Source organism: Delphinus delphis, chromosome 2 (genome assembly GCF_949987515.2).
Source record: "Delphinus delphis chromosome 2, mDelDel1.2, whole genome shotgun sequence".
Taxonomy (NCBI): domain Eukaryota; kingdom Metazoa; phylum Chordata; class Mammalia; order Artiodactyla; family Delphinidae; genus Delphinus; species Delphinus delphis.
The window spans coordinates 21459843-21531931 of NC_082684.1; the positions used below are offsets into that span (position 1 = coordinate 21459843).

General features: G+C 39.3%; 1 pseudogene; it reads right to left on the reverse strand.

Moving 5' to 3' along the window:
• Window positions 1-34874: 34874 nt before the first annotated feature.
• Window positions 34875-36455, reverse strand: LOC132419462 (spermatogenesis-associated protein 2 pseudogene; annotated as a pseudogene).
• Between the last annotated feature and the right edge of the window lie 35634 nt (window positions 36456-72089).

Genomic DNA, 72089 nt, shown 5'->3' on the forward strand with positions numbered 1-72089 from the left:
TTATTTTTATTTCCATTTCTCTAGGAGATGGGTCAAAAAGGATCTTGCTGTGATTTATGTCATACAGTGTTCTGCCTATGTTTTCCTCTAAGAGTTTTATAGTGTCTGGCCTTATATTTAGGTCTTTAATCCATTTTGAGTTTATTTTTGTATCTGGTGTTAGAGAGTGTTCTAATTTCATTCTTTTACTTGTAGCTCTCCAGTTTTCCCAGCACCAATTATTGAAGAGGATGTCTTCTCTCCATTATATATTCTTGCCTGCTTTATCAAAGATAAGGTGACCATATGTGCATGGGTTTATCACTGGGCTTTCTATCCTGTTCCATTGATCTATATTTCTGTTTTTGTGCCAGTACCATACTGTCTTGATTACTGTAGCTTTGTAGTATAGTCTGAAGTCAGGGAGCCCAATTCCTCCAGCACCATTTTTCTTTCTCAAGATTGCTTGAGCTTTCAGAGTCTTTTGTGTTTCCATACAAATTGTGAAATTTTTTGTTCTAGTTCTGTGAAAAATGCCATTGGTAGTTTGATAGGGATTGCATTGAATCTGTAGATTGCTTTGCATATAGTCATTTTCACAATGTTAGTTCTTCCAATCCAAGAAGAGGGTAAATCTCTCCATCTGTTTGTATCATCTTTACTTTCTTTCATCAGTGTCTTATAGTTTTCTGCATACAGGTCTTTTGTCTCCTTAGGTAGGTTTATTCCTAGGAATTTTATTCTTTATGTTGCAATGGTAAGTGGGAGTGTTTCCTTAATTTCCCTTTCAGATTTTTATTGTGAGTATATAGGAATGCAAGAGATTTCTGTGCATTAATTTTGTATCCTGCTACATTACCAAATTCATTGATTAGCTCTAGTAGTTTTCTGGTAGCATCTTGAGGATTCTCTATGTATAGTATCATGTCATCTACAAACAATGACAGTTTTACTTCTTTTCCAATTTGGGTTCCTTTTATTCCTTTTAATTCTCTGATTGCTGTGGCTAAAACCCAAAACTATGTTGAATAACAGTGGTGAGGGTGGACAACCCTGTCTTGTTCCTAATCTTAGTGGAAATGGTTTCAGTTTTTCACCATTGAGAACAATGTTGGCTGTGGGTTTCTCATATGGACTTTATTGTATTCAGGTAAGCTCCCTCTATGCCTACTTTCTGGAGGGTTTTTATCATAAATTGGTGTTGAATTTTGTCGAAAGTTTTTCTGCATTTATTGAGATAATCAAAAGGTTTTTCTCCTTCAATTTGTTAATATCGTTTATCACATTGATTGATTTGCATATATTGAAGAATCTTTGCATTCCTGGGATAAATCCCACTTGATCATGGTGTATGATCCTTTCAATGTGCTGTTGGATTCTGTCTGCTAGTATTTTGTTGAGGATTTTTGCATCTATGTTCATCAGTAATATTGGCCTGTAGTTTTCTTTTTTGTGATATCTTTGTCTGGTGTTGCTATCAGGGTGATGGTAGCTTTGTAGAATGAGTTTGGGAGTGTTCCTCCCTCTGCTACATTTTGGAAGAGTTTGAGAAGGATAGGTGTTAGCTCTTCTCTAAATGTTTGATAGAATTCGCCTGTGAAGCCATCTGGTCGTGAACTTTTGTTTATTGGAAGATTTTTAATCACAGTTTCAATTTCAGTGCTTGTGATTGATCTGTTTATACTTTCTATTTCTTCCTTGTTCAGTCTTGGAAGGTTGTGCTTTTCTAAGAATTTGTCCATTTCTTCCAGGTTGTCCATTTTATTGGCATAGAGTTGCCTGTAGTAAACTCTCATGATCCTTTGTATTTCTGCAGTGTCAGTTGTTACTTCTTTTCCATTTCTAATTCTATTGATTTGAGTCTTCTCTCTTTTTTTCTTAATGAGTCTGGCTAATGGTTAATCAATTTTGTTTATCTTCTCAAAGAACCAGCTTTTAGTTTTATTGATCTTTGTAATCGTTTACTTCATTACTTTTTCATTTATTTCTGATCTGATCTTTATGATATATTTCCTTCAGCTAACTTTTGGGTTTTTTTGTTCTTTCCCTAATTGCTTTAGGTGTAAGGTTAGGCTGTTTAATTGAGGTTTTTCTTGTTTCTTGAGGTAGGATTGTATTGCTATTAACTTCTCTTAGAACTGCTTTTGCTGCATCCCATAGGTTTTGGGTTGTCGTGTTTTCATTGCCATTTGTTTATAGGTAATTCTTGATTTCCCCTTTGATTTCTTCAGTGATCTCTTGGTTATTTAGTAGTGCACTGTTTAGCCTCCATGTGTTTGTATTTTTACAGGTATGCTACTTAATTGATATCTAGTCTCATAGCACTGTGGTTGGAAAAGATACTTGATATGATTTCAATTTTCTTAAATTTACTATGGCTTGATTTGTGACCCAAGATATGATCTATCCTGGAGAATGTTCCATGAGCACTTGAGAAGAAAATGTATTCTGTTGTTTTTGGATGGAATGTCCTATAAATATCAATTAAGTCCATCTTGTTTAATGTATCATTTAAAGCTTGTGCTACCTTATTTATATTCATTTTGGATGATCTGTCCATTGGTGAAAGTGGAGTGTTTAAGCTCCCTATTATTATTGTGTTACTGTCAATTTTCCCTTTTATGGCTGTTAGCATTTGCCTTATGTATTGAGGTGCTCCTATTTTGGAGGCATAAATATTTACAATTGTTATATCTTCTTCTTGGACTGATCCCTTGATCAATGTAGTGTCCTTCTTTTTCTCTTGTAATAGCCTTTATTTTAAAGTCTATTTTGTCTGATATGAGAATTGCTACTCCAGCTTTTTTTGATTTCCATTTGCATGGAATATCTTTTTCCATCCCCTCACTTTCAGTCTGTATGTGTCCCTAGGTCTGAAATGGGTCTCTTGTAGACAGCATATATATGGGTCTTGTTTTTGTACCCATTCAGCCAGTCTATGTCTTTTGGTTGTAGCACTTAACCCATTTACATTTAAGGTAATCATGGATATGTATGTTCCTATTACCGTTTTCTTTATTGTTTTGGGTTTGTTATTGTAGGTCTTTTCCTTCTCTTGTTTTTCCTGCCTAGAGAAGTTCCTTTAGCATTTGTTGTTAAGCTGGTTCGGTGGTGCTGATTTCTCTTAGCTTTTGCTTGTCTGTGAAGGTTTTAAATTCTCCACTGACTCTGAATGTGATCCTTGCTGGATAGAGTAATCTTGATTGTAGGTTTTTCCCTTTCATCACTTTAAATATGTCCTGCCACAGCCTTCTGGCTTGCACAGTTTCTGCTGAAAGATCAGCTGTTAGCCTTATGAGGCTCCCCTTGTATGTTATTTTTTGCTTTTCCCTTGCTGCTTTTAATATTTTTTCTTTTTATTTAATTTTTGATAGTTTGATTAATATGTGTTCGTGTGTTTCTCCTTGGATTTACCCTGTATGGGACTCTCTGTGGTTCCTCAACCTGACTGGCTCTTTCCTTTTCCATGTTAGGGAAGTTTTCAACTATAAGAAATTATAAATATTTTCTCAGACCCTTTCTTTTTCTCATCTTCTTCTGGGACCCCTATAAATTGAATGTTGGTGTATTTCATTTAATGTTGTCCCAGAGGTCTCTGAGACAGTCCTCAATTCTTTTCATTCTTTTTTCTTTATTCTTCTCTGCAATAGTTATTTCCACTATTTTATCTTCCAGGTCGCTTATCCATTCTTCTGCCTCATTTATTCTGCTATTGATTCCTTCTAGAGAATTTTTAATTTCATTTTTTTTTTCATCATTGCTTGTTTGTTCTTTAGTTTGTCTAGGTCCTTGTTGAACGTTTATTGTATTTTCTCCATTCTACTTCCAAGATTTTGGATCATCTTTACTATCATTACTCTGAATTCTTTTTCAGGTAGACTGCCTATTTCCTCTTCATTTGTTTGGTCTGGTGGGTTTTTATCTTGCTCCTGCATCTGCTGTGTATTTCTCTGTCTTCTCATTTTGCTTAACTTACTGTGTTTGGGGTCTCTGTTTCACAGGCTGCAGGTTCGTAGCCCCTGTTGTTTTTGGTGTCTGCCCCAGTGGGTAAGATTGGTTCAGTGGCCTGTGTAGGCTTCCTGGTGGAGGGGACTGGTGCCTGTGTTCTGGTGGATGAGGCTGGATCTAGTCTTTCTGGTGGGCAGGACTGTGTCTGGTGGTGTGTTTTGGGGTATCTGTGACCTTATTATGATTTTAGGCAGCCTCTCTGCTAATGGGTGGGGTTGTGTTCCTGTCTTGCTAGTTGTTTGGCATAGGATGTCCAGCACTGTAGCTTGCTGGTCATTGAGTGGAGCTGGGTCTTAGCATTGAGATGGAGATCTCTGGGAGAGATTTTGCCTTTGATATTATGTGGGGCTGGGAGGTCTCTGGTGGACCAATGTCCTGAACTTGGCTCTTCCACCTCAGAGGCTCAGGCCTGACACATGGCTGGAGCACCAAGACCCTGTCAGCCATGTGGCTCAGAAGAAAATTGAGGAAAAAAAGAAATAAAAATAAAATAAAGTAAAATAAAGTTATTAAACAATTGTTAAATATTATTAAAAATAAAAATGTAATTAAAATAAGAAAGAAAGAAAGAAGAGAACAACCAAACCCGAAAAGAAATCCACCAATTATAAAAAGTGCTAAAATCTCTACTAAAAATACCCCCAACAACCGGACAGACAGAACCTTAGGACAAATGGTAAAACCAAAGGTATACAGACAAAATCACAGAAAGAAATATACACATACACACTCACAAAAAGAGAAAAAGGAAAAAAGAAAATATATATATATATAAAAAGGAAGAGAGCAACCAAATCAATAATCAAATCTACCAATGATAATAAGCTCTAAATAGTAAATTAAGATAAACATAAAACCAGAAACAAATTAGATGCAGAAAGTAAACCTCAAGTCTACAGCTGCTCCCAAATTCCACCACCTCAATTTGGGATGATTTGTTGTCTGTTCAGGTATTCCACAGATGCAGGATAAAAGTTCACTGTGGAGATTTAATCTGGTGCTCCTGAGGCTGCCCAATGAAATTTCCCTTTCTCTTCTTTGCTCGCACAGCTACCGGGGTTCAACTTTGGATTTGGCCCCACTTTTGCACGTAGGTCACCCTCTGGCACGTGTTCTTTGCCCAGAAAGGAGGGGGTTAAAGGAGCGGCTGATTAAGGGGCTCTGGCTCAATCAGGCTAGGGGGAGGAAGGGGTGCAGAATGTGGGGCGAGCCCGCGGTGGCAGAGGCCAACATGACATTGCAACAGCCTGAGGTGCACCATGTGATCTCCCAGGGAATTTGTCCCTGGATCACTGGACCCTGGCAGTGGCGGGCTGCACAGGCTCCTGGGAGGGGAGGTGTGGAGAGTGACCTGTGCTTGCACACAGGCTTCTTGGTGGCTGCAGTAGCAGCCTTAGCATCTCATGCCCATCTCTGTCATCCAGGCTGATAGCCGCAGCTCACGCCTGTCTCTGGAGCTTGTTTAGGCGGTGCTCTGAATCCCCTCTCCTGCACACCGTGAATCAATGGTCTCTTGCCTCTTTGGCAGTTCCAGACATTTTTCCAGACTCCCTCCCGGCTAGCTGTGGCGCACTAGCCCCCTTCAGGCTGTATTCACGCTGCCAACCCCAGTTCTCTCCCTGGAATCCGACCTCCGAAGCCTGAGCCTCAGCTTCCAGCCCCCGCCCGCCCCGGCGGGTAAGCAGACAAGCCTCTCGGGATGGCTGGTCGGCAGCGATCCTCTATGCAGGTATCTCTCTGGTTTTCCCTCTGCACCCCTGTTGCTGTGCTCTCCTCCATGGCTCTGAAGCGTTCCCCCACGCCACCCCCATCTCCGCCCACGAAGGGGCTTCCTAATGTGTGGAAACCTTTCCTCCTTCACAACTCCCTCCCAGAGGTGTGGGTCCCATCCCTATTCTTTTGTATCTGTTTTTACTTTTTTCTTTTGCCCTGCCCAGGTACATGGGGAGTTTCTTGCCTTTTGGGAGGTCTGAGGTCTTCTGCCAGCGTTCAGTAGGTGTTCTGTAGGAGTTGTTCCAAATGTAGATATGTTTTTGATGTATTTGTGGGGAGGCAGGTGATCTCCACATCTTACTCCTCTGCCGTCTTGAAGGTCTCCCCTCTCCATAGGTTTTTTGTTTGTTTGTTTGTTTGTTTGTTTGTTTGTTTTGTGGTACGCGGGCCTCACTGTTGTGGGCTCTCCCGTTGCAGAGCACAGGCTCCGGACGTGCAGGCTCAGCGGCCATGGCTCCCGGGCCGAGCTGCTCCATGGCATGTGGGATCTTCCTGGACCGGGGCACGAACCCATGTCCCCTGCATCAGCAGGTGGACTCTCAACCACTGCACCACCAGGGAAGCCCTCCATAGGTTTTTAAGGACTCTTTTACAAGCCTGTTTATGTTTTTGCTTCAATATAAATAAAGTCAAATACATAGCTGGAAAGTGAAAAAAAAATCAATTGATCATTCCTGTATCTTGTTAAAGTTACACTTAACACCAGGACATGAGACAACATAGTCTCTAAAAAGAATATACGGAATATAATTTCACATTACATTGCTGTCTCATGCCATCATTATAACTGCTAATTATTATATGCTGTTGTATTGAACAAAAAGCTATTGCAATGAACTGATTTCTCCCTAAAGGGCCACATTACCATGTTCTACCATTTCGTGCATCTTTTTTTTATACTTGCATACTGTCCTTTCATTGCTGATACTATGGTTTTCTCCCCAACACTGTACTAATATCTCTTTTGAAAAGCAGCCATGTGGTTTAGAGGAAAAGGCTGGCTTTGACCTTTCTCTCAGTTTCAGGGCGATGTCCAATCAGGGTAACTCCATTTCTTTTGCCCCCGTCATTGTTTCAGGCATGACACTGTTAGGGCTTGCCAGTATCCTGACCAAAAACATTGATTGGTTCAGATGTGGCAAAATCAGAAACAAGCTCCCTATGTGCACTGAATGTGAGCAAGGAAGCACACCAAACTGACACCAAACTTCTGGACTCTGAAAAACCAGCCTGAGGGTGAAACCAAACACAGTGTCATGGCGCTCGTAGGATTACAGAATTGACAACCTGATTGAACCATGACTGAAAGCCACCCTATTACTGGTTCCTAGTTACACAATTCAGTAAATTGTTTTACCTGGTTTGAGTTGGGTTTTTGGTGTTTACTTTCAAAATCATTGGTAGACCTTTCTCTCAATTAACTGCAAGTCCTTTCTCTGTCCTGCTTGTCACTGTGTTAGTCTAGCATCATTTTCTCACTGCATTTCATTCCTCACTTGGCCTTCTCTTTGCTGTAAATTGTAGAAAAGGCTAGCCAAACTTGAAAATTAAGGTTTATTTTATATGTTACTTCTAGGATTATAGGAGAAAGTCCAAGACTTACTCTACTTTATGCCATGGAATAGTATGCGAGGCTGTGATAACTAATCTTCTCACCACTTGGAGGTCATTTCTGCACACCTCACTATATGTTCAAGAAGGCTGAACCACTGGATATCTAATTCCTAGATACATGGGAAGAGAGTATACTTATTGATCCCTGCAAGAGTACATGTATGTGTGTGGCCTATAGAGAGATTTCTTACTGCCATATTCAGAAAACTGGAATAAATATAGCGGATTATTCCTCAAATGGTAGGCATTTTTCTTTCTTGGCATTTATTTGTTATTCATTGGACTCATTAAGAAGTCTGATGCTAAAACATTTGTAATAGCAAAAATTTCAAATTCAAAGCATATTGCTGAATTTTGAGGCAGTGATACTTCTTTCAGACTTCACGTATTTTGTCAGAACATTGTTTTAATAAATTAACAACACCAGAAAAAAATGAGGGAAAAAGCTTGTCATCTTGGGCACTGTAATTCTTGATTCCTTCAAAGCCTGACATCCTAAGCATAACAATAGGAAAAGCTTGAATTTGAATGTCACCAATTCAAAGATGACCCCAGAAAAGAATTTCTCTCTCATGAGTTGAGATGTCAGAGTTCATCAGCATCAGCTTTGCTCATCAACCAAAAGTGTCAACTTCACTGAAACGTTCAATTTTCCCAAACAATATTCAACTTGATTTGTTTTTTGACTTCTCCCATAACATATATTCACCCTACACTTTGTTGCTATTCTTGTTGTTTTTGTAATCCTAAACTGATAACCTTGGTAGTATCCTTTATGGTGTATTCATGCTCTTGGGTAGATACCTTGAGAGTGGGAACAATGCCCCTTTTTGTTTTTTGCAACACTGCTAGGAACTTCTAATGTAGAATTGTACCCAGTTAATTTCTCCTTCTGGGAACACTGGAGGATTACTATGTGTAATCCTCACTCATGTGAATATTTATAGTCAATAAAATGGAACTGGAATTGGTGTTGTCACTTTTTGGTTGAGAGAGTGAAGAAAATCTATGTGCAATTCTCCAGTTTCTCTTTCCTCACTGCCCTGAGCCAGGAAGTTGTGTATCCAGGTTATGTTGTAACTACAAGACAGTGGAGTTGCCATCCCCCTGGATCTCTGAAGAAGCCTCCTTATCTTGAGTAGCATGAGTGTAAATCTCTGTCCCATCAAGCCACTAATATTTGGAGTTTATTTTCTCAGCATAAGAATAGATTATCCTTATTAATACAATCATGTATATGAGAAATAATTACCAATAATTACCAATTTATAGTTTAATTGAATTTTAATTAAATCAGCCCTAATTACTATCTATCATTTTGAGCAAAGTAATCAGGCCAGCATATTTGATTCTTCCCTTTCCTTTAGTACAGGTATAACTATTTGTCCTGGGTGAAAGAATTCTTTGAAAAGCTCTATCCGAAGTTCTTAAACTGGGATCTCAGAAACCTTGAGACCTAAGTCTGTTGTCTTCTATGGGCTTCTACATCTATTTATTCTAATGGGGTAGCAGATCCTTATCCCTTTAACATGTTTTGAAGTGTCCAGAACCATGAATAAATAAGAACTTCTAGGTCAGATGAAACCAAAAATTTCTATAGAGAAGGACCTTAAAATATTAACACATGCAGGACAACTGAATAGTTGAAAGGAGACTGTTTTTAGTCTAATACTCTATCATAAATACATTAAATAGTTAATTAAACTAATCAGATATTTCCTCACATCTCAAGAAAATTTTAAATATATATATATGAATGACTGCCTCTAACTTTTCAACATTCTTTGACCTCATTTACATTGATGAAAGAAAAAATGCAGACACTAAGAAAAATCTTTAAACCACTCATTTTGTAACAAACAAATCATGCTACGTTGTCATATAGTTGTATCATTGGACAAATATTTGTATAGTTCACACTATCTTGATGGAGTAGATTATCATGTTAATGCATAACCATTAAGAGATTGATACCCACCCACATCCTTGCAAGTTTTTACACCAATATGAGTCCCCTAGTAATCCATTTCAACTCTTTCTATATAATCACAAGCATTCAGTTACTGATAGGTTGTTGATTCACATCACCCAATGAATTTAGTCCCTATCACAACTTCCAAAAAGATTTGAAAATAATAACTCTGCTACAAAACACTCAAAGGCAGTGGTACCAGGAACTCTTGAATTGCCGTGATGTTGAAGCCACTCTCTTTCACTGAATATTTCAGGGAATAAATATATCAGGCTTTCTGAGTCATTTTCTCTTTTTGTTTCCTATTTTTAATCCCTACCAAAGGTATGTTCATAAACAGAAACAACAACAAAAATCTTCTGTCTCCTGGTTATCAGGTTCAAGTATATAAACCCTTGCCTGATTTCATAATGAATTTTTAGAATAATAGTGGCTATGACCTCAACTCTGCCTATCTCTGCCACACTCTGCTGGATCCAAACTTGTCTCAAGTCCATGACAGTCAGCCTAGAACCAGACTCTTTCCCAAATGAGCTCTTAGACTAGCAACATCTTTGAGGACCTCTACTGTGTGCCTCCTGCCCAGAACCTGTTCGTTTTCATCTAGCTTTTCCTTTCTTTAGACTTCACAAACTAGATGAACAACTACTTAGTCACAAAATTGTTCTATGAAAAATAAGTGCTTTATTTTCTTCTCATAACAATGAATTCACTTATTGGCCCACACAGTGAATGAATATATCAAGATTTTTAATATAGTTACCCATATGTGTGTGTTTTGTATTATATATAGTTGTCAGGTCATTAAGAACAAACACAATGTTATATTTATATCTCTCACAAGCTATAGTGCATTACCTTGCACACAGCATGTCTTTGATAAACATGTCCTGAATTTTAGTTACAGATTGGATGCGTGGTTGGATAAATAAACAAATGTTACCAAATCCATGGAAATAAGATAAGAAAGCAGTGTGTGATAATTGAAAAGATGTTTGAATTTAGGAGGCTAACCTCAGATTTGCCACTAACTAGCATTAACTAGCCCAGAAATCTTACACAAGTTAGTTACCTCCTCTGGACTTCAGATTCATCATCTATAAAATAAGGTGCTAAGACTACGTGATCTTTTGTAACCCCACTGGTATTAAAATCTGTGATGGATAATAACCCATCAAGTTTAATACTATAATATTTCAAGTATCTCTCTCCTTTTCTTTTCATCAGTTGCCTTAAATATCTTTAAGTAACTATTTTTCTTTCACCAATAACCTTACTCAGGCTGAAACAGAAACCCTACAGAGGAAGATCAAGGAACAGTCCATAACTTTGATCTTTAATCTCTAGGTATAAAACAGCCCAAGGATAAGAGGCAAAGAAAGGCAATATCAGACTAGGCAACCTTGAGAAAATGGATGATCCGCAGGGGGGAAAATCTGGAGTTAACTATTTTGCAGAGAATTTCTGAACAAAAAGTTTTAGCTTTGAAGTGAAAGAAGTTGTATGGAAGAGGAAATAGATGATTCACCAAATGACAGACAGAAATGTGGTGATCAAATGGATTAGATATGTCTATATGCTGGAGAATCCATAACTGGAATAAGGCATTCTGAAAAGCCATGAGTAGAACACATTAAATTGTTTTCATTTTTATAGAATGGAGGAACTCATTTCCTGATACTATGGTCATGATGGAGATGGTAGGGAGTGGTAGTTAACAGCATGGGTTTGGGATTCAGACTAATCTAAGTTTGAATCTTGACTCTGACACATACCACTTAGATGACTTTCTAGCAAGTATCCCAGGGATCATTTTCCTCATTAGTAGTAGCTATGGCTACCTCACGGGGTTATGACCAGAATTAAATGAAGTGAAACTAGTATAGTCCTTAGCTCAGTGTCCAGCACAAGTGCTCAGTCATTATTAACTACTGTTAGACATGAGGAAGAAATTAAGTTATTCCTATAGTTTGAAGGTTTTTTGTTCCTGGGTGAGTATGGCCAAGTTAGACTGAATTTGGTTAGAAATGTACCAAAATCAGCCCAGGAGAGCTAGTCTCAATGTTGCTGGTAAAGAACTATGAAGTTGTAGGTCTAAGAAGCAAGATGGCAGAGGAAGTTCCCTGGGCTGAATTTGCATTTAAGCTAGGAATTAAAAGCAGTTTCAGAACTAGAGAGAATTGACAGTTGGGTTCTCAACTGGGGAATTTGCAAAAAGAAACCTCCCTTTTGTGTTTGGTCATTATTCTACCTGTCAAGCAGTAAACAACTGCTCTACTCAACCCAGTTTTAGATACCATAGACAAAGTCATCAATAGTTCTTGTTAGTTTTTATAGGTTAAGCACTGAGAACATTTGATATTATCTCTCAATTCTCTTTCTCTTTTTTAGCTTTTAGAGGATTAAGAGAGAAAGGGTGTGTGTGTGTAAACAGGCTGGGGTGGGGGTGTGTGGCAGCTTTTAAGCAAACAGAAACTGAAACACAAATCTAGTTGATAATTTTAAATATCCTCCCCACCAAAAAATAAAAACCCAAAAAACTTTAAAAGTGTATTGAAAAAATGTTTCATTATATTATATTCTAATTAATACAGTGATCTACATGTTGATGACCAGGTGGGTACCCAGAAATTTAAAAACCCTTGTGGTACATTTTAAATGGTTTAAATCTATGTATATTTAAATTCTCAATATTAGTCGGTATAATTTTAATTCCACTTAGAATATGGTGAGGGAAGAGACAAAGTAAATATATAAGTAATAACACATCTAATTAAAATATCTTTTCTCTACTAATGGCATATTTTTGACATAGATATGATACTAGATTTGAAATTGTTCCTTAATGTGTCTATAGGAGGAAAAGTATACATATTAAAGATCTGTATAGAATCCCTAGAGTGATTCGGTTTCTAAAGCACATTTATATCTCATTTACTTATTTTCTCCTATACCCTAATGCTTCAAAATGCACATCTTCTGACTCCAAATTGTGTCACTCAAGTGCCAGATTCTAAAAGGAACAAGCAGCTCATGCAGCTCAATAACAAAAAAACAAACAACCCAATCCAAAGATGGGCAGAAGACCTAAAGAGACATTTCTCCAAAGAAGATATACCGATTGCCAACGAACACATGAAAGAATGCTCAACATCATTAATCATTAGAGAAATGCAAATCAAAACTACAATGAGGTATCATCTCACACTGGTCAGAATGGCCATCATCAAAAAATCTACAAACAATAAATGCTGGAGAGGGTGTGGAGAAAAGGGAACACTCTTGCACTGCTGGTGGGAATGTAAATTAATACATCCACTATGGAGAACAGTATGGAGGTTCCTTAAAAAACTACAAATAGAAATACCGTATGACCCAGCAATCCCACTACTGGGCACATACCCTGAGAAAACCATAATTCAAAAAGAGTCATGTACCAAAATGTTCATTGCAGCTCTATTTACAATAGCCCGGAGATGGAAACAACCTAAGTGTCCATCATCGGATGAATGGATAAAGAAGATGTAGCACATAGATACAATGGAATATTACTCAGCCATAAAAAGAAACAAAATTGATCTATTTGTAATGAGGTGGATAGACCTAGAGTCTGTCATACAGAGTGAAGTAAGTCAGAAAGAGAAAGACAAATACCGTATGCTAACACATATATATGGAATTTAAGAAAAAAAAATGTCATGAAGAACCTATGGGTAAGACAGGAATAAAGACACAGACCTACTAGAGAATGGACTTGAGGATATAGGGAGGGGGAAGGGTAAGCTGTGACAAAGTGAGAAAGTGGCATGGGCATATATACACTACCAAACGTAAGGTAGATAGCTAGTGGGAAGCAGCCGCATAGCACAGGGAGATCAGCTCGGTGCTCTGTGACCGCCTGGAGGGGTGGGATAGGGAGGGTGGGAGGGAGGCAGACGCAAGAGGGAAGAGATATGGAACATATGTATATGTATAACTGATTCACTTTGTTATAAAGCAGAAACTAACACACCATTGTAAAGCAATTATACTCCAATAGAGATGTTAAAAAAATAATAATAAAAAAATAAAGGAACAATGAATCATTCAATGTTAAAGAAACCTTGAAGTGAAATGTTCTGTCTTATTTTCACGTTTCTATATCCTGGTTTCACTAGAGAAAATGCCAGGAAAATAAAAAAAGTAGAAATGAAAATGTCCTTATTTTCTTTTTTTTCTTAAATCTTTGTTCCTTGGGCTCTATCATACACTACTTGTAAGAAAAGTGCATCCACATTCAAAATAGATCTTCGTGTTTAATATGGTGATGGAGAATTCTGTTTTCCTAAGACACTTATGATTTTTTTCAAACATTAAGCTCTTAGCAAATATGCTAAATGACAATGCAAATTCATTTATTTTGTTATCAGAATTTTTGTTTCTTGAATGGAGCAAACAAAAAGTTTAGCCAAATTGATTTTATTTTGATAAATTAATACCTGTAGATGAATTGCCTTTCTCAAATTTCCAGACTTAGGGACAGTTGGATCAACATATTCATAATGTTAGAAGAAACCAGTGGCTTTGGCTTTGGCAAAACAAGTAAAGTTGAAAATCTAAAACTAAAGACTCAAATTTCACAGAATTACAAAACTTTTCATCAGGAATTTTGCCACCCAGGAAGCACTAATTAAAGATCATTATAAGGACAGACAGCAAATGGACAAAATTATGCTAAAAAAAGATGTGGTAGGAACACCACTGAGAAAGCAACCTCAGAGATGAACTAATTAGAACTATGGAAAGTGATAGGAATTTTAAAAATTATAACATTATTGTCAGATAAATGAGACAAAGAGTCATTCATTACATTTTTTAAAATACATTCTGAACTTCAACTTACCTTTTCTGTTTGAGCTAATACAACAATAAAATGTGACAGAAGAATAAATAATACAATTTGGAAGGTATAATTTTTTTTTTTTTTTTTTTTTCAGTACTGGGGCCTCTCACTGTTGTGGCCTCTCCCATTGCCGAGCACAGGTTCCGGACACTCAGGCTCAGCGGCCATGGCTCATGGGCCCAGCTGCTCCGCGGCATGTGGGATCTTCCCAGACCGGGGCACGAACCCGTGTCCCCTGCATTGGCAGGTGGACTCTCAACCACTGCACCACCAGGGAAGCCCGGAAGGTATAATTTTTTAAAAGATTTTTCTTAAAAGTAGATTTTTTTCTTACTTTACATTGAATTTTTAAATTACATTACAACTTTTGCCAGGTAAAAATTTTTTTAAATACTATTTTCACATTCCCATCACTTTGTCTCTCTCTACTCCTATTGGTCATTCTCTGTTTCTCTCTTCTCTCTCCAGCCACTTTCTGCTTCATTTCAAAATCTATTTAAGGCAAATATTTTTAATAAAGTGAATTAGTCATTGACATGACCAAATATATAAAAATAAAAATTTAATGGTTAACAGTCCTATTATCAACAGTAATGTAAGTAATGTCCAACTGGAAAATAAATGGTAAAGTTGTACGGTTTGATCGCTCTACTTGACTTTTTAGCCACTATTTGCTTTATTCTGAAATTTAGCCATTATATAGGTCATCTTGTATATTAATTTTGCTCTATACTACTAATAAGACGTTAAGAGCAGATGATTCTGAAGAAAGATGCTTTTAAACTGTGCAAGTTCCTTAAATTTATAAGTAGAGTCTCTCTCAGTGGCTACTCGAGGCAATAATATGAGCCGCTTCTGTCATCTTACTCTTCTTCATCTTCCCTTTTAATCTTTAATGACTTTTGTTTCATATATTTCTTTGGCTGAAATTTCTGTCTAAAGTATCTTAAGGTCCTTCGTATAAATAATTTGTTCCTAAGGACCCCTCAATTTTAATTTGCTTGGTGTCTTATTAAATAATAAGTGTTTTGTAGTACTGAATAGAAAATATTTCAGAGACTCAGCACCCTCAGAAACAAAGTCTTCTTAAAACTTGCTTAGACAAGTGACAATGCCTTAAAATTTAGCACAACTTCATTCTCAGGAACAGGACATAATATTCAAAAGAGGTTGATTAAGCTCCACTTCATAAATTATAGAGAGTTGGTCAAAGAACAGGACTATTAAATAATAGAAGATTTCACTAGAATTTTTGTCACTGATGTCTCATCAAATAACTTTGGTCAATACCCAGTTTGGTAGTCATTTTGAAGATATTTAATCAATTGCTTTCAGTCTCCTTATTCAAAAATCCAAGGTTTTTTTGATGTTAGCTTGCCATTACTTATCTCCAAACTAGCAGTGTTATACTTTTGTTTCTTATCTGAAAGTTGTCTTTTTCACCATATAGCCATATTCAGTGCTTCATATTAAGATTAAAGGAGTTAATATTAATTGAGTCCCTGCTATATGCCTGGCACTAACTACTTTTAAAATGGTATAAAATTAAATAGTAAAAATCAGAACTCTACTTTCAGCATTGAAATCATGAAGGAGTTAGGTCACTCCCTTAAGCAGAAAACAGGTATAAAATGGATTGAAATTATTCAAAATAATCACTTCAAGAACTGAAAATGACCAAAGGCAGGCAACAAGTTGAGAGGTGTTTATTCATGAAAAATGGCTGTTTCATTGGTTAAGAAGGGTGAATTTGTGGTCTTTCCACGCTAGATTGTTCCCATCTCCAACTCAGAGGATGAAAACTACAGCCTCACTTGCCAGAGGTAGAAATTTGGTTCAAAGCCAAAGCACAGCAACTAGAAACCAAAAAAGAGTTTGGGACCAAGATAATCATAGAAAAGCTGAGATAAGCTCTACACATATCCCTGGGTGACTTCTAAACTATGCATGCAAGCCTTGGAGAAACATGAAACTTTGTTGCATCTTAAATGTATTCCTCAATCCACAGCTCAGGAGTGCAGAGGATAAAAGATAAAAAAGCTTTTGGTGTCTGAGAATAGCCTCTGTCTAAATCATTGGCTGACTGCTGAACTACACAGGCACAAAGTAGACCCCTAGGGACAAAGGATAAAAAAAAGTGAGCAGAGACAGCAGTGGATACACACCACAGAAGTGAAGGATTTTACATTTGGAGATCAGGAAAGTTAACTGACTAGTAAAACAAACAAATAAAAACAGCAACTGTCAGAAGAACAAAATAGAATTGAGTCACTACAATGTATTATCTGGTGTCTAGCTTTCAACCAAAAATTACTAGATAAGCAGATAAATTAATAACTGTAACTCATAATCAGGAAAAAAAGCCACATATGTTGGATAAAATAGACAAATACTTCAAAGCAATCACTATAAATATGTCCCCAAAATTAAAAAAAAACATATGTCCAAGGAATTAAAGGAAATGTGCTAATAATAAGCAGTAAATAGGGATCTCAAGAGAAATTAAAAGAATATAAAAGAACCACGTAGGAATTCTAAAGCTGAAAAATGCAATAACTAAAAGTAAAAGTTCACTAGATGAATTTAATAGCAGCACTGAGATGATAGAAAAAAAATTATTTGTGAACTTGAAAATATACCAGAAGAAATTATTCAATTTGAAGAGTGGAAAAGGATTAAAGGAAAAAGAAGTCATCTAAAATAGAAGTTAAATCTTTCAGAAGATCACTAAAACTGAGAAATCTTTGGCTAGAATAAATATTTATCTAGCTAAATCTTTAGCTAGAAGAAGAAGAAATGAATGAACTACACATTACCAATATTAAGAATGAAAAAGAGGATATCAATACAAAGACTTCAGATAGTAAAAAGATAAGGGAATATTATAAACACTCCATGCCAAAAATCCTTTCACTTTATGTGAAATAAGTTCCTTTAAATACAAAATTACAAATATTAACTCAAGAAAAATAGAAAAAATGAGGACTACTATATCAATTAAATAAATAAAATTGGTTATTTAAAACCTTCTCCCTGAAAATAAAGGTCCAGATAGTTTCACTGGTAAATTCTATTATTTAAGGGAGAAATTATGCCAATCCTGACCAAATTTCTACAAAAATAAGGAAGAAATCTTTGTGAATTTGTGTTATGAGGCTAATATTACACTGACAACCAAGCCAGGCAAAAGCATCATATGAAAACTACAGACTGATATCTTTCATAAACATAGATGTAAATATCCTTAACAAAATATTAGCAAATAAAATCCATCAGTATATGAAAAAGATAATGCATTATGATCTAAAAGGTTGATCCCAGGAATGCAAGTTCATTTCAAATTAAAAATCAATCAATGTAATCTATCACATCAAAAGATACTTTTCTATGAATTACTTTCTCCCCTGACACATACTTCATTTCATTTTCAGTCTTCTATGTAATTCTGCTTATTCTTATTTTATATATGAGGAATCAGAGATCAAAAAGCGTTCAATAACTGGCCAAACTTTACATATCATATAAAGGAAACAAGAATTTTAGCTCAGGTCTGCCTTATCTTAAATTATTCTTTCTACTGTGGACTCTATCTTCCACTGATGACCTGCAATAATACGAAAAATCTACACGGACAGATAAGAGGGTCTTGAGAGTTTTTTTTTAATAAATTGCTTGTGTTCCCTCCAGTAGTACCTTTGCCAACATTCTTTATATTCTGGGTAATAAACACTTAATCCAAAGCAGTATGTTCCATGCTGTTGGACCCATAATAACTGCTCTACTTCCCTTGCATAGCACCAGATGCCCAGACTCCAGTCTCAGTAATAGTTTTGTAACCTATGAATATGAAACATTAGATACATAAAAGTTCCCCCTGTTCCATTTGGTTAAAAAAAGACTGTCACCCTATCTGTGGTCCAAGGAAAAATGAACATACAAATGGCTTGAGTCCTGCTTCAGAGGATGCTTTCTTTTTTCCACAAATAAAATCATCAAGGCAGCTCCAGTGAGCTTGTACATGTAATTAAAACCCATAACTTGAGAAAATAAAATGTCCTTTTATATATAAATACCCGTGAATACTCTTGCACTGAATCTATAAGATCTTTTGAAGTATTAAATAGAAGTATCATGAACAACAACAAGAAAAATTCACAACATGAGAGCATTTGGGACATGGGAGTAAACCTTGTGGGAAATCCAGATTAAAGATATTCTTTAGAAATGCTTTCAAAAGCACTTTTTTAAAAAAAATACCAATACCAAAATGTATGAAATTCTTTAATATTTAAAAAAGCTATTAACACCAAGCCTTCAGATTTAGACATCCACACTCTAAACAACATCACTCCTTTCTCTAGAACACATTTCAAGTTTTGTTCTCACTTTCCCAGATTCTACATGGACTTTCAAACTCTCTTCTGTAAATATCATTATGTAGTTAATATCTAGAAATATAGAAGAATACAACTATCATGTCTGTCTGTTTATAAGAACAGGCCCATCTATTTATATAATATCATAACACACACATATATGTGCATATATATATATATATATATATATACACACACATACATATATACAGGCAATTTCATTATTTTCTTTATTGGTATTTTCTGTTGTTCAATATTTCTGTTCCTGGGTTTCTATACTGGCATTCTAGGACTTTTTCCTTCCTCCTTATTGAATAGCTTATGGTTATGCCTAGAAAAGATGCCCGTATAGAGATCTAAGAGTGATGAAGGTGAGCATATTGGAATGAGATGTAAAGGAAGACTTTCTATAGGTTATTATGTCTCGAATCTGAGAATTAATGTCTAAATTGTGGCTGGAAATATAGTTGGATTCTTAAGAACCATGAATTGCTGGTTAAAAATATGAGTTCTCTGGGCTTCCCTGGTGGCACAGTGGTTGAGAGTCCACCGGCCGATGCAGGGGACATGGGTTCGTGCCCCGGTCCGGGAAGATCCCACATGCCGCGGAGCGGCTGGGCCCGTGAGCCATGGCCGCTGAGCCTGCGCGTACGGAGCCTGTGCTCCGCAATGGGAGAGCCCACAACAGTGAGAGGCCCGCGTACCGCAAAAAAAAAAAAAAAAAAAAAAAAGAGTTATCTGCCTCCATCAATGAGTGGATTCCAAGAGGAACCTACATTTTTAACAAGTATTCCTAATGATTTGGATATATATATAGCATGATACTCTTTGGCACCAAACTATAATTTGGAGAAGGGTTCAGATTTTTATAGAGATTAGACTTTCCTTAGGTGTTTTTAGAGGGACTATAATTGCTGGCCATGAGGCAGTGACTCAACAAAAGATATGGTCTTGTGGAAGGTAACTGTCAGGATATACGAACTTCTAGAAATAAATCTCAGAGGGACAGTTTAGTATTATTTAGTCTATAAATTACCAAAGGAGGTACAACTATTGGAATTCTGCTTTCATATCCAAGCAAGGCTTCCCTGGGGAAAAAAAACTACCCTCACGTGCTTACACACATTCCCCTCAACTAATAATGATACTCTGCAGGCAATCCACCCTCCGAAAACGTCTCCAAAAGCCCAATACATTCACACAATTATTTTAAAGCCCAGCTCAAGAATTACCTGTTAAAGTCTTCTTTAAACATAGTAGAGTGGTTAATTCCTGTATTGTGATGTCTTAAATTGAAAATTATAGGAGTCCAAACTCAAATGGTTCAGACAATGAAAGTAGGAAAGGTGCCAAGCAAATCAAAATAAGAGGCAGAGAGTAAAAGAAAAAGTATTATCTGGCTTCCTTGACTTTATATTTTCTATGGCCAAACAGAAAAAGGAAGATAATTTATGAGGAAAATTGACCATACTTTTTATTTATAATACATTCACAGAAATGTGGAATTGAACATTTGCATTTATTTACACCAGCTTCTATCATTCCTTCCTTTAGTCATCATCATCTCTCTGGTATTACTCTCATCTCACAGCAATGATTCCCCCTCCATTCATTTTTGCTAGCTAATGTTAATGTGTGGCTTGAGATACTAAGCAGGTTCTCTGTATACTGCATGGCTCCAAATCTGTTGTGAATAAAGAGAGGATGGAAGTGCATGGGCCAAATGTGTGGGTCAAATTGGCTCATCTCAAGAGTGCAATGGTTTCCCATTCAGTTAGTGGTCACATTGAGTCTAGCAGTTACCAGATCCTCAGGTGCCATATCACATTAATGCAAAAAGCATCCATCTGGTCTGAACCATGTTGTCATATTTCATATAAGCCATTCCTTTCTATTTTGCAAATATTCCAATAAAGGTGTCAGACTCAGTTACGGAAATCAAGTATAAGCATATATCATCAATGCAAATATAAAATCAAATCAGTGTTAGGTCTTCAATACGTTAAACCTCTGTCGAGTCTAATTACAGCTCCTTCAAACATCCTTTCATTGGAGAACCCTCGGTGTTGCTAGAAAGGTAGCAGGGATCTTGCTGCAGACATTGCAATTCCCAAGGATGAAGAGCTGATATTTTTGTCAGTGTTGTATGTAATGGTAGCATCTGCTTCTTAAGCAAATCCATTCGGTTATTTAAGACCTTCTTTAATAATTAGACCCATTTAATCATTCAAAACTATTAGAGCTATGCATTTTAATATGAGCTAAGCAGAATAATAGAAATGACTACCCAAGTGACTACTACTTTGGTTCTACTGGTCTGCCCTTTAAATATTTCAAAGCCAAGGACTAAAATTTAGTTTAATTACTTTTGAAAGACTTCTTGGTGCTACAGTCTCATCCTTCATCACTGGGAGTCTTAAACTTCCTCTAGTCATTTTGACTAATTCCAATCTTGGCACAAGTGATGTTTAATTTTCTCTCGTTCATTCTTTTTTTTTTTTTTTTTTAACCAATTTACTGGTTTAGCGCAGGTTCTCTTATTGGTGATGAGTTGATGCTGGAAACTTCTGGCTTACAAAAGCCAATTGTTTAAAATTTAGGATTTATTCAGTCAGTTTTAAAACCAGAGGTAGCTGAAATTGGCTAAGGTGAGAGTATTTACACCACAGAAACTGGCAAGCACTGCAAATCAGAACTCTTCTTTTCCAGAGAACTGGTTTACAAGCACATTCATAACTGTAATAGAGAGAAATGTGATGCCAGCCACATCATGTTATCTTCTCTTTTTTTTTTTTTTTCAGTACACGGGCCTCTCACTGTTGTGGCCTCTTCCGTTGCGGAAGCACAGGCTCCAGACGCGCAGGCTCAGCAGCCATGGCTCACGGGCCTAGCTGCTCCGCAGCATGTGGGATCCTCCCAGACCGGGGCACGAACCTGTGTCCCCTGCATTGGCAGGCAGACTCTCAAACCACTGCACCACCAGGGAAGCCCATGTTATCTTCTAATCTTTAGGAAGCTTCCCATTGGCAGTTTCTACTGACAGAAGTTTCTGTAGGCTCTTCTTTAAGACCTGGATGACAAATTCTGTTTTATATGATGTTATCTCCTCCTCTCCAAAGTTTCAGATACTTGTACCACCAAAGTAGTACCTCAAGTACAATCAATATTTAAACAGCACGACAACCTATGTGATGGTCTAGTATGAAAAAATGTCTGGAGTGTATGACTGTAAATAACTAGATGAACCGAATTCTCTTTTGCTACACCATAAGAAGAGTATTGCATTAGTAGGAGGAAAAGAATGTGACTGAAACTGAGCCAAACAGACAAATGGAGAACAAAGTGACATCATGATGGATCACATCTTAAGAGAGCAAAAAAAGAAAAAAGTTTTATTTCTATAAAGAGACACTAAAATCTGCTTCTCAGCTTCCTTGAATTCAGAACCAATTTCTAACACATGATATCACAAGACCTGCTGTCATCTCTGAGACTCCCTTCTCCATTAATGCCATCTGTATCCCTACTATCAACCCTCAGGACTTTAGTTCACTTTCATGAGTATTTCTTCCTTGCAACTGAAAGGCCTAATTAACAAAAAAACCAGACTATTCATAATCTATAAACTATACTGGGTGTACATTACAAATTACCCAATAAGGGTAATAGATTACAGACCTTTTCTTCTAAAATTCCAGAAGCTGGGCACTGATTCTGTAGCCTTCCCAACTCTACCACCAGTGGTTGGGTATCCTGCCTGTTAATCCAATTCCTTGGGTAACCCAGAACTACATCTTTCAATGATATAAATCTCTAACATGCAGTCTGAAATATCCTATGCCAATTGGCTTTTCCCCATGACCCCCACTGATCATCTGCTCCATGCCTGAATTTTAAGATTGTTTAGAAATCCTAAAACATCTTTAACATCCAGGCATGTACTTCATAAGGTTCAGGAAATTATTTGCAAAATGTTACATAAATGCTGAATGCAAACATTTTAAGGAAAAATTTTCCATAACTTTCAAAAGGTTCTCAGAAGGATTCATGACCCTGTAAAAAGTTTATGAGTGACTGCCATATATTCTATATTGTTTTCAGACTTTGTTTTCATTAGGGTAAAGCTAACACCTTTAACAAATATTGTCAGCCAATAGGAGATTATTTATTGTTCATGTAAAAATATGGGGCAAGTAAATAGGTGGCCAGAAAAGTCTTTTTTAATGACATCATCCAAAGATACAAACGGATGGAAGCTTTGCCATCTTCAGGATATGTCTTCCAAAGTTTTCCCGTAAGTTATCTCTATTCCAATCAGTCATAATGAGAATAAGGAGGAGTTCATATGAAAGATTATAAACCAAGACTGTTAGTGGTGCATATTATTTCCATACCACAGTCTAGAACGCAGTCATATGCCATGTGGGTTTTGAGGGACACCTAATTCCTAACCTAGCTTAAGTAAGTCTATTTGTGCTTTCCCTTAACTTTTAAACTTTTTTTAAAAAAATATTTTATTTATTTATTTATTTTTGTCTGCTATGGGCCTTTGCTGCTGTGCACGGGCTTTCTCCAGTTGCGGCATGTGGTGGCTACTCTTCGTTGGTGTGCGCAGGCTTCTCATTGTAGTGTCTTCTCTTGTTGTGGAGCACAGGCTCTAGGTACGCAGGCTTCAGTAGTTGTGGCACACAGGCTCAGTAGTTATGGCTCGCGGGCTCTAGAACACAGGCTCAGTAGTTGTGGCGCATGGGCTTAGTTGCTCCATGGCACGCGGGATCTTCCTGGACCAGGGCTTGAACCCGTGTCCCCTGCACTGGCAGGTGGATTCTTAACTACTGCGCCACCATGGAAGCCCTCCCTTAACTTTTACATTTTGATGATTTACCTAGTTTAATATCTTCTAAATGGAATCAATTCACTGTATCCTCTACAATAAAAGATCTCTTGACCTTGGATAATGTTTCCTTGTTCAGACTGTCAAATTATGTTGACATGCTTCAATTCCGAATCTAGTCACTCCTCAATCTCCCCTCACAGTCACATGAGACTCCTGTAAAAGACGTATTAGCACCTCATTTGGGGTAACTAGTTCTACTTAACTCAAACTCTGGTTAATATTCATTTTAGGCCTGTAAAACAATATTTACAGCCTTAGTAAATTTGAATTGTAGATATTCCTAAATAAGGTATTAATGATTGGGTAATTATGAAGACAAGACATGCCTCATCTTCACACATGACTCACTGGTATTTCATATAGAGAACAATAATGCATTCTCACCCTTCTTACCCTACTCAAGAAAGTACGCAACAACCCTTTCACCCAAACAACATCCATATTCATTAGCTGCTCAGAGTGTGAGCACATATGATAAGACTTGAAGGCAATCTCACCACAGAAGTCAGAAAACGGAATTAAGGAGAAAAAAACTAATGAGTATGGGGTTCAAAAAAAGTTTCTCTTTAATGTGCATCAAGCAGTTTTGTGTAATGCAAGTAACTGCAGGAATCTGCTATTTAGCAGTGATGGGTCATGCACAAACTGGGCTTCTCCTGATCCCCTGATGGGCTAGCAGCATGTGCTCGGTACCAGTCATCTGCCAACATGTGAAGGATGCTAACAGATTTCCCTATAATGAGCTCAGCGGACGGGAGTGCTAGTTAAAGGAGAAGGTCAAAGATTCATGTTTGTTTAGTTTCATCCAGCATGTCCCTGTCTTCCTCGGATGTGCAGAAGTTAGCTTTATCTTGCTTGCTACTGCTTCATGCTAAATTAGCCAACCTGTCAAATGGGATCAAGGTAAAAAGGTTGCAGCAGCTAAAAAATTACAAAAAGTAGATAGAACAATATACAGAAAACTGTATCATCTACATACATTAGCACAAGTCCTCATTTTTCAGTCTTTAATGAAGTTAGGATGAGCCTTAAAGATATAGTACTCTGAGAAAGTGAACATTATATTAAAAATAAAATATTCCCCAAAGGCATAACTCTAGTGTCCAGCCTAAAAGCACATCATGCCCTTAAGTGCATCATTATTTTTCACCAGTAAATAAATGTGAGGTGAGCTCACGAACACGTCCAAAGTGGCAACATTTTTGTTGAACTGAAAGATAGCTCAGCCAAGATTCAAAAATGAAAAGACGCAATAGTAAAAATCTGAATGAATATATCATGTCAGGCTCAGTTCTGTTAAGACTTCATCTAACACATTCTTATTCCAATTATTAATGACCTACCTCAAATAACCTTTCTCAGCAGCCCTGCCCCCATCACTGCATGTACCAAAAAAAAAAAAAAAAAATTTCTAAAAATGTCACTGCAGAGTTCCCCTCTCCTGATATTCCTCCATTTTGCTCCTATATTATATATGGCTTCTCCTATAACAGTCAGAGTCTCAGCAGACACAGACTAGTACTCAAATGACACAAGAGACCTAACAATACATTTGCAAAGATGTGCGAAAGGTTAATGAAACCAGAAATAGATGATGAGGATGCAAAGATTAGTCACAGTGAGGCATCACTAGCACCCAAAGGCACAGAATAGCAAGGAGGGCAGAGAACTTTACTGTAACATTGAGAGCTTGCGATGGAAAGGGGTCGTCCTACAAGAACTGTAGTTATGGAGGAAACACGCATCACCAGAAAGCACAGTCCAGATATGGAGGGAGTAGAAAAGAAAAGCCCTGACTTCTCTCTTCCCACTTTCCAATCTTCTACTGGTGACTCACTTTGGCCAAGCCCAACTATGAGGCAGAAGGCAAGATGACTCAGAGCCCAGGGAGAACCTCTGAGTGAGGAAGTAGGGCAGACAGGGAAGGGAGTGGGTGAATTTAGGGAGGAGAGTAGCAAACGGAATAACCACATGGCAGATCTTCTTTGTGGGATTCCCTGAGATCAAACTGTGTTTTCTTTTCATTGGATGCTCAGTATTTAACAGCATCTAGTGCACAGTATTTGCTCAACAACCACTGGACAAATAACCAGCTGAGCTTGACATGATAAAGGTTTTTATGTCAATGCCAATTATGTTACTCCACTATATCACTGTGACCCAGGCTAACTTGTTCAACTTCTAGGTCCATCTGTCAGAAAAGATGGACCACTCATGAGACCTTGAGCCTTAGGCTCATGCCATCTTACAGCCTAGCCCTGAGCTGATCTACATTCTCTTCAAGGCAGCTCCCTGATTTTTAATGTTAAAGTATCCAACAGCTCTTACAAACAAGGCCAGGCTACCTTCATATAATTCTCAGCATTCTCTATGATGCCTGCGATAGAGAGAATAGAATATCTGTGATTCATCATCATTCACTGAAAACTATTCTCTAAACAACAACTGGTATTGCTCACACAATATAGAATCAATCATCACTTCTCTCACCCTAAAAAAGGAATCCTTACTGTACAGTTACTCCATAACTATGTGATAGGTAAGGTGACACAAAACTCTCTTTCATCTCTTCCCTCTTTCTTCAATGGTGTCATGATTCTTGTAATTGAATCAATTGTCTTTTGGAGGCTGAACCACATACTGGTTCAATTTTTCAAATTGTGAGCCATTAGCAGATAGTGAAATCAATTGGGTTGACCATGACTAGCATTCTTTAACGAGAAAGTAGGATAGGACAAAAATGAATAGAACAAAAGAGACAAAACAGAATGTACTGCAGATAATAAGGTAGCCGTGGTCATTATGAACTATGTGTTTGTGTGTATACATGTATTTTGTATGATAAAAAGATGTTCGAAAGCCAGTGTACTACATGGATGTTCTTTTTCAAAGTATCAATAACACAAAAGGGTCATTTCTGACCCATCCTTCTAAAATGGAAGGCTCAATAACATATCTTGTTTGTATCCTCTTTTTAGATATTCACATTCAGTATATACACAATTCTTTGATTAATAAGAATGAAAAGGAGCTCTTCCTTATAATTAACCTAAACCTTCCTGCTGCAGATGAACACTGTTCTTATGGTACCACCATCAGTGTATAAGGATTTTCCATATAATTCCCTTTTATGTCAAAGACAGTTTTTAAGTCTTCAGTTTTGTGGCCTTATTCTCTTTCAACGTTAGGATAAGTTTTGTTTCCTACCTCAGTTTTGTGTTCTGCTTTCTTCTCCCTCAACTACATTCCTGCTAAGCAAGATAGAAAGAAATAGAAATAATTTCTCATAGACTAGGGAAGAGGACTTTGTCACAAAGAGGAGGCTAACCTTCCTGCCCAAAGTCCATCTTTCCTTCTCTAGAAGATTGTGATCTCAAGATCACTGGTTGCAACCACTGGTAATGTAGAGATTTATATGTAGAAATTTATATGCTAAAAAAAAATAAAAGCATTAAAATTTATATTTGTGTTTCTAGATAAATGGGCAATTTACTCAGTTTTCTGAACTATGAAGTTGAATATCATAATACCTCACAGTTAATTAATTAATATGAATTGCTTAGTATCATATCTAGCTCAGAATAGGTACTAACAAATGAATGGTATCAACCATTGACAGAATCCTTGGTACATTTAGATTTGAAATAGCTTCTGTACTAATAGCTGGGGTCTAACTCATTTTAAGTCATTATCTTCATATTAAATCAGAGGCGTAGGTTTGATAATCATCTTGTAAAAATTATCTCTCTGATCATAACTTCTACTTTTCCTTAAGCCAAGGATTCACCCTGGGGTCCATGAGTATGGGGGCTATGGGCATGTACCTCTCTGATCTGCAGCCACAGGGAGTATAATGGACTTATAGCCCCAGCTGCTACCCTGTAACATCCATTATTTTCTCACTGAAGATAAATTAGAGTGATCGATCAAGATGGCAAAATAGGAAGACTTGGACCTCACCTCCCCGCACAAACACACGAAAAATACATCTGCATGTGGACATTTTTCACTGAAAACTAATTGGCAACTGGCAGAAGGACTCCTGTACAACCAAGACTGTAAGAAATATCCACACAGAATCAGGTAGGGAGGGAAGAGAAGCAATCAGGTCAGAACCTGTGCCCCTAGGAGGGGACTCAGAGGAAAGAGGAGATAACACAGGTGGAGATCTGCCCTGGGGAGTGAACGGTTCAGGCCACATATTGGGTGCCCTAGTTCTGGGTTCTGACAAAGGGAAGAGGAGCCCCCTTGGCTGGTTGGAGGGCCAGTGGGACCAAGAGGAAAACTGAAAAGCCTTGACTTCACGTGTGAGGAGCACACATGCACCGACTTGCTCCCAAAGCAGGGCAGAGAGGGCAGATTGAAAGCAGCTTGAGAGGCTGCCTGGTTTCCCACTACTGTCTCAGTGCATGCCCCAGCCTGAGCCGGGTGAACATTCCAGCCCTGCTTACATCACACTGCAGCTCCACATTGGAGCTAGGGCTGCCACAAGCAAGCAAAATGCTTGGCTGTGAAATAAACAGGCAGCCAAGACCCAAAGTGGTGTCTGAGTGGGATGGGGACAGCCACTTCTGGCACTTACACAGGTAGCACATTGGAAATGGTCCCGATCTCTGTCAGCAACCGGACCACCACAGCCCATACCCCAATACACACTGAGAGCCTGCACAGGCCCTGTCTGCCCAGCAGCTTGACTCAACATCAGGGTGGGGGTGGCAGAAACGGAGGGGAGTGATAGCTGTGAGGGACAAAGGATACTCTGGCCCAAAGCTGAGTTTAAGTGGGACAGGGGCAGCCATTACTGGTGCTGACACAGACAGCTCATCAGAAGCAGCCCAGACCTCTGTCTGGGGCTGGCCTGCCACAGCCCATGCCCCATCACAAGCAGACAACCTGCACAGACCCCTCTTGTTCCAGCACTATTCCCCTCTGGCGCAAGGGTGTTGATGCAGAGAGAGGGGAGAACACACACTTAAAAGGAACAGAGCCAGCTCAGACCCAATCCTCTGGGCTTATGCTCCAGGAACTGGAGATACTACACCATCTCCGATAGGGTGGCAAGAGCCACTGAGCAGAGGGGAAACCCTGCCTTACACTTGGCTCCAGCCCTAGCCCCTCCATCTCCAGCCCCACCTTCTACCAAGGTGGTAGCGGACAGCACACCCTGGGGAAAGAAGGGACTTGTGTTCACATCAAATCCAGCTCTCCTGCCAAAGTGACTGAGTACACAAAGACTGTATAGGGATGCTCCCACATAAGGAGAAACCTTCAGGATGACAATAGGTAACTGTTTCACCTAAATTTAAAGAGACAGAGAAATTAAGTAAAATGAGAAGACAGAGGAACTGGACTCAACTGAAAGAGCAAGAGAAAACCACTGGAAAAAAAATAAAATGTAACAGAAATAGACAATTTACCAGATAAATAATTTGAAGCAAAAGTAATAACAACTCTAAATGAATTAGGAAAAGGAAAAGATGAACAAAGTGAGAATTTTAATAAGAAACTAGTAAACATTTTTTTATAAGTCAGAACTGAAGAACACAATAATTGAAATGAAAGACACACTAAAAAGAATGAATAGCAGAATAAGTGATACAGAAGAACACATAAATGATCTGGAAGACAGAATAATGGAAATCACCCAAAGAGAACAGCAAAAAGGAAAACAAATATAAAAATATGAGAACAGTTTAAGAGACCTCTCAGGTAACATTAAGCATACCAACATTTGCATGATAGGTGTCCCAGAAGAACAGAAAGAGAAAATGGTCAAAAATGTATTTGATGAAATAATAGCTGAAAATGTCCCAAACCTAAAGAAAGAAAGAAATACCTAAGTACAGGAAGCACAGAAGGGAGTGGCATAATATATTCAAAGAGCTGAAAGGAGAAAATATGCAAACTAGGATACTCTACCCAATACAATTTTAGAATTGCAAAACGTGTTAGGTTGCCTTTTCATTTTGTTGATACTTTACTTTGCTGTACAGAAGATTTTTAGTTTGGTGTAGCCCCTGTAACAGTATCATTAGCTATAACCACCACACTGTACATTAGGTCCCCAGAACTTGTTTATCTGGAAGTTTGTACCCTTTGACCAATATTGATGATTTTAAATCATCTTCTTAGAGTCTTTGATCTTCCCTTTTGAATAAAACAGGTAATTTTTCCTCTCTTCCCATCCACTCTACTTAAGCAGAGTTTGGGCTCTTGTGATTGTTTGTAAACCCAACCAATATCTAGCTCCTTTAGATTCTGTGATCAAAGTCCTGAGATTCCATGTTAATCTCTTTTATCTACAAACAGACGCTTGTCATTTTGTCTCCAATTGCTGTGAGAACTTTACGATAGCTGGTATTACACTTTCCATCAGGCCTGGTTTGGGGCTCCCATCTCCCAGATTTAATCACACTACTACAGTTGGGTTAACCTGACACAATTGTTTCTTTCTTTAAAATGCGTTCTGTCTCATTTCCTAGGGAAAGTGCCTTTTAGTTTCCAACTATGCTTCTAACCTTGATGTAAGGCCTTGACTCCCGGTAAATGGTTAAAAAGCTATTTCAACCCCTTAGGTCAAATGAATATACGCATATAGTTTCTGGAGGTGTTCTTCCTGCAAGTTAGTCTCCACCAACCCCTAGCTCTAAAATATACAGTGTGTAGAGAAAACAAATAGAAATCATCTTTCAGTTCAAGAAAGTAGCCTCAACAACAAGTACAAAACTCTCATTTTGATAGCTATGTTAAGCCCACTTACTTCTCCCACCTGGCCCCCACACTGTGATATGACAGGGGAAAAGCAGTTTTATAGATCCATGGTTATAAGTTTATTTTCTTAAAATAAATACAACAGAGTAGTGAGTTATTACCAACAAATGCCCGAAGGATGAGAAGATCAGTAGAGAAAAAAAGTGACACGCTTATTATTCACAATGATGAACCCAAATGTGACAACAACAGTAAATCCAGTTTCTACCTTTGCTGAAGGAAAAGGACTCCCAGAAGTAACAACTACCAAATGATCATGCTCCAGAAAGGTTGATGACTTAGGTTTATTTTCCTATTAGGATGTAACACAAACGTTTAGGAAAGACTGATTTACTGCCTTTGTGATGAAAGATTGATTTATTTCCTGCCCCACTAAAACATTAAGTGGGGCAGCAAACATAAGATAGCTAACATTACTTCACACACTGCAGTTACTCATATAGTATTAGATTATCTTTCCTCATTTTTTCCCTCTCTTCTGTCTACTCTTTCTGAAATAAATTCAAGGTCATAAACCCCATAAGGGTAGGGACCTTGTCTGACTTAGTTCATCGATGTGTCTCCAATGCAAAGGTTCATACATTTATTAGTTAAGGAAATTGGACCAGTCATCTTTATTGAGTGTCTGCTCTTTGGCCTTGTGCTAAGCCTGGATGTGGTGACAACCATAACGAATTCTTGATTATAAAGAGTATACAACATAGTGGTAGAAATAGAGATATACAAGTGTAGCAAGGCAATCTAACTATCGTAATAGAGGGAACGTATAGTACCCAAAAAAACTGAGATTTTGCTGTTGACATAAGAAGATATTGAATCCAGAAATCCCTATGAAATACGAAAAAATTTCACTTGAACTTAAAGACCAGTATAAAACATTAACTGCTTTGTTATTCTTGTTGAACATCTGTGTGTGAGGGACAAAAAGAGAGGTAAAATCATTCTGATTATCGTGTTTGCTTATCTGAGAGTAGAAGTATTTTTTGAACATCAGTCCAAAGAATATCAAGGCCAAAAAACTAAAATGAGAAGAGTCACAGAAAAGAGCAAGACAGGGACAAAAAGAGATGCAGAGAAACTGAGTAGCTCAGTGTGAAATGCTGGCTTAAGTGGACAAGAGCAGGGATCTTCATGCTTTAAGTGCTCATTACCAGATGACAAGGGATATTGGCTTGTCTTGGATCAATAAATGAAATAAAATATCATTGAATAAGTGATGTTAAAAAGGATCATAATGATATTTCACACCAAATTTCAGCTTTTGCAAAAAAAGAAAAAAATTGAAGAGAGGACATTGTGCCTTGTATCAGTCTTCAATAACCTGCATATATTAGTCTCTCAATAAATGGTTGTTACGTGAATGAATACAAGTAGATGAAACATGATAAAAGAGACAATTAATGTGAGGTTACAGCTTTCCTACCTAAACTGAAGGATGATAACACAGAGTCATAGGATAAGCATGGATGTTGAAAAACTACAGGTCTTAGTTTGAAACTTGAATTCACCTTTTATTACAAGTGTAACCGTGGAAAATTTCTTTCAAGCTTTTGAGACTGTTTTCTTTCTTTTTTTTTTTTTTTTTTTTTTGCGGTACACGGGCCTCTCACTGTTGTGGCCTCTCCCATTGCGGAGCACAGGCTCCGGACGCGCAGGCTCAGTGGCCATGGCTCACAGGCCCAGCCGCTCCGCGGCATGTGGGATCTTCCCTGACTGGGGCACGAACCCGTGTCCCCTGCATCGGCAGGTGGACTCTCAACCACTGCGCCACCAGGGAAGCCCCGACTCAGTTTTCTTATCTGCAAAATATGGATGGTAGAGTAACTAACTCATCGGATTAAGTGAAATAATATATAAAGCCTTTGTAAGTGTTTTACACATATTCATTAACTAAATATTGAATATTTTTTCATGCTATAATTTTTCAATTTATTTTAGCTGCCTCAAAACCTCCAATTAGGAAATAAAAGTTTGAAGGAACAAGTAAGAAAGTGAGAGCACCTGGAATATGATTTGGAAATAATCTAAAATGAGATGAAAAGACTTTTTCATATAGTAATGAAGAGTACGGGGCAGGAATTAAAGGTAACATGCTCCCCTGCAATATTTTTTTTCATAGATTTATTTATTTTTATTTATTTATTTTTGGCTGTGTTGGGTCTTTGTTGCTCCGCGCGGCCTTTCTCTAGTTGCGGCAAGCGGGGGTTACTCTTCGTTGCAGTGCATGGGCTTCTCATTGCGGTGGTTTCTCTTGTTGCAGAGCACAGGCTCTAGGCATGCGAGCTCCAGTAGTTGTGGCTCACGGACTCTAGAGTGCAGGCTCAGTAGTTGTGGTGCACGGCCTTAGTTGCTCCACAGCATGTGGCATCTTTCTGGACCAGGGCTTGAACCTCTGTCCCCTGCACTGGCAGGCAGATTCTTTTTTTTTCTTTATTTTTTTTTAACAATGGAAGACACTTTATTTAATTTATTCTTTTTAAATCATCTCTCAACATTTCAACTCTTGGTAGAAATCAAATGCAAAACATCTGCTTTTTAAAATTAGCGTGTATTTATCTCAGTCACAGCAACCTCATACAATAAGATACACAACAAGGAGGAGCATGCTCACAGCATCTCCTATTCCAGTCCACGAACACAGTATTTCTGTGATGATAACACACACTGGCCTTTCTCTTCCAGGACAAGTTAGTTATTCCTACTTTTGTCTGCTGTGTAAGTTACGTGGCATCACGGTTGGTTAAAAGAGTTAGTGTAGTGCTAGAGCAGTCTGGAAATGGAAAACTAGAAAACTCAGGACTGGGACAGGCACGGCCACTTCTGAAACGTGAAAAGGAAGAACATCAGAGATGAATGCCCCAGAATGGGTGGGTCTTAGTAATAAAGTTGGTTGAAATTCAGCTTTATATACACATTGAATATCTACACGTGATCTACTAGATATATAGAAAAAGAGCCATAGAAGATTTTGAAAACCTTAAAATCACGCAACTGAGTTGGAAGAACATCAGCAAATTCACAGTGGCCTCAGGATTCCGCCAGATTTAAATCTGCTCAAGAGCTGAATACCTCCTTCTATCAGAAAACCCACTGCATGTAAATTCCTACAACGTTCTGTACATCACAAACACTATGGCTAAAATATACCGTTAGTTCACACGGAAGCAGATTTATTTTCAAATTCTTGCCCCACTCCTGCTCTGCACCCCAAAAGGAAATCCGGGGTCAGCAATTCACATGAGGAGTTTAAGAGGCCTTTGGGTTTAGAAGCACTGAGGCTCGGCTAAGAATCTCAGGACACATCTGTCTGATGGGCGCATGCCGGCTCCTGCCCACTTTTAGCGCAAAAAGGTCACAAATGTTGTAGAGGAATCCTGGGAAACAGGTGAAGGAAGAGAAGAGGACTGAGATAGAGGAGTGGTGGGAATCCCAAACGATTTTCCTTCTGAATTGAGACTCAAGAAGTTTGGAGTGCAAGGTTCACACTCAGCAAGCGGCAAAGACCAGGCCAGAGATCCACAGGGTGAGGTTCCTGAATTGTCACTAGGTTGTCACAGTCTGCAGGCGCACAGACCTCTCGGCCCGGACTAACCCCCTAAGTGCACACTGGAGGTAGGTGTTAGAAATGTATTGTAGGGAAGACATTGGCCCTCCACCAACTCAGGGGACATAGTCTCTGTTCCTCCTCTGCCCCTGCAATCTCCACTCTACCCTCGGGCTGTGGCGAGTGGAGGATACAAGGTGGAAGGGCATGAGCCCCTCCCCTGGAAGACTAAAGAACCCGGGGCATTTTTATAAATAGCTACATCGTTAATGTTTAAACCACTTTGAAACATACAGCAAGTTGAATATTTATTTAAAAATAAATCTCAAAAATATCTATTTACAGTAAAGTAAGAGAGGCATGTGAAAACAACAGAAAGGGGGGAAAAGTCAGTCCCAGTGTGGAAGGTCCACTCTTCAGAGCGCTAGAGCCAACTTCACAAACCCCAAGGCTGAACTGAGCTGTGGAGGCAACAGGATGACATTAAGCGAATCCTGGACTCGGGTCACCTTCGATTCGTGGAGAGGCAGTGAAGTTGGGTGGGGGGGCTGCCGCCGGGGATCCTCGTGTTTGGGAAATTGTGGTGGAGGGTTGAGCCAGTGGATGAGGCCCAGTGTGGCAGGAGGGCTCATTTCACAAGCCAACAGGTCTCTAGCTCACCACATCAGGTGGGCGTTTGGAGGGGACCTGGAGGGCCCTTCCCAGTCCAAGTTGGCTTTGCCGAGGGAGCAGTCGGCATGGCAAGAGTCCCAGAGATAGAGATCCTCTTTGAGAGACAAAAACAAAAGAACGGAACAGGGAGTGATTAGCAAAAATGAATCTGAATGCAAGTGCCACCCGTCTCTCTTGCCAGGCGGCAAAGCAGCCATCAGCTGACATATCTGAGTCGATACGGGAACTCCCACGTGGGACAGCAGGCCACAGGATCCCCCCCCCCCCACAACCAAATGGTCAAGTGCAGGCCTGTGCTTCTGGGATCAACGCCTTAACATTTCTTCCCCATGAAACCAGAAAGGTCAGTGGTGTAGCCCTTGTAGCAGGGAGGTGCAAGGTCGAGTCTATCTGTACACGAGATGGGAGAACTGGGCGGACTTGTAGTTCAGCTGGTTGTTGGGCATGAACTTGTGCAGCTCGCTCTTTTTGCAGCAGGGGTCGTAATGGTAGGTGCTGAGGCAGGCGTCGCAGGAGGCTTTCGAACACTGCGTGCAGGTGTTGGCGGCCCCCGGGAGGTCACAGAAGCCACAGAGGGAGGCGGCTGCAGGGGAGGGCTTGGATTTCAAGTGGAGGTGCAGCGGCTGGTCGAGGCCCTGCGGCTGGTCGAGGCTCTGCGTCTGGCCTGCATACTTCTCCCGCAGAGATGACCCATAGGCCAGGCTGTCGTGGACGGAGGCCTTGCTGGGGAAGCCGCCGGGCTTGGAGGGCGGGGAGCAGGTGAGCAGGCTGTCGCAGCGCTGGCAGAGGGAGGAGCTGCAGGACAGACCGCAGTTTTGGCACTTGGAGAGGGCGGACTCTTTGGCGGGGGGCGAGCGCTTGTGGTAGATGGGGTGGGCGTCATTTCTGACCAGCCAGACATCTGGCCGCAGGGCATCCTGCCTCCGGTACGTGGCCCTGGGCTCCGAGTCTGTGTACAGATCCACATTCTCCTGAGCGGAGAAGTACGTGCCACGCAGCAAGCCAAGGCCATTGTTGGGGGAGGGGGATGGCAGGTCATCCGGGCTGCCGTGGGGGGAGCTGGACATGGTCAGGAGCGAGAGGAACGGGCGGATGATCTTGTCCTTGAGGTCGTCCCCCAAGTCTGCTGCCACAGGCTCCTTCCGCAACCTCAACGAGGTCTTCAGGGGCGGCTTCCGGCTCTCCCAGTAATTGTCATAGGTGTCCACCGACCTTGAGGGCTTGGTCACATGGGGTTTGTAGTAGTCCTTGGCTGCCCGCTCGCTGGCCAACTTCTGGAGCACTAAGCGGGCCATGGAGGTTGTCAGGTGCTCCCGGCCCTCGGCCCGCCGCCGCAGGGCATCTGAGCAGCCTCGCACGTCCTCCGCGCTGCTCTTACGCTCGCTCACCACGTCCAGCTCAGAGTAGCCTTTGTCCTTCACTTGGGAGTGGATTTCCAGCATCTGTTCACACTCCACCTTGGCCAGAAAGAGTTCAAAGGAGACCATCTTCACTTGGAGGGTCTCTACCAGCTCTTTGAGCTTGTGCGCAGTCCCCAACTTGAGCACGTAGCCCATGTAATTCAGGATGGCTCGGATGTCCTCTTCCAGTAATGTGGACTTGACGTAATAAACAAAGGGGCCCGTGTAGGTCTTGATGCTTCTGAATTCCTTCTTCCACGGGTAGAGGAAAAGGTTGACACCCACTGTTTCGAGCACACTGAAGGCACAGTGCAGAGCCCGCAGACTGGAGGAGCTCAGTGAGCGCAGAGAGCTCTCCACCACCTTATAGAACTGGATCAGCCGGAATCGATAGAAGGGATCCACCTTGTGCAGGCTGAGCAGGGTCGAGGCTGCCACCCGCAGGGACTCATCACTGCCAGGCTGCTGCTTGCTGGGGGTGGTGTCCACTTTGCCTTCATGAAACTGCATGTACTTCCAAAATAAGTCATCCTTATATTTTGCATCCATTGAACTGGGCTTCCCCATCCGATCCGATCCAAGGACGGGGCTACCTTATTTCCTCCATGGCTTCTGAGATAGAGGCAGGGACATTGCTAAAAGCATTGATATGTCGCCTGCCTGGACCAGCAGAGTGCTCCCGGCACTGCCGCCGAGGACGCCCCGGCCGAGGGGAGCAAGAAGGAGCCACGGCCGCCACCGAAACCAGGCCCGGCTGGGCTCTCGCAGCTCTGGCCGGCTGCAGAGAACAGAGACCAGTAGCCCGGGGCCGCGGCGACCCGGAAACACTCAACCAGGAAGTGATGTCTCTCGGAGGCGGGTCCAAAGGGAGGCCCAGCCGCGGCTACGCCCTGGGCTGGCCTGTGGCGGCGGAGGAAGAAGCAGAAGACAGAAGAGTGAGCAGAGAGGCCGTGGAGTCCCGCTTTGGGGCCTAAAGGCCCGCTCGCAGGCAGATTCTCAACCACTGTGCCACCAGGGAAGCCCTGCTTCCCCGCAATTTGATGGAATTCACTTTACATTATGTAGATGCCAACTGAAGCACCTTAATCAAATCATCCCAAAGTGGCTTGACTTTTGTGTCATCCAAACTGGTCTTCAGGGGCCCTTCTAACCAAATAAACTAAGCCAAAATCTACTTCTGTCTTTTTTTTTTTTTTCAGGACTCACAAAGATACAGTCAACACACAGTCAGCAATTAATTGATTGTGGCCTTTGCGAAGTCACACGGCTTGATCTTCAGAATCCCCAGCTGCTTCTCAAGGTCAAGCATGCCTTACTTAAATGATATTTATTCTTGAGGACACGCTGCCAGTCCTAAAATTTTCTTGAGGACCTAAGGAGAGCATTTCACTTGAGGACATTTTCACTGGGGGAACTTTATGGTTGCCTGTGTACTCTGTCAAAAAAAAAAAAAAAATCACCTGAAGGTGGTCTTAATTTACCTTATTACTGAAAGGAAAATGTGCTGAGATAAAACTACTGCAGGATAAGTAGGCTTTTAGGCACCTTCTAGTAGGTAATATTGAAAAATAATATGTTTTTCTGAAAGGACTGGTAAGAACATGTGGAGAGGAAGTTTTATTCAGGAATTGCACATTTTAAAAAAGCAAAGTTTTCTTCTCAGAGAAGAGTCCCTTGATAAATACTATACTTCAAGAGTAGCAATTTCTGAGTTTCTATAAACGTTATCATATCTATATGTTTACATCTATCATTTTAATAATATTTACATGTTGCTTTTAATTGTACTTTATTCCGCTTTTTCTCTTAATAAAATTTCAAATCCATTGAGTGCATATGGATTGATTCTTAGAATTCATATGACAAAGATTTATTAAGCACCTACTATATACAGGAAGTACCTATATTATTCTAGAAGACAGCAGGATATAATAATAGAAAGTATTTACTTTAAAGGCCAGTGACCTTGAATTCAAACTCAGCTTTTACAGTTACAGTCTTATGACCTGTGGCTATCTGACTTCAGTTCTCCGAGTCTCAGTTTCCTCATATGTATAACAGTACTAATGAAGCCTTATGGACAAAACTGCTTGGAGAGTTCAATAAAATAATTTTCAGAGACCAAACATTTCCTAATATATAATACATATGCAATAAATGTAAGCCCCTCCCCAAGACTTATATGTCAGGTGCTGGAAAGCTACACGATATATGTGTCATACACACGGGGGCAGGGATAACTATGACATTTATAACTCAAATCTGTGCTAACATACTAATCTTTCTAAAGACAATCCTACTTTACACAGACTCCTTGATTATACCAAGCAGCAAGCATTAAATGAGTCCTGATATTTCCAGAGCTGCATTATATCTCATTTGAGATACTTCCTAAAAAAGTGTAAGAAATTTTGGCACTAGCAAATCTAAATATATTCATAGATTTGTCTTCAGCTTGTCATATGCATTCTCTTAAATATAAGGCACTTTATAGTTTATAAATGAGCACAGTAATTCACATGCCCCGGGGTGGTTTTGATTTGCTTGCATTTAAAAAGGAACACTATCAAATGATGGGGTTTATCCTTTTAATAATTAGGAAGAGTTCTATTAAATTCCACCAAGGCCATTCTTTCAACTTTAAGGTTGCAATCTCTATTCAGAAGAAAGATTTTAATTACCTCTTTAACCCCTCTCAATTCCACTATGATTTATAATGATTGTCATTTGCCTCCTTCTGGGCCAGGCATCCACAGCTCCGCATGCTCTCTCTCCTGTCTTAACTGCCTTCTCAAAATTGAAACTTCATTAACACCTTACTCATAACTTGTTTCTCAGAGTCCTGGTGAAAGGAACATCCATTTGACACCCTGAAGATTCAGGAGGACTATGCTAATTTGCATAGCAGTTTGCACAGTTTTTGTTGCATTAGTTTAAGGATTAGAATTAAGAAGTGACATGTCTTCCCTTATCATATAACTGTGTGAATACAACTCTTAGAATACTCTGGATCCAGCCTGAACAAAAACTTAATGGAGAAAAGAGGGGATAGAAGAGAGAAAGAATCCAGGCTAACGCTGTGGTTCCATATCTAGAAAAGACTACAGAGAAGTCATGGATAGACCCGTTTGGGTCCATCTGGCTCCATTTTCACTCCCGGTGTTACTCTTTCCTAAACTCAGAAATGCCTTAGTCAACTCCTTTACTAATTTTTTCAAATCTAACTATTGTCCTTGTCTCTGGCCGTTAATTCTCTAGCTTAGCTGTTTTGGTCTTTTCCTGAGATAGGTGAAACCACATTATCCTTTCTTTCTAGTTTTCAAAACAATAATGAATTTGTAAGTCCCCAGGAGGATGCTATTCTTCTGCAGGGCAGTAATAATGACTAAAACGGTTAATAAAACATTGCAGACATGAGCTCCCAACGCGTAGTGCAGCACAGAAACTGGGAATCAGATTCTGGAGTCTGACTCCCTGAGAATGAATCCCAGGTTCACTATTTTCTAGCTGTGTAACCATGAGAGAGCTACTTAAAAACCTCTGAGCTTATTTCTCATCTGCAACAAATGGATAATAACAGTATCTACTTCATAGGGGTTTCTGATGATTAACATAAGTTACCTATTGTAATCCAAACATGAAGTATAGCTAGGGCCAATAAATATTAGCAAATTGTTATTACAGAAAGATACCTTAATTTCATTTTGACTGGATCATAACAGAAACCAGGTCACCGAGGGAATAGAACCCACAGTGAAAAATCCCATGAGAAATGGGTCTGTGAAAACCCAGAGGCCTTAAATGATTTTTTGACATGTTTTATTAGAGAAAAACATTTTCTCCTTATTTTGAGAAAAGCACTTAGATCCATCCGGATTAAAGAAAAAGAACGAAGCAAGAGCAAAATAGCACAACTCAACATGATCCATCACTGCAGAGGTAGCCTCTGATGCAACCATCAAGCTGCAACCAAAAGGCTAAATGAACAGTACTGTTGCAAGGAATGAGAAGAAGTGAGAACTCACTAAGGGAAACTACCGCTATGGGCTCTTGAAAATTCATCTCTCAGAAAATGAGGCAAAAAAAAAAAGATCATGCCAAGTCTTTTTAATTGATGAATAATTTATGGACGACCAGCAGGAGCATCCAACCAGGCAGCTGATTAAATGCAAAGTATTTTGATAAGCAGAAAGTTACCACCACAGGCCTCACAGTGAAAGGAAAGCACCCCCAGCAATCAACGCCAGTCTATATGTTGGTACGTGTTACCCAGTCTCTTCCTAGAAGCTTATTTCCCCATCCCACCCTGCTTTATCACTGGCAGAAAAAGTTACCTCCTCTGTTTCTTTCTCCTGTCAAAATGATAGAGGCTAAATGTGGATAAGAAAGGCAATTAAAATAGATCTGTCACAAGTATTCTATCCCAGTGTGCCATCCTGATTTCCTTCTCTAGTGTGAACTGCTACCAGAGGATGGTAATTGAAATTTGTCAGTGTTGACAGCTGATGACTAATATGGAGATTTTCATTACATATCCCTCCTGGAATGGAAAAGAGATGAGTGCATATTAAATTCCAGATGGAGGCAGCTGTAGGACAGGGAAATGCAGACACTACTCAAGCCAGCCGTGCAAGAACTGTTTGGGAGAACTATAAGATCCTCTGAAGTTAATTTGTATGGAAATAGAGATGGCATTGGTTTTCTTCATTTTTCCCTGAGTAGCCGCATCATTTTCAACATGACCATTTATCCTCACAGTCCATTTATGTCAATATCAGCTGGAAGCCCCACCCACTAGCCTTTGGCAGAGTCAGTCTGAAAAACATTAGTTGAACTACTTAAGTTTGAAAATGTTGTAATTTTATAATATAAAAACCCAGAAGTCATTTCTAGTATTCATCTGTGTGATTTTATATTTTGTATGTGGTTTTCTTGTTTATCAGAATAGCTAAAAGAAATCTGATTAATTATATTATCTAAGTAGAATTCTGCCAAAAGATACAAAGAAATCAACGTTACTCAAAATTTTGCTGAGTTTTGTCATTGATCAAGAATGAATACTCATTCTAATGGATTTCTGGTGAATGGGCAGAAAGTGAAAGGGCTCTAAACTTGTGGTGCAATACCCCAGTTAACTAACATAACAAACTCGGCAGAAGAAAACAATATTTCTTTATTATATCCCGTAAATCTGTGGGGCAGGAATTGGGGCAGGGGTCAACTGGGTGATTCTTCAGGTACACATGGCACTGATGGAATTCTCTCAGTACTCAGCTGGCCGATAGGCAGGTCTGGAGGGTCTAAGACGGCTTCACTCACATTTCTGGTTGTATTAACTACATTTCCTTATTTTCTGTACTCTTGATGCTCTGGCATCTGGGCTCTTGCTGACGTGGGAGAGACTGCCTCTCACAGGGCTAGCCAATTCCTAGAGATAGCAAGAGTACCTTTCATACACAAACCAACCCACTCCAAAATCTTTATCCCTCTTCTCCTTATTGGGCTCTCATAGAGCATTTACACTCGGAGGAAATACTCCTCTGTTTTAATCACCCCACAGCCAGGTACCAGACAACTAGGGTCAGCCCCTATACCTGGAAGGCCACTGAAATTATTCAAATTAGCCAATTTCCCTGCCTCTTCCATTCCTTCCCACAAGAACCAAAATACAGGCCCTTGTCCATGCTTTCGCCTTACTCCTCTGCCATCGTATCAACTCCAGTGCGTCCTCATGTGGCCCTGTATGGCCAGGCATGCCCTTTCTTCTCAGAAACTATGAGTATCAAACTATCTTTTCAATGGCAGTCATCTCCTGATTTACTGGCTTCACTACACCTGCATAACAATAAAACCTACACTGACATATTTAAAAAGAACAAAAAACAAAAAAACTGGTGCAGTGGCAGAGATAGCTGGAAGGCTGGGGTCTGCTGGAACTATCATGGGGAGTACCAGCACATGATCTCAGAGTCGGCAGACTTCTTATATCACAGCTCGAGGCACCTAGAAAGAGTGTTCCAAGAGACGTGGGCAGAAGCTGCAAGGCTTCTTATGACATGGCCTTGAAGTCTCAGAATGTCTTTTTCTCTGAATTGGTCAAGGAAGTCACTAGGTGAGCCCAGATTCCATGGAGATGAATTGGCCTCCATCTCCCAATGGGCAGAGTAATAGAAAATTTGCAACCATCTTTAATCTACTGCAAACAAGCTAACTTCAGGCAAGCCCTTAAGGATCCCTAATTGAAGATCGGTGCTGGTGGTAATTCTAAAGGAATTCTAAGGGAAGTTGTTTCCTAATTTTGAGATCTCCTGGGGATAAGACAGTCCTCTCTAAGAGCATTACCTAGGATTTGTGCATGATTTCGGGCCCAGTTTTATCTGATTAGTATAGTCACTGGTGCAGAAAGCAAGAAATAAAAATAATAGCGGTGGGAGAGCTCCACTTCATGCCCATGGGAAGAGTGACACAAATAAATGTATCTCCTTATTTCATGGAGGGAGGCATGACAATATGATGATTATAAAGAGCTAGGAGACAGAGGTGTGCAGATGCCCCTACGAGGCATTACTGTTGGGATTGTATCCCATTTGTTTTCTAAACCACATGCTTTCTAAACATATATTTGCATTTGGATATAATGAGTGCAATTTTCTCTTACTGACTGAAATCGCTTTAAATGTGAAAATGATGAAGCTTAAAAGTGAATAACTCAGCTGACCAATCACCAGCATGCTAAAAGCTCCAGATTTAACCAAGAGCGCTTTCCCCCATCCCCCAACCTAGGACTGGCTAGCTAAGAGCTAAATCCTATGCCAAGAGTGTATTTAGTATTCTTGGGTTCACTCAATCTCTGATGAAAATGTTGTCACCACCAAAGAAGAGGGCTGAAAAATGCAAAAGGCGTGTTTTACTCTTCTTTAGCCTCAATGACAAAGGACGTTTAGATGTGCAATTAAGCATTTTTTAAAATACTGTGCCTGTTTATTTTTCTATCAACATGGGGTAAAATATGAATACACCCTGAATCTATCTAATCACATAAAGAATACTGCAGAAGCAACTTCCTTACATTTCATTGAAAAAGAGCAGTCATACTGCTGGACTACATTCAAGAAGTCATTGCTTTCCTATCACCAGGCAATTGTATTACTTTACATAATCAGTATTCAGGGGATGGTATTTTGCTAATAGGCAAAATCCTACAATGACAATTTAAATGGTTTGAAACATGCATGAGATAATTCGGAGTCACAGCTCTGCCAACTGCTAAACAAGTGCAGCAGGAATGCAGACTCTCTGAGCATGAAGAGTGCTGTTGGGGGAACAGCCTGTCCTGTTTGATCAAGGAGACTTTGCTCACATCAAGTCAGGAGCTCAAGCCAGCTAATATCATCATTTCAGACTCTTACTAGGGGAGATTAAATGTCTTCACTGGATAACTCCATCGCTTACCATGGGTGGAAACAGAGAACAGGCAGATGGTTTTCAGTGGTTAGGAGTGCAGACTCAGGCTAGAATAAAAAAAAAAGTCTCGGTTTGAGCCCTGGCTCTGCTACTAATTAGCTCTGTGAGTTTGGGTAAGTCAGTCAGTCTCTCTCAAATTGACTCTTCATCTGTTTAAAAAGTAAAAACAGGACTTACCTCCTAGAGCTATAAGGATTAACTGAAATATTATATGCTCAACAGCTCAAAGTCTGACAAGTAAGTACTCTGTAAAAGTTCACATCTGCTGTTTAAAATGGGAAATTAACATAATTTGGAAATGACGAACCCTACATGAATGGGCTTTAGGGGGGTCAATGAATCCACAGAAAATGTGACAAAATTCTGAATTTTTCTGGGAAGAAGTTTCATAGCTTTCATTAAAGTCCCAAGTGGGCTCATAATAACAACAAAATAGTAACTATCACTACCTTATGTATTTGACAGTATAGAAAATGCATGTTTATGAAACTTCAACAAACATTCTTCAAGTTTTACTAAGTACAGGCACCATGCTAAGTTCTGAGGATGTCACGATGAGTCTAAGTACCTTCCCATAGAGAGGTGTGTGTGGAGGAAGGGAGAATGAACATCAGTGACTAATCCATAAATAAATGTGAAATGTGATACATATTATGAAAATGAAGAGCAGGGTACACATGGCAGGAGAAAACAATCTAGGTAACTATTTAGACTGTTGCACCCAAGCCTTACGTTTGAGTAGATCTGGCTTCCTGGGTTGGGGTGGCAGGGGGCTCAGTCTCCTCGCACTTGGCTGGGATGCATTAGGGCTGATGGCTACTGCCCTAGGCCATGTGCGTGGGGCTGTGTGTGTACCTACTGTGTCTCTTCAGGGGTCCTACTCCGTGCCCACCTCCTCCCAAAGTAATCCAGCGCTCCTACTGGTGTGGCTGAAGTCTAGATGTACCACACAGCTGGCCCTTTCTTCCTCTTAGAACTGATTTACTGCAAAACCTTAGCATACTGGGACCATAACATACATTTATTTTTTCAGGACAACAGCCTCCTACAATATTATTTGAAGCCCCCTTTCCTGCTTGAAAGCCATTTCCTAAACAACAACATCAACAAATTTGTAATTGTATATGGTAACAGATGTTAGCTAGAATTATTGCAGTAATCACTGCACAATATGTATAAATATCAAATCATCATGCTGTACTCCTGAAACTAATATAAGGTTATATGTCAATTTTACCTTGATAAAAAAAGATAAAAGCATTTTTGTATTTATTCTTTTTAAATGTCTATAAATATACCTATATGCAAATATAAATTTATATAAGTGCATTAATCAATTATAACATTTGCCTTTGTGGTCTTTTTTTTTTTTTGCGGTACACGGGCCTCTCATTGTTGTGGCCGAGCCGCAGCATGTGGGATCCTCCCGGACCGGGGCATGAACCCGTGTCCCCTGCATCGGCAGGCAGACTCTCAACCGCTGCGCCACCAGGGAAGCCCCAGCCTTTGTGGTCTTTTATTTTCTTTTGCTCTGTTTCACTTCCACCTCTCCGTCCCAACTATATCAGTGCCCCTATAACACTGCCCTTATTAATAAATTCAGCTAGTATTAAATATATATCTATATGAAACTGTTATTATCCATACTTATAGAGTCATTTGTGTTTATATTTATGTATATATAGAAAAAGAATCATATAACAAACACCCTTCCTCATCTTGCTCACCTGAGTTAGCAGTATCTCTTGGCTATTCTTCGAAGTCAATTATTATAGCTGTATTTAAATTTTTAATGGCTGCATAATATTCCATAGTATGGATATGCCATGATTGTTTCTGTCATTTTTCTAAAGTTAGGCATTTACTTTTTCCAGGATTTTATACCATGAACGAACTTGCAACAGTTATCCCTGTTCATACATTCTTACATACTGGTAATTCCCAAGAAGGGATCTCCTCAATCAAAAGTTATATATGTTTGTAATTTTAATAGCGACGGGCAGTTGGTTTTCCAAAATGACTAAGCAATTCACATTTTGTTACCACCTATCTTCACAGGTACATGTAGGATACACAGAGTTAACTGCTGTACCCTATTCCCAATCTGTATCCTGCCCAAAAGAACTTTATCCTACCAGTTTCAAAAGTCACAACCCAACTTTCACCACCCTAATGATTCTATGCTTTGAATTCCATTTGATCATTTAACAAATATTTATTGAATGCCTACTGTGTGCCAGTTACTTTTCTGGGCACCTTGAGATATACAGGTAAACAAGACAGCTGAAAGAAACAATGAACAAATGTTACCAAAAGTAAATTTGAGGTGCTGGGAAGTATGTGTCAGGGAAAGGTCACATAGTCTGGGGAGACTTTACTGAAGGAAGAAATATTCAACTTTTTTTCCGCTTTTAAACCCATTGCATTAGTTTCTTATGGCTGCTATAACATGTTACCACAAATGTAGTGCCTTAAAACACTTTGCTCCCCTTTTAACTGTGTGTATTAGTTTCCTGATGTGGTGCTGATAAATTACCACAAACTTGGTGCTTTAAAACAACTGACATTCAATCAAAACTACAATGAGGTACCATCTCACACCCATCAGAATGGGCATCATCAAAAAGTCTACAAACAACAAATGCTGGAGAGGGTGTAGAGAAAAGGGAACCCTCCTACACTGTTGGTGGTAATATAAGCTGGTGCAGCCCCTGTGGAAAACAGTGTGGAGGTTCCTCAGAAAACTGAAGATAGAGTTACTGTGATACAGCAATCCCACTCCTGGGCATATACCCAGATAAAACTATAATTCAAAAAGATACATGTACCCCTATGTTCATAGTAGCACTATTTGCAATAGCTGAAACATAGAAACAACCTAAATGTCCATCAACAGGTGAATGGATAAAGAAGATGTGGTACATATATACAATGGAATACTACTCAGCCATAAAAAGGAATGAAATAATGCCATTTGTAGCAACATGAATGCAACCAGGGATTATCATACTAAGTAAGTCAGAAAGAGACAAATATCATATGCTATCACTTATATGTAGCATCTAAAATATGGCACAAATGAACCTATCTACAAAACAGAAACAGACTCACAGATATAGAGAACAGACTTGTGGTTGTCAAGGGGGTGGGGAGTGGGGGAGGGAAGGACTAGGAGTTTGGGATTAGCAGATGCAAACCAGTATAGAGAGGATGGATAAAAAAATAAGGTGGTACTGTATAGCATGGGGAACTATATTCAATATCCTGTGATAAACCATAATGGAAAATAATACAAAATAAAGGAATGTCAAAAAAAATGTAAAAGAGTTGACATTCACTATCTCACAGTTCTGGAGGCCAGAAATCTGAAATCATTTTCACTGGGCTGATATCAGGGTGTCAGCAGAGCTGTGCTCCCTTCGAATACTCTAGGGGAGAAGCTGATCCTTCTCTCTTCCAACTTCTGGTGGATGCTGGCATTCCTTGGCTTGTAGCTGCATCACTCCACCTTCTGCCTCTCTGTTCACATTGCCTTCTCCACGTCTGTCTGTGTCAAATCTCCCTCTGCCTCTTTCTCATAAGAATACATGTGATTACATGTAGGGGCCACATGGATAAACCAGGATGGTTTCCTCACCTCATAATCCTTAACTTAAATCTGCAAAGGCATTATTTGCCATATAAAATAACATTCACAAGTTCCAGGTAATAGGACATAAATATCTCTAGGGGGAGGTAGAGGGGCATTATTCAGCCTACTACACTCATTTATTTATTTTATTCTTGCACGGAATTCACATTCAGAAATTTTTATTTTGGATGTGAAAAATTCAGCATATACCTTCCTTACCCTTGATTTTGGAAAAATAATATAAATAGTGACTAATATATATTTATATATAATACATTTATATTATTATAATATATATAAATATATAACACAAATTCATGCAAAGAAAGTTATCTACCATCATTAAATTTTCCCACAAAACGTAACAGATTAAGAAGCAGTTCTATCTGTTAATCCCATACTCCTAATTGTCCCTCCCCTTCCACTTTCTCCCCTTTGGAAACTATCACCATATTGTAAATCAACTATACTTTAATAAAAAATAAATAAATAAAAAGGAAAGAAGCAGTTCTATATCTCTGGTCTATTCTGAGCACTAAATCACTAGGTGCTCCTAGTTAAATCACTTTTTCTTGCAATAGTTTGAGTTCTAAGTATTAGCATGTACTACTTTCCTCCTCACAGTTTAAGAAATGATTTTCCATTGTCTGTACCCCTTTTTTGGTTCCAACCTTTTCAGTCTTTTATTTTCTCCAGTTTATCCATTATGTTCCCAGCTTTGCCCCAAGAACTACATAAACAAGTTTCCTTCCAGTTTGCTTTGCACTCAAGCACAGTTGAATGAGGTTGCTGTCGGTTTCTTAATTTGTTTCTATATTTGTTTATTTATCAACTACTATAAAATTTTTATAAAGTATATCAATTAGTTAGAGCCCAAGAACGACCAGAATTTATTTTTCTACCTTTTATACTAAGGAGAAAGATAAGTTCTTCGCAAACTTATTCTTTAAAAGTACATGATAAAAAAAAAAAGTTTGAAATAATTTATTAAACATCCCATGTGTGTATGCCTTTACATTGGCAGAGACTTATCCAATCTCTTATAATACCCAGTTTATAGCTGACATTCACATTCGACAAGAAACAATCCATCATTTAGCCATGACAGACATTGCTGGCCAATCCTGATGCATTCTTTTTAGCTGAGATTTGGCTTCAGAATTCTTCTGAATGAGACACTCTGCCAATCAGGTGTCAGAGCTGGCACCTGAGAGGACACCTCTTTACTGTCCCTGGATAGACTCACTTTTCCAGATTTTACTCTGAATTTAAAATGTGGTCATAAATTTACTCCAGTAAACTCTGCGGGCAGTATATCCACATCTCATGGTAATTTTGGGAACTCACAATTTCAAGCAGCTCTTTATTGGAAATATAATCCTATGTGCTACTTCATTCAACAAGTTACTTTTCTTGATTAACTTTTAAGGATAATAATACCCAGAAATCATTAGAAGGAAAAAATCCCTTTCTATTTTCATTTTCATACACACGTTCTTTTCTCTTCTACTGTCTGGCATTTTCTATTTTTCTCTTTCTTCCTGAACATAATAGCAATAGATAGCCATTGTTTTGAAATAATATGTAGCATTTAAAATTCTTTGCTCAACACTTTGAAATGTTCTAACAAAAGGTGCAAATGTGTTTTGAAGCACTTTATAGTCAGTCATAAATTAATGATATTGTTTATCCCATCACTACAAGAAATCCAATAGATCTTGCGGTCAAAGACAAAACTCTCCTACTGGATAGCAGATGACTGACACCTCAGAGGAGTACAGGAAATTAAAACCTTCACAGGTGAAATTGACAACTTGTTTTAAAACTTAAATGTTAATTCCCTTACAAGTGAGTCACAAGAAAGTGACTGAAGACTGAAAGTGAAAAAGACTGAAATATTATCTATGAAACACAAACCAAAATCACTTTTGGTTACTCATCCTCCTTAACAGTAGCAATACACTTCAGACCAGTTCTCCTTCAAACGGTGACATACGCTTTGGTTGGAGGAGGTCATGGAAGCATGTGACTGACAGTTGATCTCATGCGAGACCCAGGGGATCGGAGGTTCCTAGCCCCCTCCCTTGTCTTTGGAATGTACATTCTGCCCACTGTCCCCACAGTGGGAGCTGATTTCAAGGATTCAGCCCTGAGGGAGCAATGTGTTATTGAGATCATGTGGATGGAATACATGACTGAGCCCCATTAAGGCCTCTGTATAAACATTTTTTAAGATTCTGGCAGGTGGGTGTAGAGACCTATTTGTCTTATAGCTGACCAAGGCAAGACTCCTTGTATGTTAAACCTTCCACCTACCAGTCTGGAGTGGCTGCCTCTCTCTCCTGTCTCTCCTTAACCTCCAGGTACGGGGGCCAGTTTCTGAACCAATAGCTTTGCAGTCAAGCAAGTCTGAACTCAAATCTGTCCCCATGCCCAATTAAATGGTAACCTTAGACAAGTCACTTTGTCTCTCTGAGCTTCCTGTTTTCATCTGTAAGAGGGAGACTGTGACATTATGTAAAGCACCCAGTGTGTACCCGGTGCCATAGGACAAGCTCATGAAATGTTAGCTTCCTTCCTCCTTAGGGATGACTTGCCTTGAGCTGGGGAAGGTCAAGGAGACTCTCTTTGGATTTCAAATACTCTAATGCTTGTAGTGGCCAACGACTGATTTCCTATCAGAGATGACTTGGAGGTGCTAATTTTAAAAATGTTAAATTGATTTGAACGTACTCTGATCAGTGCAAACACAAAGTGCTGGGTTGATTTTCTGTAATTCAAACTATCTTAATTGTAGAGGTAAATTTAGAAACTTCCCATTTCTAGCCAGTGAATTTTTAGGACTGATGCTTTTAAAATGAACATTAAACTTTGTATAAGTTGTTTCCCCTCTCTGGGTATCAATTTCAGGGAGCACTCTGGTCTAATACCTCACACCATTTAGTCCCATTGAGGGATGCTACTGAAGGGGGTGAAAACTACTGAGCAAACTGAGGGATCTAGACCTTCCAAATCCCCCATATCCCCACCCTTCAAGCAGAGTAGCTTCAATCTTACATGTTATATGCTACAAGTTTCTGTGTAAGATGATTTGAAAATGATTTTATAAATGAAAATTTTAAATCGCTGCTTTGCGTGAGCATACTTTCTGCCCTGCCTGTCCCTGGGATCCCATTCCAGGCCATTCTCTTCCATATTCACTTTAGCCACACTAACATTCTTTTCCTTCATGACAATTACATTGCATTGATTATTTATTTAATATATCTCTGTTCCACCGGACCATAAAGCTCCAGTGGGCAGGATCTAGCCTGTTTATTCTCTGCTCCATACTTACCAATAAGTACAATTGTCAGCCATACATACCCCAGGGAGCTGAAAGATCTCTGATTTAACCTATTTCTATTCTTGTTCCAAAACACCTGATGTTTGTCAAAGATGTTTTTAGTTTCCTCAAAGGAAACGTGACAGTCAACCACCCTGAACCAGTTCCAGTCTAACTGCAAGAACAGCGCCTGTGCAGAGGAAACCTAGAAGTGTCCGAAAGTTGCCTTAGCTTCATATTATCATGCTAAGATCTCGGCCCCAAAATGGAGACGTATACCTTGCTATGCCCAATCAGTGTTGTGTCCAAGGGAGCCTAAGGGGCTGCACATGTGCTAGCTATTCCTAGATATGTCTACCCTTTTCCCCAGTTTCTGATGATACCTTCCTCTTACCCCTTAGAAGTCCCCCACTTTCCTCCCTTTGGGGAGAAGGTGTCTTTAGAGCACAAGCTCTCCCTTCTCCATTCTTTGATCAACAAATACAGTTTCTGCTCCTCTTTGCCCAACTTGGTCTCATTCAATTGGCACCATGGAACTGGGCAAGGTTGGAGTCCACCCAACTGGACAGGGTCAGTAACACAATGTCTGGCACAATAGGTGGTAAAAACAATCTGGAGCTGAGGAATTAATGAATGTGTAAATACATAAATGTACAGACATAAATGTGTAAATACTAAGTGGAGGGAGGCATGAGTTTGAGTCCCAATATTTATAAATTGCAATGTTACTTACTATAATTTATCTCTAAAATTAGTGCTGGGGCTTTACAATCGCTACAGATTATCCTGAAGTGAAAATTCTTTGATTACATGTTTTACAATAAAGCAACTTACTAAGACTTTCAGTGTAATGATTCCTAAAGTTCTGAAATAGACACAGCCATAACAATAAATATGGTTATCTGGCCAACTACCATACACTAGATATTTTAATTACGTGACCTCTAGTCCTTAGATACCCTTCAATCTAAGTATGAGATCCATTTTGTAGAAGAGAAAAGTAAAATTCAAATACTTCTTCTCCCAGATCACCCAGCGAGGGGGAAATGGCTAGATTGTTTCAGTCAACCCCCACTGGACCATGTCAAACTCAAATGAACATTTCTCAGACCCTTCAAGCTAGGATCTGAGATGTGAATTGGCTTCTATCACTTACAGACATTAAGGCAAGATTTGGAGAAATGGATGTGAGGCAGAAGCTAACTTCCTGTGGCTCTTGGCTTTTGTTTCTGGCAAGCAAGACCATGAAAATGTGAGGTTTCACTATAGCAGCAGTCCAGTGTCATTGCCCAATCTGTTGGATGATGGAAGCAGTTGCACTGGCAGTGCTCAAAGAGGCTGTTGCTTCCAGCATGGCACCAGAGCAGCATCAAAAGTAGTACTTTCCTAGGGAAGCTGTTCCGCGTTAACTCTTAAGAGTTACTCCGGGGTACAGCCCAGAACCTGTTTCTCCAGCCTCTTTAACAATTTTGTATGTAGCGAACCCCCTATATTAAATTCCCAAATGCTTTAAGTACCTACAGTGGATTTTATTTACTGTACAGAGTCCTGATGCACGCAGCAAGCAATCAGCAGACCTCAAATTTGAGTCTAGGTCTATTTAGCTCTCAGTCTTGCTTTTTCCACCAGACCATGCTGTACATAACTTTTATGTTTAAAAGAAGTTAAAATTTGCTGTTATAGCTAGATTCCACAAGGATTGTAAGAAAGAGTCTGACTTCATTTTTTGATGTTTGACTGCTGTTAGCTTTTAAGCACCCCCCCCCATACTTCTTATTCTTCCCCCAGCTGGCGAAGTTGACACTAAAGCCCCAAGTGCTCCTTCCTTTGATTCTGGTAGGAAGTTCAAACCACTGGCAGGAGCCCTCACTCTGGCCCTACACCTCTAATTACTATAGAAACCCAAGCCAGTCTCCTTTCCTGGTTCTCCTAAGCCATTTTTGGACCAGCTTGGGGTCCTGCCCTGAAATCCCCAGAAATTCCCATTATGTGACCTTTTCATACCCTGGTATACATGTGGCATCATCATCTTGATATTCAAACCAAATTTTGGATAGGGGTTCAGCTTGCTTTACAGAGTGATCACAGCAATGACTATAGGTGCTTATCTTAGTTCAGACTGCTATAACAAAATACCATAGACTGAGTAGCTTAAACAACAGAAGTGTATTTCTCACAGTTCTGGAGGCTAAGTCCAAGACCATGGTGCTGGTAGATCTTGTGTCTGGTGAAGGCTCTCTTCCTGGTTTTCAGATGGACACCTACTTGCTTCGTCTTCACGTGATGGACAGAGAGACCTCATCTCTCTTGTGCCTCTTCTTTTAAATGCACTATTTCTATTCATGAGGGCTCTACCCTCATGACCTACTCACCAAAGTCCCTACCTCCAAATACCATCACATTGGGGATAAAGACTCCACCATATGAATTTGAAGGGGGCAGGGGGACACAAACATTCAGTCCACCGCAGTGTTATAGCATTTCTAGAAATAATTTAAGTAGCAAATGAAAAAAAAAAAAGGAAAGAAAAAGCAAGACTATCTGATCTAATTGGAGGTAAAGCTGACTCACAGATAAAATTTCTTGAGGACAAAAGAGCTTTATTTGAAGAATCCTTGCCTAGGAACATTTTATGTGAAATATCTATGCATTAAGAACTTTTTATGTGAAATCCAATTGTGATTCATTCTAATAGCTTCAATAGAAATACAATTATTTCCCACATCCAAGCATTTTCAGAAACAGCCATGTGTTAAAGAGCAGTTTTAATGCACAACCAATATGAGGTTGTTAAATATTTTAACTACTGAGTGACTAAGAATTAATATTTCAGGATTAAAATTCATTGATTATTGGATTCCTGCTATCTAGTCATTATAAATCAATGATTAATGTGATTTCCATGGAACATCTTTTAGTTAAGAAATTGATAAATCTAACAGTCTAAGCAGGGGCACAAATACCACTTAGAGAGATATAAGGGCATTTCAACGTGGCTTTGAAAGAAGACAGCATCTCTTCATTGGAGGACTATTCGTGTTTCAACAAAATGAACCAAATCACAAAATTTCAGACCTAGGTAGACCATTTGAAACCTTAATCTTTAAGCTCTTGACAATAAAAGAGAAATGATTCATACAAGTTAGGAGTTGAGCAGTCTAAGGGTGAATGGGCTAGTGCTATATGGGTACCATATAAAAATTAGCCAATGCTAGTATCCCTTAAATACTTCCCTTGGAATTCTGATGGGAAGCAAGCAGTCCCGATGCTAGAAAACATATTTCTGGAATCTTTTAATATACTATCTATTGGATAAATCCACTTCTCTAGTCAAAAAACAAAATTTGCTCATATACACTCACCAGCTTGTAAACATGGCTGCTGCTGGCCTATATGGCACCTTTGTGCAAGAGGGAAAAGATATCCCCTCTGGGTTTATTCAGCAGGATGCAAATTAGTCACACTGCCAGCCCCCAGGAACCCCTCAATGGGTGCCTTTGTGAGATATGCAAAGTGCCTCTCATACCCAGTGGCCCTCTCTGGGGGCCACTCTCTCTCTCTCTCCCCCCTATGTGTGTATGCATGCTCACTCTTTCTTCAAATCTTCCCCTAACTCCCCCTCCCACTCTCTATCTCTTCAGTATCATTTTCAGTTTAGTATACTAGTGTTTGTGTTTTTAATTTAAACTTTTGTTACATGCACTGTGAGAGGCAATGTGCAGTGTAGTGATTTAAAGCATGCACTCCAAAGCCAGACAGAATGAGTTTTAAATCCCATCTCTGTTGTTTACTAGGTAGACTTTGTCAATTTTTCTTAACCTCTATGGTCCTCAGTTTTCTTATCTGCGAAATGTCAATAATAATAGCACTCTCTGAGTGAAGTCAGACAGAGGAAGACAAATATCATATGATATCACTTATATGTGGAATCTAAAAAAAGGCTACAAATGAACTTACCTACAAAACAGAAGTAGAGTTACAGATGTAGAAAATAAACTTATGGTTATTGGTGGGTAAAGGGAGGGGAGAGATAAACTGAAGATTGGGATTGACACATACACACTACTATATATAAAACAGATAACTAATAAGGACCTACTGTATAGCACAGGGAACTCTACTCAATATTCTGTAATGGCCTGTATGGGAAAAGAATCTAAAAAAGAGTGGATATATGTATAATAGATTCACTTTGCTGTATACCTGAAACTAACACAACATTGTAAATCAACTATACCCCCAAAAAAATTTTTAAAAATATAAATAATAGAACTCTGCTCATAAGAGTGTTGTGAAGATTAAATGAGTTAATATATGTAAAGCATTTTAAACAGTCCCTATTATACAGTAATCTTTATGCAAATGTTTACCCACAATTATTCTCATGCTTTCTAAACCTGAAAGTCACCGTAAAAATCAAGCAGGATGTCTAATCTGTAAGTTGTGAACGTGGCAAACACAGTGGCTCCCAGGAACTCAATGACCAAGAACCTGTTCCTGCATTGGACAGAATGCAGGGAAACGACCTCCATTAGAACATGAACCCTAATGTGAAAAGGGACCTAAGGAGGCTAGAGGCAGGAGACTACTCCAGAGAGGGGGGTGAATGTCCTGTCACAGGTTTTAAAGTTATGGTACCTTGTTAAGGACCTGCAGGGTCTTTCCAGAGAAGGACCAGCCCCTTGCAGCCTCCTAGGCCTTTCCTGAGTTCCAAAGATCAAATTTAACCAGAGAAGTGAGAAAATGAAGAAACAAAGGAAAACAGTCAAGCAAGACAAAATAACAATAGTTTAGCCGTAAACCAAAGTCAAGAACCCTTAGTTTCTCCTCAAGGGCTATAGATAATATTCTCAGACATATTCTTGAGTTGTTTTGCAGATACTACAACTCCCACCAGATGGAAGAAGTTAGCTGCATGCTGACCACCAGCAGGCAGACCCCAGATTGGGTGGAACCAGAGGGTTGATGATTGAGAGTCCCAAAACGTCACCACCAACCAACCAGAAAAATGTCCATGAGCTGAGGCATCCTGTAACCCTCACCCTAATGTTGCCTTTTAAAACCTGTCCCCAAAAGCCATCAGGGAGTTCAGGTCTTTTGAGCATGAGCTGTCCATTCTCCTTTCTTGGCACCCTGCAATAAATGCTGTACTTTCCTTCCTAGTCATTATAAATCAATGATTAATGTGATTTCCATGGAACATCTTTTAGTTAAGAAATTGATTGGTGTCAGTAGATTAACTCTGCTGCACAACAGGCAAGCGGACCCAAGTTCAGTTCAGTAACAAGTTTAGTACTCCAGAGTCAGATGGACAATCAGTTGCTGTGGTCAGCAGAATAATGTCCCTCTCAAATGTCCACATCCTACTTCCATACCTGTAAATGTGTTACCCTACATGGCAAAAGGGACATTGAAGATTGATTTAAAGATTCTGGCTTTGAAGATGGAGGAATGTGGGTGACCTCTAGAAACTGGAAAAGGCAAGAAAACCATTCACCCCTAGAGCCTGCATAGAAAGAATGCAGTCCTTTCAATGCCTTGATTTTTATCCCACGAGGCATGTGTTGGACTTTTGACCTACTGAACTGTAAAATAATAAATTTTGTTTTTTAAGTCAGTAATATTTTATAGCATCACTAGGAAATTAATACAGTCACCCAGTGCTTCTACGTCCTGTGATTTTATTTTGTCGTTGTTCCACCAAGAAACACAATTAAGTACCGTTACTGTATGTGACTACTATGACTGTATATGCTAAGAAACCAAGATATCCAGCCATGTGAGAGCTCTCAGTATTTGCCCAGCCAGAACTTCCGCCAACATTATACATCTAATTTTAGTCCCCTCCCCTTAAACAATCCAAGAAAAGATTTGGTCCCATTTTCAAGATTTGCTTGAAACTTACTTATACAAATGTTTTCTGTGAGGTATTTGAATTCTTATTTTTCTCAGATTGTAGAAAGAAAGATCTGCCCTCCTGCCAATAGAAGAAGAGGAAATATTTGAAATCAAGGGAATTCTTCTCTTAACTCTAGTGTCATTCAAGGGCAAGATTACCCTACAGATAAATTGCCTTTATCCTACATTAGGTGCCAATGATGATTGGTTCAAATGGTACTGCAGGTTTTTAAATCATCAGATTTCTTCCCAGGCCTCTTTTGATCTTGACTCAATAGTTTGGTGAACTAAATTAATCTCTTAGCTCATTTCTCATCCCAACATAGCAAGATGCTTACTACTGAGAATACATTGTCATTGTTCCCCTCCCTTTCATGTTCAGCTCTATCTTTGACCCAATTTCCTGATCTCTGAGCTATACAGCAGGTAAGAAATTAATGGCCACCACCTTCTGCTCCAGCCAGCATTTCCTGACCCGCATTTCATTAAGTCCTGAAGCTCAAGGTTCTTTCAAGAGGAGAGTAAGGAGACTAAGCGTATGGAGTGGAGGAGAGAGCATTCGACCCTGAGAAATGCACAGAGGCCCTCACCTCTGAAGAGCAAATCCAAGTTTTCTGCCTTATAACATAGCAAATGTTAGCTGCTGTGTGATGAGTTTATTCAATTCAATCCAACAAAGATTGATTGAGATCTCATTCTGGGCAAAGAATAATGATAATTAAGTCACACATGACATTAGGGAAACGGCTGACATTTGTGTTGATGATAGATACTAAAGAATTAACAAAATTAGAAGGGAAAACCTAAAAAAACAAATGGCTGTGGTGGCGTAAAAGTAATACTAATTACAGTAATTTATGGGAACTGCTTATCACTAATGCCTAATTATTATGCAGCACAATCATGATTATGCATGCCATTAAATGTGTGTATGAGGGACTTTGGTGTGTGCTGTATTAGATTAGATTAAAACAATGAAATATAAACATGCATGCTCAGTCCTCATAATGTGTTTCTCATGCATTAATTTGTCATCTGCTCACAATTTTTAAAAATTAGAGAAAAATTCTTAACCCATGAATAAGAGAGTTTGGTTCTTTTATATCAGGGAAGCTATAAATTGATTAGGGCACTTGATTTTTTTAAATGAATTCCCTATCATTGCCATCAAGAATTGTGTGTGTACTTTTCTCCCAGGCCTTCTTATAAATAACTTTAATTTCCCTTTTACAGCATTCTATTCTAGAATAAATACAACTCTGAGAGGCTCATTTTCTTGACAGTCTGCAGAGGGAATGAGATAGATAGAATGACTCTGACCAGATCCGTGTGGTCATACCAATCCATTCAGCTGTTTGCAGATTACTCATCAGTCAGACAAGAAGACCAGGTCCCAATTACTTCAGGTTCAGTTAAAATAACAGAGTAAGACGGTGTTAGTGTTGATGTGGTTGAAACATGCACATGGTGACATTTATGTTCCACCCCCAAAATTCAATGATAACTTCTGACATAAAAGGATTTAGAGGTAAACAATAGCCTCCAATTCTGTAAGACTGCATTCTGACTCAATTTATTTATTTTTTCAACCAAAAAGTATTACAGATCTACTACGTGTCAGGCTCTGCTACACACCAGGAATGCAGAGATTCATAACACTTAGACCCCCACCAGGAAATTCATGGTCTAGTAGTAGGAGTTTCTGTGAGGTCTATAGAACTGGAGTAACAAAGTTGCGGGTACTTCTTTTGCATACATGACCCTACTAGTATAAACAAGAAAATAAGTATGAATTATTAACTTCTCAAAGCTGTAAAAGAAAACGAAGCTGTATATATATTAAAACCAGATATATAATTATTTGCATCTGCTAATCCCAAACTCCCAATCCATCCCTCCCCAACTCCCTCTACCCCTTGGCAACCACAGTCTGTTTTCAATGTCTGCAAGTCTGTTTCTGTTTCATAGATAAGTTCATTTGTGTCATATTTTCTGAGCTCACACTCCTATTCCACTGCTATTTCTCACTGGAATCTCAGTCCTAGAAACTCCAGCCCATTCCCCCTTACCCTACCCAGGTCTTTCCTTCAGCTGGCCCTGACTTTAGGACTTTCAGACCTATACTTTAGCCTCTCCTATAAACACTACTCCAACTTCCCTCCTAAGTGATACCTGGCTTTCACGTTTGGGGAGGGGATGGACCCTTTCTTGCAATCCACTGCAATAAAAGCCGTTTCTCCCACGTGGCACTCAGGGTAAGCAGAATTGATCGCTCTGTTTAATTCTCATCACTGTTTTTGCGGGCAGTCATGGCTCTAGGATGATTACATCGTCTCTAATCATGGGAGAATGTATACATATGATCTGATATCATTATTGTAAGAATTTGTGGGATGTGGTTGGGCATCTGCAAAGACTTGGCTGACCACTGATTTTCTACCATCTTTCAATGCCTTTTCTCATTTAAAGTTCATACCATCTCTAAATATGGCTGCAGGTTGATTCTGCAGGTTGTGCCATGTTCAAAAGATGCCCATAGGTAGGAGCTGAAATCCAATTAAAGCACCACTACCTAAAATCTGAGACCTAGCCCAGGGCAGCATCAAGATTTTCTAATCACACAAAGGTAACATAGGGTAGTTGTCATCCTGTTTTTAAATCACCCTGTTCTCAATCTTATTACAATCTTCCGAGCTACTGTAACTTACCCACCAACGCATAAGCTTCCAGTCTACCACTTCCTCTGTGACCACTGGTGGTAACTTCACCACCGTGTCAATGATCCTTAAAATGCCAACCTCACAGATCCTTGACTTCCTGAACTCCAGCAACCCTCAAGTCCATTTCTTTTGGTCTGCCATACCTTGAGGTTTTCACTATTTGAATTTCTCCACTTCGAAGATCTAAAATTCTGAATTTCCCAACCTTTACCATACCTCTTATCTTTCCACTTCTCCTACTCATTCTCTGTGTTGTACATATTTTTCTTCCCTTTTATTACCTCTAGCCCCTCAGTCTCTATCTGTTCCTACAATGCATGTGGCTCTTTTCCAGAGTCACTTGCCTCTCTACCTGGTCTTGGTCAGTTACTCTACTCATTGTCACAATACTCACTTGAACAGTCATATCACTTACTCGTATTTATTCATTAAATCCAAACCCTGAATAGACTGCACTACTCACATTCTTCACTCATGCTCACAGGCAGCCAAGTATTAGTGGGAAGAATTTCACAGTCAGTCTTATTTAATTTTACTTCCATCCATTATCAATGAGGCCTTTGGTTCTGCTGCTCAGCAAAACATCATTCACTATATTTTACCAAGAGGACATATTTAAAATTTGTATCTCTATTTCCTCAATCATAAAATGGGGATAATAATATGTATACATGAAATACATAGTCAAATCATATAAATTAACTCAGCCAATGTTTTATACCTGTTTGAGTGTTAGGATATTAATAAATATTAGTTCCTGTCTTCTGCCGTAAGAATGAACCCCAGACAAATCTAAAACTTCGGCCTCCTGGTAGATGCTCCTGATAAACTGGCTTTTGACTCACCAAATACCATTGAAACACTCAGAAAATCTATGTGATTTTCACCAATGGGTGGACAAGCAGGCATGTGGATTGAGACTTGAAGAGTTTGGAGGATCTACAAGAGTGTAAAAAAGACTGATGAAAATGGCATATGTTTCCTTCTTCTCTGCCAAATAGAAATGTGCAAACTGTTTTCTCTCACTACAAAGCAATAAACCTAGAAAATAACATTTAGAGGGAGAAAATGGGAGGGGGTGTACACGGGGTATGTTCATTTTGGGAAAATTCATCTAGCCATGCAGTCATGATTTATTCACTTTTATGTGTGTGTTTTATTTCAAGTAAAATTTCATCAACATACTCAAGTACCAAAGTATCAAAATATAAATCAAAATCCAAGATTTAGAACATGAATTATCAAAATTTAAAACATGAACGTGGCTATATTTAGAGGCAAATGTACAGCTGTAGATGCTTTTACTTTAAGGAAGAAAGAATAAGCATTTAATGTAAGAAGTTATAAAAAGAACGCCAAACAAAAAATCTAGCAGAAATAGAAGGTAGGGACTTCCCTGGTGGTGTAGTGGTTAAGAATACACCTGCCAACACAGGGGACAAGGGTTTGATCCCTAGGCCCGGAAGATCCCACATGCCGTGGAGCAACTAAACCCATGTGCCACAACTACTGAGCCTGCGCTCTAGAGCCCGCGAGCCACAACTACTGAGCCTGCACCCTAGAGCCCACGCACCACAACGAAGAGTAGCCCCCACTCACTGCAACTAGAGAAAGCCTGTGCACAGCAACAAAGACCCAACACAGCTCAAAAAAAAAAAAGCGTAGGAATTAATAAAATATTGGCATATAAATAAATGAATTAGAAAATTACAAACAGAATAGCCAAAACATTTATCTCAAAGTTATTTCCTTAAAAAAAATAAAAAATCAGATAAACCACAATCTGGCCTAATCAAGATAAAGGGGGAAATACAGAAACAATAACAACAAAAAATTAGGTATCAGGAAGCATTTTAAAAGACAAAGATATTGTTTTAAATCACACAAAATATTATATATGTGTATTTATTAGAGAATTATTTACAATGGTAGAAATATGGAAACAATCTAAATTTCCAGTAGGAGGGAACTGACCACATAATGTTGGTATTTTTCTACAATAGGATACAACTATTGAACAGGTTTTTTAAATTAATTTATTTTATTTTTATTTATTTTTGGCTGTGCTGGGTCACTGTTGCTGTGTGCAGGCTATAACTCCTTGCGGCGAGCGGGGTTTACTCTTCATTGCGATGCACAGGCTTCTCATTGCGGTGGCTTCTCTTGTTGCAGAGCATGGGCTCTAGGCATGCGGGCTTCAGTATTTGTGGCACATGGGCTCAGTAGTTGTGGCTCGCAGGCTCTAGAGCGCAGGCTCAGTACTTGTGGTGCACAGGCTTAGTTGCTCCGCAGCATGTGGGATCTTCCTGGACCAGGGCTCGAGCCCATGTCCCCTGCATTGGCAGGCAGATTCTTAACCATTGTGCCACCAGGGAAGCCCTACTGAACAGTTTTATGTAGACATAGTTTTATTTGTCCACAAGACTTTTATATGGGTCATGAAACAAAATGTTAGCTTTATCTCTGGGTGGTGGTATTATCTGTGAAATACTACTCATGATGGGATTATTAAAATTATCAAATGAAGTAACATATGTTCATCTTTTACATTCAAAAATTTTATTTCAACACTTTCTACATATTAGACACAGTGCCAGGTAGTAAGTTAAAGAAAAAAATAAAAATCCCTGCTTTCATTTTACTGATTATCTACTTGTAGAATTAGACATTAATCAAATTATCATATAAATTAACTGCAATAAGTATAAGAGATATCCACAGTGTAGTATGGGAGCATATAACGAGTGCCTAAAAATCTAGCACACAGAAGATGCACAATCCATGTTTGTGTTGGCGTTTCTTTCCCTCTTTCTGACACACAATCTACTTCTCTTTCTAGGAACTGTATTACTCCTCAAAGGAATCCAGAATAGATTAGTTAAAGGTTCCTAAAGTAATTACAATAAAATAAAATAAAATAGGGGAATAATAAAATGAGTTTCAAGTCAAGACATTGGAACAATCTTGTCTATTGTGTGCTAATGATATCCAGTTTCTAAATCTCAACAGTTTAGTCTTGTAATTAGTGCACAGCTCAGGTGAATAAGTAATAAAGTACCTGCTCCTGGTACCTTATTATCTATAAAGAATAGGTCAAAGCGCCAAACTAAAGAATATGCAAATATGGCTTACAAATCTGTTTGAAAGCCTGGTTTTAGACTGTTCCTGACCACTCACAGGCCACTAACCCACTTGAGTCAATATCAACGCAAAGATGTGGGTAGCCCCATAGCTCACGGGTAGGACCACTGAGGAACTGAGGAGTGTGTATGTACACCATAGCACTCTTCATAACACTCCATAATTCCCTGTAATACTTGCCATCATTTGTAATTACATATGCCTCGGGTTTGCTCCTATGATTATTTGACTATGCCTATTCACCTTGTTTTAATTTTCTGCATAGCACTTTTCACTAGTTGATGTTTTTTTTCTTCACCGCTGAAGGGAAGGAAGAAGAGGTGAGACAAGAAATGGGTGGGTTCTCGCAAGGAAATTTGTTCCTCTCCCATGAAGTCCCTGAAAAAGGAAAAGAGAGGGCTGCCAGGCTACTTTAGACTGTGTGGTCAGGAAGACCTAATTAACGGGTGACATTTAAGCTAAATAATCTTTAGAAGACATCCATACAAAGACTGAGAAAGCCAATTCCTGGCAGTGGAACTAGATCGTAGAAAGACCCCATGGTGATGAATGGGCTTAACTTGTTTTAGGAATTTAAGAAGCATCATTAAATGAGAGCCTAGAGGGAAAAGGGAAAATTGGTGTTAAGTGAGTTCAAAGAAATGGCTCTTATAGGGTTATATAAGGTTATATAAAAGAAATTCATTTTCTTGCTTTGTACTAAGTGCAATGAGAAGCCCTGCACTATTTCTCATCAAAGGAGTCTTATTTATATTTTGTAAAAATCACTTTTGCTGCTGTGAAGCAAACAATTTATAGAAGTGTTCAAGCAGAAGTAGGGGTCACCGATCAGAAGATTCTTACATTTGTCAAAGCCAGATGAAATGGGATTTGGACAAAAGCAGATGATTTGGAATATGTTTTGATGGAAGAGTGAGCAGTATGTACTGATGCCTTTGAGATGAAAGATGTGACTAGAAATAATTTTTTTAAAAAATCACACCTAGATTTTGGTCTCTGAACCTGGATGTCACTGGAACTTTTTACAGAAAGGAAGAAAAACAAGGGAAGGAGGAGCTTATCTGGATGGACAAACCATGAGTTCACTTTCACTTTGAAATGCCTGGCAGACATCCAAGTGAAGACATCAAGACACCAGTTGAGTTGAAATATATGGAAATAAGAAGATAGTCTGCGCTTAAAACCCTAGGAAATATTTTGCCTCTTTGAAAAATTTCACCTATCTTTGCCCTGATTATTATATTTATGTTTTAATGCTTAATATCAGAAAACAGACATATCTCATTTCATGGTCTTGGGAGATCTGTCATTTTAAGCCTCCTAATAGAAACACTGGACCATAATCTCCACAATCATTGCATATGATGAACCTTAAAAACCTAGTCTTGGGGAAAGCGGGAAGATGGCAGAAGAGTAAGATGCGGAGATCATCTTCCTCCCCACAGATACATCAGAAATACATCTACACGTGGAACAACTCCTACAGAGCACCTACTGAACGCTGGCAGAAGACCTCAGACCTCCCAAAAGGCAAGAAACTCCCCACATACCTGGGTAGGACAAAAGAAAAAAGAATAAACAGAGACAAAAGAATAGGGACGGGACCTGCACCAGTGGGAGGGAGCTGTGAAGGAGGAAAGGTTTCCACACACTAGGAAGCCCCTTCGCAGGCGGAGACTGTGGGTGGCGGAATGGGAAAGCTTCGGAGCCGCGGAGGAGAGCACAGGCACAGGGGTGCAGAGGGCAAAGCGGAGAGATTCCCAAAGAGAGGATCAGGGCTGACCGGCACTCACCAGCCTGAGAGGCTTGTCTGCTCACCCGCCGGGGCGGGCGGGGCTGGGAGCTGAGGCTCGGGCTTCGGTCGGAGCGCAGGGAGAGGACTGGGGTTGGTGGCGTGAACACAGCCTGAAGGAGCTAGTGCACCACAGCTAGCCGGGAAGGAGTCCGGGAAAAACTCTGGACCTGCCGAAGAGGCAAGAGACTTTTTATTCCCTCTTTGTTTCCTGATGCGCGAGGAGAGAGGATTAAGAGTGCTGCTTAAAGGACCTCCAGAGACGGGCACGAGCCGCGGCTAAAAGCGCGGATCCCAGAGACAGGCATGAGACGCTAAGGCTGCTGCTGCCGCCACCAAGAAGCCTGTGTGCGACCACAGGTCACTATCCACACCCCCCTTCCGGGGAGCCTGTGCAGCCCGCCACTGCCAGGGTCCCGGGATCCAGGGACAACTACCCCGGGAGAATGCACGGCACGCCTCAGGCTGGTGCAACGTCACGCAGGCCTCTGCCGCCGCAGACCCGCCCCGCACTCCGTGCCCCTCCCCCGCCACGGCCTGAGTGAGCCAGAGGCCCCAAATCAGCGGCTCCTTTAACCCCGTCCTGTCTGAGCAAAGAACAGACGCCCTCCGGCGACCAACACGCAGAGGCGGGACCAAATCCAAAGCTGAACCCCGGGAGCTGTGAGAACAAAGAAGAGAGAGGGAAATCTCTCCCAGCAGCCTCAGGAACAGTGGATTAAATCTCCACAATCAACTTGATGTACCTGCATCTGTGGAATACCTGAATAGACAACGAATCATCCCAAATTAAGGAGGTGGACTTTGGGAACAAGATATATTATTTTTCCCCTTTTCCTCTTTTTGTGAGTGTGTATGTGTATGCTTCTGTGTGAGATTTTGTCTGTATAGCTTTGCTTCCACCATTTGTCCTAGGGTTCTATCCATCCATTTTTTTGCTTTTTTTTACTTAAAATTTTTTTTTAATAATTACTTTTTTATTTTAATAACTTTATTTTATTTTACCTTACTTTATTTTCTTTCCTTTTATCCTCTTTCTTTCTTTCCTCCTACTTTTTCTCCCTTTTATTCTAAGCCGTGTGGATGAAAGGCTCTTGGTGCTGCAGCCAGGAGTCAGTGCTGTGCCTCTGAGGTGGGAGAGCCAACTTCAGGAGGTCCATAAGGGATCTCCCAGCTCCACTTAATATCAAACAACGAAAATCTCCCAGAGATCTCCATCTCAACACCAACACCCAGCTTCACTCAATGACCAGCAAGCTACAGTGCTGGACACCCTATGCCAAACAACTAGCAAGACAGGAACACAATCCCACCTATTAGCAGAGAGGCTACCTAAAATCATAATAAGGCCACAGACACCCCAAAACACACCAACAGACGGGGACCTGCCCACCAGAAACGCAAGATCCAGACTCATCCACAAGAACACAGGCACTAGTCCCCTCCACCAGGAAGCCTACACAACTCACTGAACCAACTTTAGCCACTGGGGACAGACACCAAAAACAACGGGAACTACGAACCTGCAGCCTGAAAAAAGGAGACCCCAAACACAGTAAGATAAGCAAAATGAGAAGACAGAAAAACACACAGCAGTTGAAGGAGCAAGGTAAAAACCCACCAGACCTAACAAATGAAGAGGAAATAGGCAGTCTACCTGAAAAAGAATTCAGAATAATGATAGTAAAGATGATCCAAAATCTTGGAAACAGAATAGACAAAATGCAAGAAACATTTAACAAGGACCTAGAAGAACTACAGACAAAACAAGAAACGATGAACAAGACAATAAATGAAATTAAAAATACTATAGAAGGGATCAGTAGCAGAATAACTGAGGCAGAAGAACGGATAAGTGACCTGGAAGATAAAGTAGTGGAAATAACTACTGCAGAGCAAAATAAAGAAAACAGAATGAGAAGAACTGAGGACAGTCTCAGAGACCTCTGGGACAACATTAAACGCACCAACATTTGAATTATAGGGGTTCCAGAAGAAGAAGAGAAAAAGAAAGGGACTGAGAAAATATTTGAAGTGATTATAGTTGAAAACATCCCTAATATGGGAAAGGAAATAGTTAATCAAGTCCAGGAAGCACAGGGAGTCCCATACAGGATAAATCCAAGGAGAAACATGCCAAGACACATAATAATCAAACTGTCAAAAATTAAACACAAAGAAAACATATTAAAAGCAGCAAGGGAAAAACAACAAATAACACACAAGGGAATCCCCATAAGGTTAACAGCTGATCTTTCAGCAGAAAATCTGCAAGCCAGAAGGGACTGGCAGGACATATTTAAAGTGATGAAGGAGAAAAAGCTACAACCAAGATTACTCTAACCAGCAAGGATCTCATTCAGATTTGATGGAGAAATTAAAACCTTTACAGACAAGCAAAAGCTGAGAGAGTTCAGCACCACCAAACCAGCTTTACAACAAATGCTAAAGGAACTTCTCTAGGCAAGAAACACAAGTGAAGGAAAAGACTTATAATAACAAACCCAAAACAATTAAGAAAATGGGAATAGGAACATACATATCGATAATTACCTTAAATGTAAATGGATTAAATGCTCCAACCAAAAGACACAGACTGGCTGAATGGATACAAAAAGAAGACCAATATATATGCTGTCTACAAGGGACCCACTTCAGAACTAGAGACACATACAGACTGAAAGTGAGGGGATGGAAAAAGATATTCCATGCAAATGGAAACCAAAAGAAAGCAGGAGTAGCAATTCTCGTATCAGACAAAATAGACTTTAAAATAAAGACTACTAGAAGAGACAAAGAAGGACACTACATAATGATCAAGGGACTGATCCAAGAAGAAGATATAGCAATTGTAAATATTTATGCATCCAACATAGGAGCACCTCAATACATCAGGCAAATACTAACAGCCATATAGGGGAAATCGACAATAACACATTCATAATAGGGGACTTTAACACCCCACTTTCACCAATGGACAGATCATCCAAAATGAAAATAAATAAGGAAACACAAGCTTTAAATGATACATTAAACAAGATGGACTTAATTGATATTTATAGGACATTCCATCCAAAAACAACAGAATACACATTGTTCTCAAGTGCTCATGGAACATTCTCCAGGATAGATCATATCTTGGGTCACAAATCAAGCCTTGGTAAATTTAAGAAATTTGAAATTGTATCAAGTATCTTTTCTGACCACAACACTATGAGACTAGATATCAATTACAGGAAAAGATCCGTAAAAAATACAAACACATGGAGGCTAAACAATTCACTACTTAATAACGGTGTAATCACTGAAGAAATCAAAGAGGAAATAAAAAAATGCCTAGAAACAAATGACAATGGAGACACGACAACCCAAAACCTATGGGATGCAGCAAAAGCAGTTCTAAGAGGGAATAACTGGATTGTATTATAGCAATACAATCAATTGTATTGTATTGCTACAACTATAGCAATACAATCCTACCTTAAGAAACAGGAAACATCTCGAATAAACAACCTAACCTTGCACCTAAACAGTTAGAGAAAGAAGAACAAAAAATCCCCAAAGTTAGCAGAAGGAAAGAAAACATAAAGATCAGATCAGAAATAAATGAAAAAGAAATGAAGGAAATGATAGCAAAGATCAATAAAACTAAAAGCTGGTTCTTTGAGAACATAAACAAAATTGATAAACCATTAGCCAGACTCATCAAGAAAAAAAGGGAGAAGACTCAAATCAACAGAATTAGAAATGAAAAAGGAGAAGTAACAACTGACACTGCAGAAATACAAAATACAACTCTATGCCAATAAAATGGACAACCTGGAAGAAATGGACGAATTCTTAGAAATGCACAACCTGCCAAGACTGAATCAGGAAGAAATAGAAAATATGAACAGACGATAAACGGAGCTGGAGGAATCAGGCTCCCTAACTTCAGACTATACTACAAAGCTACAGTAATCAAGACAGTATAGTACTGGCACAAGCACTGAAATTGAAACTGTGATTAAAAATCTCCCAACAAACAAAAGCCCAGGACCAGATGGTTTCACAGGCGAATTCTATCAAACATTTAGAGAAGAGCTAACACCTATCCTTCTCAAACTCTTCCAAAATATAGCAGAGGGAGGAACACTCCCAAACTCATTCTACGAGGCCACCATCACCCTGATACCAAAACCAGACAAGGATGTCACAAAGAAAGAAAACTACAGGCCAATATCACTGATGAACATACATGCAAAAATCCTCAAGAAAATACTAGCAAACAGAATCCAACAGCACATTAAAAGGATCATACACCATGATCAAGTGGGGTTTATTCCAGGAATGCAAGGATTCTTCAATATATGCAAAAATCAATGTGATACACCACATTAACAAACTGAAGGAGAAAAATCATATGGTCATCTCAATAGAGGCAGAGAAAGCTTTCAACAAAATTCCACACCCATTTATGATAAAAACCCTCCAGAAAGTAGGCATAGAGGGAACTTTGCTCAACATAATAAAGGCCATATATGACAAACCCACAGCCAACATCATCCTCAATGGTGAAATACTGAAAGCATTTCCACTAAGATCAGGAACAAGACAAGGTTGCCCACTCTCACCACTCTTATTCAACATAGTTTTGGAAGTTTTAGCTACAGCAATCAGAGAAGAAAAGGAAATAAAAGGAATCCAAATTGGAAAAGAAGTAAAGCTGTCACTGTTTGCAGATGACATGATACTATACATAGAGAATCCTAAAGATGCTACCCGAAAACTATTAGCGCTAATCAATGAATTTGGTAAAGTAGCAGGATACAAAATTAATGCACAGAAATCTCTGGCATTCCTATACAGTAATGATGAAAAATCTGAAAGTGAAATCAAGAAAACACTCCAATTTACCATTGCAACAAAAAGAATAAAATATCTAGGAATAAACCTACCTAAGGAGACAAAAGACCTGTATGCAGAAAATTATAAGACACTGATGAAAGAAATTAAAGATGATACAAATAGATGGAGAGATATACCATGTTCTTGGATTGGAAGAATCAACATTGTGGAAATGACTCTACTACCCAAAGCAATCTACAGATTCAATGCAATCCCTATCAAACTACCACTGGCATTTTTCACAGAACTAGAACAAAAAATTTCACAATTTGTATGGAAACACAAAAGACCCCGAATAGCCAAAGCAATCTTCAGAACGATAAACGGAGCTGGAGGAATCTGGTTCCCTGACTTCAGACGATACTACAAAGCTACAGTAATCAAGACAGTATGGTACTGGCACAAAAACAGAAAGATAGATCAATGGAAGTGGATAGAAAGCCCAGAGATAAACCCACGCACATATGGGCACCTTATCTTTGATAAAGGAGGCAGGAATGTACAGTGGAGAAAAGACAGCCTCTTCAATAAGTGGTTCTGGGAAAACTGGACAGGTACATGTAAAAGAATGAAATTAGAACACTCCCTAACACCATACACAAAAATAAGCTCAAAATGGATTAGAGACCTAAATGGAAGGCCAGAAACTATCAAACTCTTAGAGGAAAACATAGGCAGAACACTCTATGACATAAATCACAGGAAGATTCTTTTTGACCCATCTCCTAGAGAAATGGAAATAAAAAAAACCGAAAATAAACAAATGGGACCTAATGAAACTTCAAAGCTTTTGCACAGCAAAGGAAACCATACAGAAGACCAAGAGACAACCCTCAGAATGGGAGAAAATATTTGCAAATGAAGCAACTGACAAAGGATTAATTTCCAAAATTTACAAGCAGCTCATGCAGCTCAATAACAAAAAAACAAACAACCCAATCCAAAAATGGGCAGAATACCTAAATAGACATTTCTCCAAAGAAGATATATAGACTGCCAACAAACAGATGAAAGAATGCTCAACATCATTAATCATTAGAGAAATGTAAATCAAAACTACAATGAGATATCATCTCACACCAGTCAGAATGGTCATCATCAAAAAATCTAGAAACAATAAATGCTGGAGAAGGTGTGGAGAAAAAGGAACACTCTTGCACTGCTGGTGGGAAAGTGGATTGGTACAGCCACTATGGAGAACAGTATGGAGGTTCCTTAAAAAACTATAAATAGAACTACCATATGACCCAGCAATCCCACTACTGGGCATATATCCTGAGAAAACCATAATTCAAAAAGAGTCATGTACCAAAATGTTCATTGCAGCTCTATTTACAATAGCCAGGAGATGGAAACAACCCAAGTGTCCATCATCGGATGCATCGATAAAGAAGATGTGGCACATATATACAATGGAATATTACTCAGCCATAAAAAGAAACAAAATTGAGCTATTTGTACTGAGGTGGATGGACCTAGAGTCTGTCATACAGAGTGAAGTAAGTCAGAAAGAGAAAAACAAATACTGTATGCTATCACATATATATGGAATTTAAGAAAAAAAAATGTCATGAAGAACCTAGGGGTAAGACAGGAATAAAGACACAGACCTACTAGAGAATGGACTTGAGGATATGGGGAGGGGGAAGGGTAAGCTGTGACAAAGTGAGAGAGTGGCATGGACATATATACTCTACCAAACGTAAAATAGATAGCTAGTGGGAATAGATAGCCACATAGCACAGGAAGATCAGCTGGGTGGTTTGTGACCACCTAGAGGGGTGGGATAGGGAGGGTGGGAGGGAGGGAGATGCAAGAGAGAAGAGATATGGGAACATATGTATATGTATAACTGATTCACTTTGTTATAAAGCAGAAACTAACACACCATTGTAAAGCAATTATACTCCAATAAAGATGTTAAAAAAAAATCCTGGTCTTGACTGATAAGTTTCTCAAAGGCGAAATACCTAAACAGTGACGACAAGTGAGAAAGCTGATAGATATACACACTTCCTTTTCTGAATGGCATATTTAAAGGGCTCATTCACGGTGACAATGACTCTTACTCACTGGGAATCTTATTTTCTCTTACAAAAAACTGCTTTAAATATAGGAACATGGCTATTTTAGTCCAACTTAAAATAAAAAGATGCTAGGAACTTGTATTCATTGTTGGCCTCCATCTGTAGTCATATGCATGATCATAGTCAAGTTATAACATTCCAGTCTCCTCTACCATAAAATGAAAGTCCCCAACAAGATCATCTCTGGGTCGCTTCCATTCGCAAAATTTAACGTAAAAGAAATCCACAATTCTCCCAGCACCAGGCACCCTTAACTGTGCCTCATAAATAACAATAATAATGTTTCACACAGTGTATGGTACAAAGTAAGGACTATCTGCAAAATGCAATTTAAACAGATGGCACTTTATGGCTTGCCATTTACTGTAGCAGTAAATTGCAAATAGGCAATTGTGCCTATGTGTATTTGCTGATCTGTCAGACATTGGAAATAAGGCCAGTGTATTATCCCTTTATAATTCAGGGCACACATTCATTCTCTGGGAGAGGCATTAAGTTTTTATTGAAAATGAGAAACACTGCAGCTGGGGTGAACCACAGAGGGGGCTCCTTCCATTACCATTTAGCGTATGCACACACGATTTTCAGAGCGAGTGTCAGGGTTTTCTCAGCCTTGTTCTGCCATGCGCTGGAGTAAGCATTCCCATCTATTTTAATGATTTTAAAGACTACCATTTTCTCATCACCTTTTACCTACCCATGTCGGGCTCCAACTCAGCTTCATTCACCAGCTCTAATTCCATGACTTCCTTCCTCCTGATTCTTTACCTCAGTGTCTCCAACGTGATTTGGTTCTACAGCTTCCTCAACACTCTTTTCAGGCCCCAGGTGGCTATTTCTGCACAGCTGAAATCTGCTAATGCTTTTAAGATAATGTCCTTCACCCTTGGAAACAGAAAAAGAATAGCAATAATCACTGATTCTCAGTATGAAACCTCTAAACATTGTATGCCTTCCTTCTTTTAAATGTCTTACATCTTTTTTTTTAATGAAGTAAAAAGAACCTGGGTCTCATAGTATTAGCTCTCTCATACATGCATGAAATAATCAGACTGTAAGTGACTTATGTAGTTAAAGACTTGTGGCTTGGGATTGTGTCTACTGTATCCCCATCTCTTTTATTACTATAAAGAATTTACAATTGGTACAGTACACTATAACCCAGCTGCCGTGTTACACACTGCCTGCAAATGGGAAACCCTGATCTGAACTACAATATAAAGATCAGAGAAAATTTCATTCAGGCTCTTCATACA